The 63,905-nt window shown below is 33.6% G+C and overlaps 8 protein-coding genes and 1 non-coding gene across 9 annotated transcripts; 5 read left to right on the top strand and 4 right to left on the bottom strand.

The window, feature by feature from the left end:
* On the top strand, positions 12,354-14,156 carry LOC110012175. Its single transcript, XM_020694979.1, has 2 exons — positions 12,354-12,753; positions 14,023-14,156. The coding sequence occupies exons 1-2, from the start codon at positions 12,582-12,584 to the stop codon at positions 14,154-14,156; spliced, it is 306 nt and encodes a 101-aa protein (XP_020550638.1). The 5' UTR covers positions 12,354-12,581.
* Positions 14,216-17,086, top strand: LOC105164220 (BTB/POZ domain-containing protein POB1-like). The gene is made up of 3 exons (XM_020694853.1): positions 14,216-14,287; positions 14,385-14,664; positions 15,930-17,086. The coding sequence occupies exons 1-3, from the start codon at positions 14,239-14,241 to the stop codon at positions 16,810-16,812; spliced, it is 1,212 nt and encodes a 403-aa protein (XP_020550512.1). The 5' UTR covers positions 14,216-14,238; the 3' UTR covers positions 16,813-17,086.
* Positions 18,127-20,612, top strand: LOC105164030. Its single transcript, XM_020694852.1, has 2 exons — positions 18,127-18,518; positions 18,606-20,612. The coding sequence occupies exons 1-2, from the start codon at positions 18,484-18,486 to the stop codon at positions 19,429-19,431; spliced, it is 861 nt and encodes a 286-aa protein (XP_020550511.1). The 5' UTR covers positions 18,127-18,483; the 3' UTR covers positions 19,432-20,612.
* On the bottom strand, positions 20,835-22,578 carry LOC105164029 (6-phosphogluconate dehydrogenase, decarboxylating 2, chloroplastic-like). The gene has a single exon (XM_011082578.2). It carries the CDS (start codon positions 22,473-22,475, stop codon positions 21,009-21,011), a length of 1,467 nt encoding a protein of 488 aa, XP_011080880.1. The 5' UTR covers positions 22,476-22,578; the 3' UTR covers positions 20,835-21,008.
* Positions 23,218-28,226, bottom strand: LOC105164028 (protein S-acyltransferase 11). The gene is made up of 5 exons (XM_011082576.2): positions 27,989-28,226; positions 27,013-27,238; positions 25,857-26,155; positions 24,686-25,179; positions 23,218-23,834 (listed from the first exon to the last, which is right to left on the bottom strand). The coding sequence occupies exons 1-4, from the start codon at positions 28,043-28,045 to the stop codon at positions 24,694-24,696; spliced, it is 1,068 nt and encodes a 355-aa protein (XP_011080878.1). The 5' UTR covers positions 28,046-28,226; the 3' UTR covers positions 23,218-23,834; positions 24,686-24,693.
* LOC105164027 (cation/H(+) antiporter 18) lies at positions 29,254-34,858 on the bottom strand. Its single transcript, XM_011082575.2, has 4 exons — positions 34,573-34,858; positions 32,685-32,937; positions 30,631-31,632; positions 29,254-30,545 (listed from the first exon to the last, which is right to left on the bottom strand). Exons 2-4 carry the CDS (start codon positions 32,877-32,879, stop codon positions 29,340-29,342), a joined length of 2,403 nt encoding a protein of 800 aa, XP_011080877.1. The 5' UTR covers positions 32,880-32,937; positions 34,573-34,858; the 3' UTR covers positions 29,254-29,339.
* On the top strand, positions 39,927-42,263 carry LOC105164026 (putative glucose-6-phosphate 1-epimerase). The gene is made up of 8 exons (XM_011082573.2): positions 39,927-40,097; positions 40,189-40,263; positions 40,501-40,557; positions 40,663-40,826; positions 40,997-41,131; positions 41,415-41,517; positions 41,737-41,836; positions 41,910-42,263. The coding sequence occupies exons 1-8, from the start codon at positions 39,957-39,959 to the stop codon at positions 42,080-42,082; spliced, it is 948 nt and encodes a 315-aa protein (XP_011080875.1). The 5' UTR covers positions 39,927-39,956; the 3' UTR covers positions 42,083-42,263.
* TRNAM-CAU lies at positions 42,423-42,494 on the bottom strand. Its single transcript has one exon. It is a non-coding gene; the product is annotated as a tRNA-Met (tRNA).
* LOC105164025 (probable inactive receptor kinase At4g23740) lies at positions 45,219-48,802 on the top strand. Its single transcript, XM_011082572.2, has 2 exons — positions 45,219-46,955; positions 47,923-48,802. Exons 1-2 carry the CDS (start codon positions 45,701-45,703, stop codon positions 48,561-48,563), a joined length of 1,896 nt encoding a protein of 631 aa, XP_011080874.1. The 5' UTR covers positions 45,219-45,700; the 3' UTR covers positions 48,564-48,802.

Raw genomic sequence — 63,905 nt, 5'->3', positions numbered from 1 at the left:
AATTTTTAAAACCACAAGGAATTATTTATTTTTTTTTATGCAAAAGATTTTTTAGCTAAAATTTTAAAACACGGGGGTTTATGCAATTTATCCTTTAAATAACAAAAAAATATTGCTTTGACACACTAATGGCTCTCATACGTTAAAAATCACTAAAACAAAATTTATTATTTGAAAGGCCATGTATTAAAGTCCTAATAAATTAAATAAAATTAATGTAAAAGTTTAGATTATTCATCATGACACATTAATGTTTCAGCAGCACCCATAAAAATAACGCCAACACACGTTGCATGATCAGAATTAATAATTATTTATTTTTAATTATAAGAATGAATTATAATTAAATATTATATTTTTTTGGTGAGACACCAAGTTGTTTCTAGCTGGGTTCTCACTTTTAAAAATTACTGAGATATATAATTTATTTAAATGCTCATTATTAATAATTAGTGGTGTAGATACAGTCGCAGACAAAACAAGTTATCCCGTAATGTGATCTGTGACAAATTTGTAATTAAATATATCCTACTAAATAATTTAAACTTATGTAACACATTAAAATTCTCAATACTTAACATTAGTAATTCTTTACAATTTTCATACTTTAACATATTATTATTCTTATTTTATGTCGCGCAAAGTGTAATGAGAAATCAATGAGATCTCAACCTAAAGGTTGATCAAAAAATCCCATAACATACTATGAGTTCATGCGTTTGAGTCCCATTAAATGATGTAATTACGATTTTTTAAAAAACATTAACCAAGAACAAGCATTATTGAAGGTCAAACTTAAATTTCAACTTTACTAGAAAAGCCACCTCATAATTAGATAAATTCAGCAGATGTATATAATGACATTATCCTAAAAAAAGTTGTGATTATTAATTATCTAATTTGATTACCCCTCTAATCTTCTCCTAATCAGTCGGAACATCTGGACCCATAGAATAAAGCAAAATCTACGATTAACCTCACTGTCCCCCACAAATCAATAGTCAAATCAAACCCAAAAAATAATATATCCAAAACACAGATGACCTAAATAAAAGAAATAAAAAAAATTCACAAGCAATCAAAATTTCCCCAAAAAAAAAAAAGAAAAAAGAAAATCTCCAATGGTGCGTGCACGGAGAAAATTAAGTATACATAGAGTTGGTTTGTTTTAAGAGTGGCAGATGGTATCATGCATCTTGTGGCTAAATACAAGTTATTTTCATGACTAAGTACCTACTTTACTCTATATCTTTCATTAATCTAATTCTCTTATGCTGATTATATATATGATTTACGGTTTATTAAAAAATTGAAGATATTATAGAAACAATATTTTCATTCAATTGTTTTAGATAAAAGATTATAATCCCTCACAAATCTACTTGTACTTTTCTTTTTTCACTTGAAGAAACACTAGCAATATTGTAGTAATTTTTTTCTTTGGAAGTGAAAATGACATATATGAACTGTTATTTATTAAATCAATCAATTATAATAATTAATGTAACAATAATCAATAAATATAAAATACATATACTAATCATCAATATCAGATAAATATGATCTAATTATCCGTTTTTATTAAAATAGGATAATATTCCACAAATTATGAGTTCAAACCTCGTTATTTTAAAATGATAGAGGCTCAATTTTGCTAATTGAATTAGGCATGGTTGACAGGTAGTTGTAGTTATATGCATATGTTTTTCCATGGAAAGATTCTGTTTAGAGAAAGGAGAAAACCAGAGGAGCACAAGCAACCTTTTCTGCTTCATCGCAATGCCAGGAAAAAGCCCACCTCATCATCCATCTTTCTTTTTAATTATTGTGTTTTTTTTTTGTGTTCTTCCTTTTTCCTCACTTTCTCTATTTTTAGGGTTTCTTTCAAAGATTCTCATAATCCCAGATGTTCGTATATCGTCATTTCAAATCTCGCACAATATAATTAATTTAGCATACGACAGTTTATTCGAACGATAAGATTGTTGCCTCGTAATATCAGAACTTGTAGGTTTGGATCCGATAATTAGAAATAAATACATATTTATTTTTATAATAATTTCTTGTTTATGTTATTCTTGTATCAAATTATCACGATATATTTGATCAAATTTTAATAATCAATCATAGTATAAATAATAAGTAAATAAATTAAATGTGGCAATTAATGATGGGAATGAATTGAGTTTGTGTCGTCTCTAACAGATCTTTTGTAGTTCCATGAATGATCCAGCAGGCAAATTAAGTAAACATTTGAATCCAAATCTAATAATTAAAATTGGAAGTAGGATTTATGGACAGAAAAACAAAAAAAAGAATACAGGAAATAAAAAAATAATTGAAGACTTCAAGATGAAGGCTGCAGGCGGGCGCTGGGTAGCAGTTGGATACAGAGATCAAGGGGATGAGGACATTTTGGTAATTGTGATGATGTCCAAAGACATGCCTGGGAACTTGTTGCTAGCTAGCAGTGAGCAACCCCCAAGAAGCCACTGTCGTGTCGATGATGAGAATATCTCCTTGACAAAACCCTAAATCTCTTCATTGCAACTCTGCACATTCCTCAACATCCATCAATTTTCTGCAAGCAAATTTACTACAAGTATAATTTGTCTAACATAGAAGCTTTTAACCAGAACAAAGGAGTAACAACGTTAATCCATGATGTCAACATCAGTTTAGGTAATAATTATTAATTAATCATCGTATTAGCCAGCTGCAAAATCATAACCCTAAACCCTAGCTGATGCAGCTTTCAAAGAAAATAAGTCAGGTGATGTAGTTTAACATCAAGAACCATTTTTCAGGCACAAGAAATGGACAAAAGAGACAAGCCCTCAAGTTAAAAATGAAATCTTGATGGATATAAATGAATAACCGCATCGATCGATCAAAGTTAGAACGGAAAACCTAAATCTTGAAACGTAGTCAGTAATTAATGAGCTAAGGGTGGATGAAAAATCCAATAAAAAGGGAGCTCCCTTCAGTCCAAGTACAGCAAGTTTAAGGTTCAACCTAGCTCCCGCATCATTCACTCGGCTACTGAGCGGAATCGAACGTTCCTCCGCTCAGTATTTGGATGAATGAGTCGGCAGCAAATTGAACCCTATTGCCCCTATATTTGGACCGAAGAAAGCTCTCTATGAATTATCAACCCATTCTTGAACACCTTTCAAGTATTAATTTCACATGAATCAAATATTAAAATACATAGAAAATTTGCCTCAAGAAGCATGGAAACCACTCTTCTTTTCACTACAACACTCTTTTTCTTTGAGAGTTGAACATCCACATAGAAATGTATGTGGTGGATGGTAGGGAATTGGTGGAGAGGAAGAGGGAGGAATTTTGTGTATTTTTAGTGCCTCTCAAGGAAGAAGCTCTCCGTATATTTTAGGTGGAACCTTTGGCATTATATAGCCAAGGAAAGATGGGCTTTGGACAATTAATTCATATATTATATAGTCAAATTAAATAGGACTAAATTATATTGGCATCAAACCCTTCATGCTAAGTTTAATTATACAAATATTTTATGTTTTTTTATAAAATTACAAACACACTTCTTGCTAGTTGTAATTACAAGTATACACCATTTATTCTGTATCAAAATTTTACACAAACACTCCTAAAATACACTACATTAATATCCTCTCAGGGGAAGCATACTTATAATTTTATAGATAATTGGGGAGTATTGTTGTAATTAGACAAATTTTGGGGGGTCCTTGTGTAATTTTCCACCCAATTAAATAATATGTATCAATTTACAAGAAATGCTGGGAGACAACAAGCCCATATGTGTCCTATTCCCAAAGAAGAATTAATTAAGAGATTCTAATTAATTAAATTCAAGAAAAGACTGATTATAATTAAGATTAATGCATCCCTTTCCTTCAGCACATCCCTTACACCACTCCACACTTTACATATATTCCTTTAACACACATCACAGGATTTGTGCATTAGTCCCATGATGTTAAAGATGCTCCTTTCCAGGAACTAATAATTAAGTTAATAAATTCGATTAATGCAAAAAGTGCTACAGAAATCCTTCATAATTTTCTGGATCGAACTCTTATCTTTTATAAGGTTCCCACTTGTTCGACTAAGAGACATCCTTTTTAGTTCAAACCCTAATTTGAGGATTCCATATTTATAGGCTGTCTATTAAGTAATATTATTGTACATGAGTTCTTGCCCAGCTAGCTAGGTTAATTTTTACACAGTTGGTAAGAGAACATGCCACCCTGTACGTACGTGTATATATATATAATTAAACTCTATGTACTAATCACAGCACGTGTGTCAGATAACAAAGGTTGTAAGTCATATTATATGCAATAAGCACCAGTTAAGTACACAGTTCAGCATTAATTGTATTAATCCAAGAACTAAGGTACATGGTATCCATGTTCTTAAATTAGCTCAAAACAAAGGTTTATGTGCTGTATACATTGTACAGTTTCCATAATTGGAAAAACACCTTTTAGACATATGGGCATCATATTTTGAGTGTTGTCTATTTTCCAATAAAATTGCCAGGAGCTTTGGGAACAGCCCAAAATTAAAAATCTAATTAAATTTGATTTGATTATTTATTTAAATTTTTAATTTAGGAATATAATAAATGTATTCTTTTGGGTGCAGGTGAATTATTTAATAAGTCGAAAGCAAATAATGTTCGCGTGCAATTAGGGCAAATCTTATAAGTCACGACAAAATATAAAAAAAATACACTTTTCAAACTATATTACAGAAAATTTAATAATAGAAAATGGATCAAAGGAGATTCTGTTCTCCGCAGAGTTGAATTAAAATTAAATTGAGAATGAAGAACCTCTAAACAGAGCTCGTCATATTGAAAATACACAGAGAAACAACATCAAGATATATATAATTATTATAAATTCCACATTAAATGAATTTGAAGGAGATGTATCAAAATTCAAGTACAACGAGTCTGAAAAATATAAATTAATTAATTGACTTGATCACAAATATATATATATATATATGCCACCTTAATATTCAAATACAATAATTGAAACGAGATTGAGAATTAGATGATTTGTAAATAAAGAAAAAAAAAAAAAAAGAGATGATGTGATCAAAGGCATATATACAAGAAAAAAGGGAGAAATAGAGGGAATGGGGCTAATAATGGGAATGAGAAAATAATAGAGGGGGGAGTTTAGGGTATTGTGGGGGGAGATCACATCAGATTCTCTCTTGTCATTACAAAATTACATTGAATGTCTTGTCAAACCAAAAAGGCTGCCCACCTCATCACTACTTCTTCCCATTTTCATTACAATTTCATTTCTATCACATCTCCCATCCCATCCCATCTCTCCACCAATTCCACAATTTCCATTATTACATGTTCATTTCTTTAAAGTTAATTAATTACATCATATATACGCAGTCCCCAATTATTATATTATATTTCAGGAATAATCTTACACTACAATTTGGAGTTATTTTTGGACAACCCGGATATATGCAATAAGCCTAACAAAAACAAAAATGAAATAAGAAAGAAATACTATATATATACGACCCCTTTGGTTTGAAAGAGGAGCAATCATACCTCCAATGTGAGAGGTAAATATCTATATAATTATTAAAAAAAAATATATCTAAATTTACTTTTTATTTTATTATTTTTTAAAAAAATATATAATCAAATAGTAATTTTAATATTTTCTAATAACCTTACAACTATATTTTTTTCTGTTAACTACTCACTATTTCACATCTATCTCACATATTTATTATAATTTTTTTTTATAATTTCATATCAAAATTCTTTCTATATACTCGCATAAATCGCTAGTCACGATAATTTGCGATTAACATTTTGAAAAGTCACTCATGGATTTGAGAGCAATGTTGCTTATTACTTTGTGTAAACATGTGTTGTCCGAAAGCTTTATGTAATTTTTTTTTTCTTTATTTCCTTTACACAATGTCTTTCTGTGTCTTCTGCTTTATAAATATAATAAAATACGAAACATTTTGGTACCCCCATTTGACGATGTTGCTTGGGGACAATTAATTCATAATTTTTGTTGGTTATTACACCGTATCCTTTTTGAATTATTCGTTGATAACTTTTACCCTACTGCATGCCATCGCCATCTGCAATTGATGTCCGTTTGTTTTGAAAATTAATTAATCACTAATAATTATATACATGTATGCATACTTTTATTTAAATTATTTAAAATTAAATAGAATATGTTTGATATTTTTTGTATTATTAATAATATAAATAAAATAATAAGTTAATGTACACATTAGATTTATAAAAAATTATGACTAAAAAAATTAATGATATAATGCTAAAAGAATACTAAAAATCTCGTTACACAATCATAATTAGTTAATATTTGGTACAAATTTTTATTTTTAATTATAATAATGAATCATAATAAAAGACCATATTCTTGTAGTGCTTGCACATTATATACTTTATTAAAAGATAATAAAAATCTTTAATCTGGTCATTTTTCATAAAGAAAAACGTTCCTCAAGTGGTGTGGACAATGTCCACGATTTGATATTTCTGTGTTGTATATACTATTTTAATTATATTTTTATTTTTTTGGTAATAATAAAAAAATAAACCAGAAGAATTATGACCCCCCTTTGTAGACGGGCGGAAAATGAAATTAACGTCTGCAGCACCACCGAAGCAATACAGACACAGACACAGACAGAGACACAATACAATGTATGACTCAGTGGAGAAATGGGGGTGGGTTGGTTGTCCCATGAATGAAATGACCCTCCACCTCCCCTCTTTCTTTCTCCTTTCTCTCCCTTCCTTCCCCACTATTGCTTTGAATAATTGCCCCTCATGTATTTTAAAATTTTAACTGAAAAATTCTGTATTAAAAAAAATAGGTAATTTTTTTTTTAAAAAAATAATATGCACTATCTCCTTTCATTAGTTTTTCTTAATAGTGTTAATTTTTTTACTGAGTCCTCCATTATTAATAATAATCATTAATCTTTAATAGTTAAAAAATAAAATAGTTCTAATTTCAATTTGTAGATAATTAATAATCGTCATAATTTTTAATTGCAACTAATATTTTGACATTATTTATAGAAATAGTAATTAATTGTTAATGATTGCCGATCTATAGCTAATTAATAATCATTATGATTTTTTACTGTTAATTATGGTAATTATTCAGATAAAGGAATTTTGTCCCCAAACCCAAATTCTAACATAAAACCATTTATAAAGAAGTGTTATATGTAAACCATTAGGCTGTATGGGGAGTATTTGTTTTGGAGGGATGTGTGAGTTTTATTTCAATCCAATTTTACAGCACAAGGAAAAGTAAATGGAAACTCTTAAGCTTTGTCTGTTCAACCCCCCTTTTACAGGACAGGCCGCGCAGCATATAATGCTCCCACACTGTCACTCACTACTCAATACATCCCTTCAAACCGATTTCATTTTAGTGTAAATTTCAGCTACTTTTTTTTTTTTTTTTTAAGTTTATCATAATTATGAATGCTCCATATTGTTTGAAATATTATAAATATTTCTATCAAATAAAAAATAATTACATAGCTCTTAGTCAGTGAAGTTAAAAATTTTACCCTTACTGATTTTTTTTAAAAAATATTTGATAAATGTAAATGTGGATAAATAAATATTTGATAGGGAATATTAGTTCATAATTTTTTTTTTTGAAAAATATATAAAATTTTCAATTTATACTGTAAAAGGGCATTTTGGTAAAATCAACACAAAATTGGATGAAAATCTAACAGAATGGGCTCGATGTTAGATGGACGCTAAAATCAAAGTGGTATTTGTAATTTTTCAAATTATGAGAAGATATTTATAATTATGTCAAAATCGCATAAGATGTGAATGTAATTTATCTTTATTTTTAATTTATTAAATTTATATAAAAAAAAAAGGTGGACAACATTGCATTAATTATTATATTGATGGATGGGATTGGAGAAATTATTCTCTTGGAGCTCACAAGTCTGTAGAATATAATTCTGCTGAGAAATAATTGGAATTTTGGTGCATGATGATGGGGTAGGGTAGGGTTGGGCTACTACCAATACCATCCCATGCATGCATGCCCCATTTCTTGAATATTTTGCACCTATTTCTTTTGTCTCTTATCAACCATCTTATCACATCTAACTATGGATATGCCAGAATTATTTTTTCCAGATTCAATTTTTATTGCAAGTTTTGTTACTCCTTATATAATTATATTTAATATCTATACGGCCGGCGCCTACAAAAATTATATGATTTATTTTTAAAATAAGGATAAATTACACTCACCTCTTCTTAATCTTGGCATAATTATAAATACTTTCTCATTGTTTGAAAATTATAAATACTTTTGTAATATTAATGTCCGTATAACAACGAGTCCATTCCGTTAGGTTTTGATCCAATTTTTGTATTGATCTCATCAAAATGCCCTTTTGCAGTATAAATTAAAATTTTCTATATTTTAAAAAAAATTAAAATATTTTTATGAACTAATATTCCCTATGAAATATTATTTTACCCACCCAAAATTTCTTTTACATTTTTTCAAATATTTTTTTTATTTCTTAAAAAGTTTTAGTAAGGGTAAAATAGTAATGTTCACTTCACCGTCTAGGAGCAACATAATTATTTTTCATTTGAAGGGATACTTGTAATTTTTCAAATAATAAGAGGGTATTCGTAATTATACTAAACTTTAGGATAAGTGGCTGTAATTTACTCTTAAAATAAAATTGTAAATATTATAGGTATATATTACACAATATTTTCCTCCAATTTATATTCTTCGATTTTGGTTCCAATTAGATTTTGCATGCCCCTGGCCTATTAAAGAAAATCGAATTAGAAGAGCCAAGAAGTCTCTAATATATATAATACTTCAAAATTTAAGTCAGTCAATGAAGAATAAAATTAATTAAGCCAATATAATACTTCAAATTTTAATCGAGTAAATATTAAACTTGTATGAAAAAAAAATATTCTTGGGGTGTTTATAAGGGGACAAAAAAACGGACATATATAATAATAAAAACAAAAATGACAATATTTTATTTATTTATATCTCTTACTTTTTCCATTTGGACTAAAGAAAAGAAGAAGAAAAAAGACTCAAGAAAATGCATAGATTCTGGAAATGCTTTTCAGAGAAATAGATTTTATAAGGATGTAATAAAAAAGGGTACGTAGTGCTCATTTTAGTATAGATAATAAAGTACAACCAAGAGATGTACCTCATGAAACCTTATTCTAAAGTTGTAGCTACCGTACTATATTTTATCTCATCATTAAATTCCTCATGTCGGAGATTAGTAATAAAAATTGGGAATAATTACGCTCTCTTTCTATGAGATTTGATATAATTACACTTAAATTTCTTATAATTTGAAAAATTACATCTAATACCCATGGAGTTTGTTTTTCACATAATAAATAAGTTACTCTGTTAGTTAAAATTCACCAAATTTACTGATATTAACAATAAAAATTGGAGAAAAATCTATTTTTATCCCCAATTGACTTGTCACTGGCTTATAGCAGGTCATATAAATCCTTTTGTGATCAAATTAGCCTCATACTTCTTCACGCGTTAATGCATGTGAGGATATATATTTTCACCATTATAAGGGTAGTTTAGTTCAAAAACAATTATTTGACCTGCAATAAGTCAGTTTTAAGTTAATTAAGGGTAAATATCAATTTTCATTCAATTTCTTTTGTTAATATCAATAAATTCAGTGAATTTGGACTAATAAGGGACTTATTTATTAGATAAAAGTAAATTTCATAGATATTAAATATAATTTCTTAAATTACACAAGATCTATATATAAATAAAACTAAATTTTAAGGAAGGAGGGTATAATTATCCTAAAAATTGGAAAAATACACCCAGAATGCTACATTTATTATTTCATTCCAAAGCACATATGCATGATGAGGGGACATGCCAGCACTTGACTTTTTGGCTGTTTCAAGAATCAATTAAGAATATTTTAATTACAACTAATAATACATATATGATAAACTATTTAAATGACCCATAAATAAAAGGTAGGGTAGTCAAGGAAAAAGGTCCCATTTAATTATCCTAATTTAGCAATATTTAAGGATGTTGATAAGAATCAAACTTGTGGTTATCAACTTTAGACGTAGCTAGCTAGATCTAGAGAGAAATTCAAACTCTCGTCGAGTTCCAATAAATTAAAATTAATTAAATAATCAATATATTATATTTATTATGTGATTAGTATATAATTTAAAAAAATACATAATAATCAATCACTTGGTGCAATATAATTGGTTCGACATGGTACTTAAATAAGATCAGGACACATGAATATATGTTGGTCTTTGTGAATTTGACACTATTCCCTTATTCTTGAGATGTTAAATTGGGATCAAGATGGAGATGTAGTTCAATAATGGGTTCATCATACGGATTATTGGAAGAGAAATGCACTTTAAGTGATGTGATTTGAAATGAAATTTTAAAGAAAATTATTGCTTATTCCACAAGTAGACCCTAATTTTGTTGTTGTATGGTGCATCTTTCATGAATTGGGACATGCTTGTCCATCCAAACTAGGATGCCATGCACACACTATTGTAATTTCCTTTTTTCATCAAGTTATAGGGGCCATATGAATTTGGGGGGGTGGATGGGTGCCAAGATTGCTACAAATGTACATATGAATTTGAAACAATTATATATGTTGGTCTTCTTTTTCCTGTCTTCTTTAACATCGAAAAAGAAAAAAAGGAAAAAAGAAAAAAGCACAAGGTGCATCCTTGAAATGGTTAGTTACAATTACATCTTCTTTATTTACACCTGACCCGCTTTTGTTAGAATTTGGATGAAAAATATTGATATAAACAAAAAAATTACATAATTTTTTAAGTTTTGCCTTTCATTTTATATTTCATGTATATTTTTATATTTATAAGAGATAAATGTAATTTTATATTTTCAAATGAAGTCTAAATATAATTAATCTTTTTCAAAATAGAAACTAGTCCATGGCCTTCGTGTACAAGTTGTAGCTAGGGGTTTTATAAAATAATTTTTAAATTGCCACTTTTAAAATCAAAATTAAAGGTGCGATTTGACGGTTTTAATGCTTATAACAAAAATCAAGAAATACAATAAGTGTTTGTATGTAGCAAGTAAGAAAAACCAATATTATGGATCATAGACTTCCAACACTCTCCACAATTTTAAGCAGATCAAAATATAAAATCATATATATTAATCAAATAAAGGCCAATAGTTGATTTTAAAGAGAATAGAGATAAAAGGTAGAAAGACAGAACAAAGAAAGTGGTAAGAGAGAAAAGAGAGAAGAGGAAAAGAGGGGAGAGGGGGGGAATAGGGGATAAAAAATAAATGAAAAATTAAGACAATCATCAAATGAGCATAAAAGTTGAATGATCTTTGATAGCGTGGACTTTGTAATATGGATCTTTAATAGCGTATGCATATTGAAATTATATAATTTGACTATTAAATTCTTCTAAAAGATTATTTATTCTATTGGATTATTATATATAATTTAAAAAATTAATTATATTATTTAGCCGTGGGTTCGATTTTGATATTTTTTTTATTTTAAATTAAAATCAAACTAATAGTACGATGCCCCTAAATTTAGAACTACAATTTGGAAGATAAATCATTTAAAACGATTCAATTTGATTTGCTTCGAGCGGTTCGAATTTTTTTTTTTTAAATCACCCCTGGTTGTAGCTGTTAGCAATAATTCTTCTTGTGGGCTGCAGCCCAATAACAAACGACAACTGTTGGAAGTATCTGTGGGCTAACGCCCCTCACAATGAAAACACCTTGATCACAATTAATAAGCTAAGCATATGTTCAAAAGATGAGATGGAAATTATTTTACGAAGCAAACAAGCATATTTCTGTTGGCTTTTCCTATTTTTTTGTTTTTGAAATAATAGCAATGAAGTATTATTAATTTAAATAAATTAATTACCATCATTCCTGTCGAATATCAATTGTTACAACAATCATATTCTGACCATTAATATCAAATAAATGAATAGACACAACATCTCATGTATAAGGTGGACTTTTTGTATTATTATCAAGTATTAGAGTCTTATATTCCCTTCCATAGAAAAAAAAATGTTATAATTATTATTTGTTATTTGAGTTTTCTTTGGGCTTATGGATATATATATTAAGAATAATTTCATTCCACGAAGATTGCAAGAACATTAAAAAATAATTGATTAATTCTTCCCCTGAAGCGCTGGAGAAGCAGAAAACGGGTGTTGATATGGCGGGTATTATTCAACAAATTAAGTAATTTCAAACCCAACGATAAACCTTGATAAAACCCCAAGCGAGGAAACCCAACCAAGAATCAATTTTCAGTTTTCTTCATTAACTTTCCGTTCCGTTCCTCCCGAATACCGCGTCACTGGGTTTCATGCAGAGACAGTGATCATTACAATAGGAAGATTTTAGGCGCCGGAATTCGACAAGTTTATAATTTTGTTTGATCAGAGAACGATGGTGATGGAGTCGGGCAGCTCGCCTGGCGTCGGTTCACCGCAATGCCCTTTAGACTTTTCATTTGCATTCAACAACGTCGGTTTCTCTGATAGGATTCTCAAGATTGAGATCACGGACGACCCTCCCGAGTCCTGCCCCGACCGCGACGCCCTGCTCACCCATGCTAATGGTACTGGCTCCTACAAGAACATTGGGTGCATTTGCATTTAATATGATGCATGTGATTTTTATACGTTGTGATGACTTTTATAGTTGAGGAATATAAAATGGTGTTTAATACTTGATTCTATGAATTTGGGTGGCTTTGGAGGCAAAGAAACTTCTTCTTGGGGTGGGTTTGCTTACAATGGATTTTCTTGAAGTTTTCTTTTTCTTCTTTTTCTGTAAAGAAAATCACTCATTGCATTTGAAGGTAGCACTTGACGATTGGAAATGCGTGTAACCTTATTTCTTGACGTGGATGTTATGCTGAGATTAGGTATTGGGTTGGATTAAAAATATGGTCTAAAGGATCTTCCGTGAAGGTTGTGAAATTCTAAGTGATTGCTGGGCAATATTTGGATATACCTTTTCTTTTTTCCCATCAAGAATTATTGATTTGAATGGATCTTAGGATCGAGAAAGTTAGTTATACAGAGATGTCATATTTGGTTTTGGTTTTCCAGCTTATTATCAGAAAGAGTTCACTACGGAAGTAGTGTATTTGAATGGATGTATGAGCCGTCCTCATTGGAAGTAGACATACATATTGTGTCAGATCAGAGTGGAATGTGGACATATGGAATCCGTTAGACAATGCATTTGTCATCCGGGTGATAATTTGAGTGTGCTCATTCTTGTGACTAAACCGTGATGACCCTTTCTACTTTGTGTCAAATGATAATTGTCCTCATAGAAATCCGATAAGTGATGAATTGGAATGAAAGAAATTCATCGCTTTGTTTAAGCCTTAAAATAGGCATAAGATGCTTCTGAATATTATCGACATATAGACTTCCTTTTAGCGGTTTCCTGAATTACATCTTTTTCGTTATTCCCCTGTTACACTGAAGTTTGCCAATTTTTTTCCACCTCATCATGAACTAAGGTTTTAATAATATATTAAATCAGCAGGTTTGCTTAACGTTTCATTCTGATCTATCATTTCCAATTTTGATTCACTATTGTCCTCTGTACCACTTATGGGGAATCGCAACAGCAACAAAAGAAACCTGTTAGGTTATTATATCCTTGCCCGTAGTTTATTGTTTCAATCCTAATGCACTTTTGCCCCTTATGAATCCACTGCAGAACAATTCCACTTTTTCATTCAATTCAAAAACCTTTCATCGAGATTCTCTTCAGCACCTGAAGGAACTGCACATCCTCATATTTGAGAATTTGAATTTCTTAGCTCTTGTCCTTAAAACTAGACAAGGCTAATAGGATAACTCTGTAGGCCGTGAAGCTGCTCAGGGCAATGAAACATCCCCCAGCATGGATCATTCTGTAGTGCGAGAGAGGATTATATACTTCAGCTCTCTAATTTTAGCAGCACATAGTCCATTCTTCTACAAAGTAAGTTGTGTTTAACTTGATTTCGTCTTTTCTTTCTTCTACTTCGACTCCTCTTTGTTCCCACTGTTCATCTGTTTTCTAGTTGTTCTCGAATGGCATGAGAGAGTCAAAGCAGCAACAAGTAACTCTAAGGATTCAAGCCTCAGGTATGCACTGCAGCATATCGTTGGTGCTTAAGTTTTTACTTGAAAGTTCAATTTACTCAACGTTGATATCCTTGAGTTACTTCAACATGATGTGCAGATGAAGCTTCCCTCATGGATTTGTTGAACTTTATGTATAGCAATACTCTAACAAGAACTACTCCCTGTGCTTTGCTGGATGTGTTGGTGATTGCTGACAAATTTCAGGTTGCTGCATGCTTGAGGTACTGCAGCCAATTATTGCTGAAATTGCCGATGGACTATGAATCAGCCTTGCTTTATTTGAATCTTCCTCCAACTGTTTTAATGTCTGATTCAGTTCAGCCACTTAAAGAAGCTGCCAGCAAGTTCCTTGCTGCACAGTTCAGGGACATAGGCGGGTAAGTACCCATCTTTTCTTGTGAAGAAATACCTGTTATTCCTTTCTTTTATTATAGGTTTCGGTATAAGGAATGGTGCACTAACAATGAAGGGATAATTACACCATCCTTCCCCGTAACTTTGGCTAATTATACACCCACTTAGTTTTGAAATCACAGTGACCTTCCTTGTTCTTTGTCTCTGACTAATTATTAGTCCTTTTCGGTAGTCAAACTGATGATGTGTGATAACTTTGTCATCATAACTGTTATAAACATCCCAAAATGCTCTCATGTATTTTTATATGCCACGTAGTTTTGCAATGTTATCCAGAAATGCCCTTCTGAAGGATACTGAACCAAAATTTGTCATTGTTATAGAGATTTTTTCATAACTTTACAAACCCCAAGCTTACAAAATTTAACCATCAAAACCAAAATCTATTTAGTTCCAACCATTTCATTAGTTTACTAATAAAGTACTTCTTGTTGACAAAGAAACTAAACCAACCAAAGAATAGACACAACAATTTAAGTCATGACAATTAGTTATGTAAGTAATATTTTTTGGAATCAATAACCATGGACTATGTGATCCTCGTGATCCAACATTAGAAGCTCCATTTGACTTAGCTCTATATGGGGACTGAAGTCGCTGTATAGCTCAATGTTTTTTTTTTCCTCTTGTGCTCAAAGTCTTTCGTTGAGATAATCCATACTATTTGATCGGTATATAATTTAAAGTGATAAATGCTTTTTCTTTCTTATATCTTCTCATAACCGTGGTTATTAACTTATCTTAGGCTTGCAGGAATGTGCCTCTCAAATTTTCTACTAATTGCATAACTAAGTAATTCATATGTGACTTCTTGGATTTCTGTGCAAAGGATAAAAAGAAAAAACATATTGAAAATATATAATATACACCTTCTTTTATGTTACCCCCTCTAGCTATTAAATCTTAGCAATGTAAACTTGTCCTTTGACAATTCCATCTGGTCTTGACCAAATTCCGAGAGTCAAACGGTGGTATTTGTAATTTTGATATAACAGGGGGCAGAGTAAACACCACTAACAATGAATAATCATCTATTTCCTTTCATAGATATTACGCTCCATGTTATTCTGAATTAGCTAATTGACCTTTGATTTGTTTGTGTGTACTTGAATTCTGGCTTGAAGAAATGTTTTTGCTGTTAACTTCTAGCTATAGATGAGTCAATCTTTGTTGCTGATTCTTAGTTTTAGGTTTGCTGCTTCATAACTCTCTTTCATTGATTAATCAGGTTTCAGGAAGAGGTACTTGACCTGCCTTTAGTTGGTATTGAAGCAGTTCTCTCCAGTGATGACTTGCAGGTAGCAACAGAGTACGATGTATACGATATTGTGCTGAAGTGGGCTCGTAAACATTACCCAAAGTTGGAGGAAAGAAGAGAGATATTGAAAACGCATCTGCTTCGCCTCATTCGTTTTCCACTAATGATTACCGGAAATCTGAAAGAAGTCCTTACTTGCAATGACATTGATCCTGAACTAGCTTCAAGAATTGTTCTCGAGGCTCTATTTTTCAAGGCCAAGACTTCTCATCGACAGCGCTATCTTGCAGCAGAGTGGGTCAACTTTACAACACGCCATTACTTGGTCCAACGCGCATACAAATTTTGGCCAATTCAGGTAGTTGAATTTGAACTGCCTCGTCCACATAGCATCGTTTATTTTGATCTTAGAAAGGAAGAATGTCTACGTCTCTTCCCAACTGGTCAAGTCCACTCGCAGCTTTTTCACTTGGGCAGGCAACAAATTTACTTGACTGGCCAATGCAGCATCCCGGGCCATCATAACTTTGTTCATTCTTTCGGACTGTTTTTCTTTGTCGACGGGCCAAGATCAGCTGCCTGTACTGTTGTCTATGAGCTTGCATCAAGAACAAAGCCCTCTGAGGAGTTTGTGACCTGGTGGAGAGGAGCATACATATTCGACGGAGGAAAGAAGACCATTGGACACCACAACATGTTTGGTGTCCCGTGGACGGCATTTGTAGCTGATGGAAGCCCTTTCTTCATCAATGGCATTCTCCATCTGAGGGCTGAGCTCACAATCGAGAAGGAAAGCAACGAAGACGACCTGTATGGAGGGCTGCTCGGCATATTAGAGGAATTGGATGGATGAGGAATGATGAAGTCCAATGGCTGATCTTTCGTATTACTCGGCTGAATCTTTTTGCTACGGTTAATGGAACTGCTGTAGGAAACATCATGCACATATTAAGGATCTTGGTTTCTTGTTGCTTTACTGATCAAACATAAACTACTGTGGGATGGTAAGCCTTTGTATAAATAGGACCTGAGAATGACTGTGAGATGAATACAGCCGGTTGTTTCTTGAAAATTGATTTTCTGAAAAAGTATACAAAGTTAATGAAGAGAAGGTGGCAATTATTCTACATACGTATTTGATGAGTCGCTTTTAACGTTTTCTTTTTCTAAAAGACAATTGGATTTTGGGTTGGAGGAAAAGAAATAATATTTTAAAATTATGAATGAGAAAAGCTTTGGACAACCCAGTTCTGCCCAAAACTTTATAGAAAAGGAAAAAGAAATACCAAAAAATTAAATAAAGGCGAGTATCAATTAGGGATAATTGTATTTATACCCCTACCTTATAATTTATTTACAAATACCACTCTTGAAGATTGGATAATTGCATAAACCACCCCTTACAATTAAAAAAGTTTGGATAATTACACTCTCCTCCCCTGAGGTTTAGTGTAATTACATATAAACTCCTTATAGTTTAAAAAATTACATCTAGTATTTTTGAGATTTGTTTTTGTCTAACAAATAAGTTCATTAATCAAAAGTCACTAAATTTGTTGATATTAATTTATTACAGGTCAAATAAATCTTTTTATGATCAAATTACCCTCATATGTCTTCGCGCATTGATGCATGTGAAGAGATATCTTCCCCATTATGAGGGTAGTTTAGTTTAAAAAATTATTTGTCTTGAAATAAGTTAGTAATCAGTTACTCCCAATTCTCATTTAATTTTTTTTGTTAATATCAGCAAATTCGGTGAATTTTGGCTAACGAAGGGACTTATTTGTTAGATTGAAGCAAACTTCAAGGTGTTAAATGTAAATACCCAAGCCACAGGAGTCTATGTATAATTACATCAAATCTCATGGGAGAGGAGTGTATCCCTAAAAAATACGATAGTTTGTGTAATAATCTTGATGGTTTTGATGGTATAGGTATATTTTTTAAAAAAACAAAAATAATTTATATAAATGATTTTGATATTTGTAATAGGTTTACGCGTAATTATATGAATAATTTGTGAAAAAAGACATGGTACGTTGTCCCTTGTAATTAGGAGTCTTGGTCCACCTCCATGATTCAGCCCTAAACTGGCTCCCACACCAAGAAGAGCAAAAGCAACTACAAGCGTGCGCTTTAACCCGAATTTCATGGAACATTGTCTCCTCTCAGCCTTTTTGGTACACCACAATGCTTCATCATTGCATTTGCACTGCTCCATCCACCATTTTCATTCATTGGGCCTGGTCCCAAGTTATATTCTTGACGTTTGCATGAATCAAATTTTAGCTAAGAAAAGTTTGGGAGTCATAGCAGTTGAAGTCACCCAAAGGATTGAGGCATAAATTTAGGTGGGATAGTAGCCAGAAAGAGAACATGATTGAAGCAGAAAAAGGCCATGGAGAACTCTGAAATGAGTGCAACACTTTTGAGAAGACTAGAAGATTCAGTGAAGTTGAAATCATTGCCTTCAACATTTACCGTTGCAAGGCCCCAGTGAAGTTGAAATCACCATAGAAATATGAGCCTTATCATCAACACCAGAGGTTCAAACATGTACTGTATGGGAAACAACAGGAGTTATTTTACCTTTATCTCTTTGTTTCTGTTCTTACATTTCTCTTCTTGGATTCACTGCTTCAGAAGCAACTTTGATGAATCTTTGGACGCCATTCTTCATGAGCATGCTTTCAGAGTTATGATTCACCGCCGGCCGCACACCGGTGCGCTCTATAACGCCACTCTCCCTGCAAATCTTGCAGGGATGAAGGTTTCGGTTGTGGGGCTCAGAAGCACAACTCTGTGGAGAAAAGGTGCCAATTTCAGTGACTTCATGATCCCACCAAGAACACTACCTGTGCCTTATGTGAAAAGGCTGCTCATAGTTTACCATAACTTGGGAAACTGGTCTTCTTCATACTATTCCTTGTCAGGGTACACAATGGTGACTCCTGTTGTTGGTTTGCTGGTATATGATGCATCACATTTGAGCAGCAAGAACTTGTCGAAGCTCGAGCTCAACACGATGGGGAAGCCCATATCGATTGAGTTCCAGGATTCGATGCTGGTTGTACAGAGAGATCGAAGGATAAAGTGTGCTTTCTTTGGTGGTTCTGGTGAAGTTTTTCTGAGTGAAATGAGCTTGCCAAATGTGTGTTACAGCACGAATCAAGGCCATTTCTCGATAGTCGTTCCGCTCGAGAAGAAGCAGGAGATTTGGCCCTTGTGGGTTGTGGGTTTTCTGGCTGGATTTGTGGGGTTGATTTTAGTGGGATTGGCAGGGATAGTGGCCGTTAGATCATTCGTCGGGAAGAGAACTCAAGAAATGGAGAAGGAAGCAGATGATGGGGAGTGTCTGCAAACATATTGGATTTCTAGCAGCAAAATGCCACTAGCCGAAGTGACGAGAACTCGGCCTGTGCTTGAGACTACAGCTGTCCCAAATCTGAAGCTTTCTTGGTATGCTTAATAATGTGCCCACTTTTCCTTGTTTTCTTTTATTTAACACCGTTGAGATATCAGGGTCTGTTTTCGGATTGTAATCTGTGAATGTTCCAACATATGTTAACTGGTTTGATCTGTTGTAAATTAAAAAGACTGAACAATACATGATTCAGATGCACATAAAGTGAGTCTTTTACAGCCATATTGACTGTCTGAAGGATGAGTGCTGTATCTGGCAAATCAGTGATTAGGGTTGGGTTCGGAAAGGGTCAAGTCCAAAATGGTCCTAAGTACCACGGGTTCAGAATGGGTCGAGTGAAACCCGAAGAAGTGACCATAAGAACCAGAGCAAGATGTTGTCACATGGCCATAGTCCTGGAACCCCTGATTATAGAACAGTGTATTCACTATACTCCACAATTGAAAAACTGCAGTTATGCGCTGGAGACTATTATGACATATCATTATATGATTCAAAGTCACAAAAAAGTTGTAATTAAAAGACATCACAACATCATTAAAGGCAAACCATCAAAACCACAAAATTTAAAACTTCCAATTAACAGCATAAAACCGTCAAATAATCAAGTCCTTGAAACCAGGTCAATTTGTCCACAGTGGGACTACAATCGGGGGCAGAATGCTAAAAAATTTCCACTTTTTTATGTTTGTAAATGATTGGAGCTTATTGTGTTCCTATTAAGATGTGTTCAAGGGGATTTCCATTAGGTCAGAATAGAACTTCTCCAATAAGCATCCATTCATCATGATGCACAAGCATCCATTCATCATGTTGTGCATCGATTTATCGTACAAGAACAAAGCATATGGAAAAGCAGTAGCTCTACACAAATTACAACTTCTAGAGATTTAAGAAATGAATATAGTCAGGAGCATATCTCAGCCAAATTGTAAGTGCGATTCAGACGAACAAGCTGATGACAAGAAAGAACATCCCCAAAAAAATCAGTGACAGCTATTCGTTCAAATCAACAGTAATGGATCAACTACCAGAACAAGGAAAAAACTAATGTGCATGCACACCCCAATAGAGTAAGAGGAACACACCACAACCTCAAGAATATATATGTTAATTAGACTCCACCCATATTTCAAGAAGTAATTAACTTCCCTCCTAAATTCACTAAATGACCGTCCATACTGAATTACTCATTGACCTAAAGTTGCACATGATCTACATAGCAGTCAATGAAATACCCAAAGATGCACCATTACAACAGTATGAGTTGTGCGCTATCAATTGTTGATATCAGCTGCAGCAGCAGTGTCCTAATGGTTTGTGATGTAATGGACTATGTCAAAGTTCTTGCTCGTAATACTCTGAGAAATCTAATTAAGCATAAAAGGATCAAACGGATCATGCAATTGCAATAAAGACAATCATTTGCAATATCAACACCGCCTGAGTTGAAAAAGGAATGCTCCTCTTATTAACTGCATTCACAACAACGCAGAGGCTACAAAATATGTTTGTTATGAGTGAGCAGGAAATCCTCATCAGGGGATACAACTATGAATGCCTCAAGATCACCAAAGCTAGAACAATTTTTCAGTAACCAAACCTCAATCTAGCAATCTGCACTACACTCTGGCCTTCCGAGCAAGCTTGGACCACTCGGTGTGGTAAGATCCTGGGCGATCAATCCTCTCATAGGTATGCGCACCAAAGTAGTCCCTCTGAGCCTGCACAAGGTTGGCAGGAAGTCTCCCACGCCTATAGGTGTCAAAATACTGCAAACTTGCAGACATTCCTGGAACGCTAATCCCCTTCTGAATTGCCAAGCCCACAACTCTCCTCCACGCCGCCTGTCTCTGCACCATCTCCCTTGCAAATTCTGGGTCCACCAACAAGTTTGCCAACCCAGGATTCCTCTGGTATGCCTGCTTGATTCTATCCAAGAAGACAGCCCTAATAATGCACCCACCTTTCCAAATCCTCGCCAACTCCCCCAAATTCAAGCCCCATCCCTTCTCCATGCTCTTTGCCCTCAACAAATTCATCCCTTGTGCATAACTACAAATCTTGGACGCATAAAGCGCCTGCCTAACATCATCAATCAACCTCTTCTTATCCACGGCACTCACATTATTGATCTCCTCCTTCAACCCTTCCTTCTTGAAAATCTCCGCTGCCTCCTCTCTCTCTTCCTTCAACCCACTCATATACCTACTATCCAACGAAGCTGCAATGGTAGGAGCTGCTATGGACAGCTCAGCCGCTTGCTGAACAGTCCATTTACCCGTGCCCTTCATACCGGTCTTATCCAAAATCTTATCCACCAAATGTCCATTCCCCGTCTCCTCATCCTCCACCCTAAAAATATCTGATGTGATCTCAATCAAGAAACTCTCCAACTCCCCACGATTCCACTCCCCAAAAATTTCCGCCAGCTCCTCATTCCCCAACCCCCCAGCATTCTTCAAAACATCGTATGCCTCCGAAATGAGCTGCATATCGCCATATTCGATCCCATTATGCACCATCTTCACAAAATTCCCGGACCCACCCTCGCCAATATAAGTAACGCATGGCCCATCATCCACCTGAGCCGCAACCTTCTCAAGTATATGATGAATGTTCAAGTAAGCCCTGTGGGCCCCACCAGGCATCAACGAGGGCCCGTGACGCGCCCCATCTTCGCCGCCAGAAACCCCCATTCCCAAGTAGAGCAAGCCACTAGCGGAGGCGTCGACCATGCGGCGCTCGGTGTTCTCGTACCACTCGTTGCCACCGTCGATGATGGTGTCGCCGGGCTCCATGTAAGCGGAGAGGGCGGCAATGGTTTGGTCAACGGGGGCGCCGGCTTTAACTAAGATGATGATGGAGCGGGGTTTCTTGATAGAAAGGACGAAATCTTTGGGAGTGTACTGGCCGAAGAGGGGGAGTTGGCCTTCGCGGTGGGCTCGATCTAAAGTTTCGTCCACTTTGGAGGTTGTCCGGTTGTAGACGGAGATTGGGAAGCCTTTCTCGGCGATGTTAAGGGCTAAGTTCTGGCCCATTACTGCCAGCCCTGCTAGCCCGATTTGGGACATGGCAGCTGATTCCATTTCGGCCGCGGCTACCGAGGAATTTTGGAGGGGGAGATGCAGAGAGTGGAGCTCTAGAGAGAGAGAGAGAAAGAGAGAGAGTGTGTGTTCGTTAATATCACAGTAATGGAGTTGGATAAATACTAAGAACAGTCAGATGGTAGTTGGCGCATGAAATGACGCAACTGTCCTCCGTGTTTTTCCAAACTATTACAATAAAATTTCAGCAATCAGGGTGAACTTTATTGCAATTTTTTTATATTGATTAATAATTATCATTAGGTTGAGGACTTTAATTTCGTCAATTAAATAAAATTTTATTGGCAATATTAAATTGATTAAAAATAAGTAAAGTTGAATTTGAATTAGAATTTGTGAACATTGAATAGATATATTTGTGGTAAGAAGAAAAGACCACTTTGCTTAACTATGAAAAGAATAATTAGTGGAGTGGTAGTTGGAGAGAGTGAAAGGGTATTTGGCCTCACCTGCTAACCAGGGGTTGTCCTGTCCAACTCTACTCCTATTCCATTTGAGTCGAGTACGATGATTCCTAGGGTGCCATTTCAGGGTGTGGTAGGTGAAGGAAAATATCTCTTGGTAGGGATTAAGGGATATTTATATTTATCTCCATTACAAAACCACCCCTAAGGCTCTTGTGACAAATTGTAAAGTCTTAAACCTGGTTATATAGTATAAGCTTCATCCATCATAGTTGACCCCGGCCCCATAGGTGAAAAATATTAAGAAAGGACAAGCTACAAGAATAGCAACCAAGTATATGCTCGGATACAGTAAAAAAGCTCCACCCATGAGTTTAAATACAAGAAGTGGGCGTTCTGTCATCTCTGTAAGAAAACGAAAATCAAAACCCCTTTATCTTTCTTTCTTCTATATATGCTCTCTCCCACTCAGTTGCAATACTTGTAATGGGGGACTAAACCTTTACAAGATTTAAACAAAATCCTTTGTTTTGGCTGGCACTGTGGCGCTATGCATCTCCAAAGAAAAACACAAATCAGCTAACATGAACATCTTCCTATGCCTATTGAATAGTCAGCACTCAGGATTGTTTTTCCCAGCAGCTTGTTCAACACACACAACACTTGCTTTGGAGCTTCAGTCAGAGCTCTAACCATTTGAGGTCCACAAGCAGGTTCTTTTCAGCAACAAAAAACAGAATAATATGGTAGAGCCATGATAATTAATCATTTGTACCACCTTCTGAGGCACTTACCCTGCGTGCCTGCCTGCCTAAACTCTCTCATAGCTGTTGAGCTGTGCGAGTAGGGAATACTTACTGATCTAGCCAACGCTGGGTGGGTGGACTGCAAAAACTACGAATCAAGCTACCAGAAAGCAAATTCATATTTCTCCAACCTATGAGAATACATCACAAAACAAGTTAAGACTTGAAAGAGCATGTATCCTGATACCAAGTATAAATTCAGCCAAAAGAATTCTACAATATTTTGTGCATTCCTAATTTGACAGAGGCATTTTATCACTGCATCCAGACTAATAGACAGCTATATCAGTAGATGAGTTTTTAATTTTTAAGGACCAAAAGACTAGCCAAATATCATACTCTCCAATCATTTGTTGTTAATGTGCATGAAATAAGACATGGATTATTTATGGAACAGTAAATAAGTCATGATTTACATGCCAATATATATATAATAGCACTAAAATGATCCAACTTTACCTGTCTTTGCTCATATATGCTTTCCTGCTTTTTTTATTTACTCTTTTAATTTACCTCGGGGTATATATCTTCTCCAAATTGATAGTGAAGGCCCTATATGGTTCCAGGGAAAAGATAGCTAGAAGTAATAGAATTTCTCTTCATTATTTAGGATGCAACTTTAACCAACTGTAATTCTCAATGCAAAAATAACATTATTTGGCACAGTGTATGTGATCCTTTATTAAATTTTGCAGTGATATTGTATTCAACTTTCATGCATAATCATGTAGTTGGGTCCTGGGTGTTGCTTAGGTGTTTGAATATTAGTCAATTAGCATCCTAAATGAGGTTGTCATTGGTCCATACTTCCAGCCAATGACATGTGGATTGCCGAGCAGTTCCGGAAGGAAGACATGGCAACCTACTTCCTCAATTGCCATTCACCTCAGAACCACAAATGTACTATAAGACCAAATTAAAAGTCAAAGACAACTGCAGTTTGGCAACATAATGAAAATTGATATAAATGAAATTAGCTTACCTCTGAATTTACTTCTTATGACTTTTTCTTGATTTCCAATAACTAGGCAAATACACTGCTGCATTATGTGGACAACCGAAAAATCTCAAAAGATTTTGGCAATCCCTTTCCACCATCTCTTCACCGTCCACCGCACTTAGATGACCCAGGTAAGTCTTTCCAACATATATGTACCCAAGCTGCTGCCACAAGAGGACAATCAAACCAGTGCCCACTGAAACACTTGCGATAAATAGATAAACCAGAACAAGTCCTCTCGCGGGTAGGAACAGTGCTGATCTCAAGAAAACAAGAATGTTCTCTTTTAAGACACTGAAAATCAATTCAACGCCAATAAATCCGTCCAATGGGTTGACGTGCCTATGGGCTAGAGGTGGCCACATATAGTGTACGGAATAGGAAGTCATAATAGCAACATATAATGTACTGATGACTGTTGATATCAGAAAGAGAATAAAACAACGATGATTTGCGGCACCTACACAGTTCCCAATCTGCAAACAATGAAGGAATCTGATGATTGTATATGAAATTGCAACAAAATATATCCTGATCATAATTTTCATGAAAAAAGTCTTCAACTTCAAACACTTCTATTTATGTCACAACAGGTTAAACAAATAATATGGTATGCTCATGTTAACCAACTACATGCTAAAATGCTAGATCCAAGCTGCCAACTACTCCATTGACTACTTAGGCCTCAGAAGTCGCATCTTAATAACTTTTTCCCACCATAAAATTAAATGTTCTATAAACCTGTCCTGCTAAACCACAAAATGAAACCAAGGTAGCCCCAAACAAAGCACCACCAGGTTGTCAGACACTTCTCTCCAATATGACATAATTTCATTTAAGAGAAAATGGTTCATCACTTCAAAATTGCTCTCACAGACCTCCCCAACAACATTCCACAAGTGGTCGCCCTTTACTTGGTTTGAGAACTATATCTACACTTTAATGCGAAATTGTGCTTTTAAGAATAGAACCAATAGCGTTTAATGTACCTGAAGTTTGAACTCTGTTGCAGTTTGAAACATGATTGTTTTCTTCTTATTAATGAAAACACTATGTTGCAATCAGATGTAACACAAATTGTACCATTCAGGTGAAAAACAGCATTAAGGCATAAACATTTTCCTCTGAGTGATGAGAAGTGTCCAAAACTTACAAAAGGGCAGTGATGATCCATGTCTAATATGCACATCCCGCAAGAACGACAGTGGTGTGTCCTAGGAGATTTTGGCTTTGAACAATAGTGACAGAAGGTATGGTTCTCCAGTCCACCTTTCCCCACCGTTGGATAGCTACCCCAAAGTACCATGGGTGGAGCACCAGCAGGTCTAAATGCCGCAAGGAAAAATGAAGATAAAGTTGAGACAGACAATATCCCAGCAACCGTGATGTGGAAAACACCACAGAAGTGACTAATTGAGAAAACTACAGGATAAATAGCCCAAATGCCACCACCTGTATAACCAATACCAATTGAACACAAATTATACAAAATCCCACAGATGAAGGAAACATATAGTCAGCTTAGATTAGATGATATAGCTAGCATTAGGGAATTGTGGAAAACTCAATCAAACTAAAGGACATAGCACCTGTTAAGCATGATTCTCAAGACCTCACTACTATTTTTTATTAACACATATTTCTCTTAGCTACTCCACGTCCCAAAATATTTGGTCTAGTTTGCGGAATGGTGTTCCAAAATGGAAGTAGAAGTGCAAGTAATTTACATTTTTTATACTATAATACTTGAAAATAGTGGTTGACCATTGGGGTCTCACATCATTGTTATAATGGAAAGGGTACTCTTTGGGGAAAAAGTATCTATTGTCGGAAATGGATTCTTATTCTAGAGCATCCTAAAAAGAAAACAGGAGTAATGAATTTGGGCCAAAGGGAGTGTGTCACTAAAACCAAGATCACATGCAATGAATAACCAAATACCTAGTTAAAATGCACATGACCAATCTAGCCTTTATGTAGAGAAGTTGAGTGCCACACTCTCCAAGTTTTTCATGCCAGCCTAAATAGAAAGGTCCATGGAGCATGGGCTTAATCAATGATCCAAAATACTAACTGCAGACAAGTATTGTCATTTTTCTTATATTATCTAAAACAGAATTAGGACAATACAACATTGAGTTAACAAAACACTCAACTTTTATACCTGCAACGATTATATTTAAATCGTAACATGCCAAAAATCCATGTTGATTAAAACTTATTCTGCATGTCTAATTTAGAGATGTCAATAGGGCAACAGGCATGAGGGCCAAAGTCATTAAGCAAGAAATTTCTGTGATTGTTCTTACATATGAAGAATAGCATAAATAAAACAACGATCATAACAAAACACCGGTCACGCAAGCGTCTCCATTGGAAGTACTTGTTGTCGCTTTTCACCACATTTTGCTTTGTTATAGCTCCACACCAGCCACATTTAAAGACGGATGCATAAGGAGAAACAAGAACACGAAGTCCACAACCCCAACAAGTTGTCTCAACATCAACGTCAATAGATGCTGAGTGATCATCCTCCTGCATTTTAGTAAGAGTAAGCAACCAAGCATTTATGGGCTTGAGTCTGAGCATTCTAGTGTGTTGAATATGTATTTTGCAGGAGGAATCAGAAAGATCATGATAACGTTTCAGAATATGAAGCTAAAAGACAGTAAAAACATAACCCACATACTTAATGATCCCGCCCAAAAGTTAAAATACCTTTCATCCATATAATTGAAAATGTTCTTATAGATGACCTCAGGCATAATTGAGATGAGATCAACACACAAAGAGACTGAAAGTATTTTTTTGTCTCTCATTCTTGGTCGATAAACACTACACAAAGAGGCTTGGAACATCTAAACAAGCATAAAAACAATAACTCCACTCAACAAACTTCTCAAACAATTCAAAATCCTAGCTAGATTGATTAACAGCTTGCAGCTGGCCAGCATATAATTCATCTACATCTAATCAAGGAATGCATCATCATGAATAAAATTGCACGTCAAATCAATGTTAGTCAACGCTTCTATCACTCAGCAGATCCTTGACCAATGATCCAGGCAAAATACACCCAATTTCTTCAAATCAAATCCAAGACACTCAAAAAAAAAAAGAAAAGAGAAACGGATTTCACCTTGGGTCATAATCTTTTGAATTAAACATATAAATATCTTAAAACGATCACATAAATTACCATGCAGAAGAATCGCTATATATACATCTAGATATATATATATATATAATCCATAACGTAGGTTTGCAGAAGGCGGCGAGCATTACCCCCTGAACGGAGACGTAGTTAGAGGAGCTGGGGGCAGCGGAGTTCGCGGGAGACATGCTTCCTTCCAAAGGGACCCAAACAAGCCGGTCTCTTGAAAAAGAAAACTCAAGAAAATGAGGACTGAATTCACCCAAAGAATAGGCCTCAATTTGTCCTCCACGCTTTAGGGCACAGCGTGGAGTGAATTGATAGGAAAGGAACCTCAAGGAACAGTAAATCAAGAAACGAAGAAAGGATTAGGGGCCTCATCTCTTCTTATATACACTCCCTTTCTTCTCAAATCATCACTTTATTTTAACTGCTTTTTAAATAATTCAGTTAACTTATTTTAGAAAATAAATTTAACTTTCCTTTTCAATAAAATATAAATAATGAAAAATCAGAATGCACTAACACACATCAATATTTTGAATAATTTCAATTTTTCAACCTAATAGAATATTTTATACTTTTTAGCACAACTAGTAATTTACGCACATGCGATGCGTGAATAAATAAAAACAATTACGATAAAAATATTAATATGTATTAATCAATATGTTTAAATTAATATATAAATTCATACGCATTGCTCGCGAGCATAATATTTTTTATTCTATTCGATGTTATTAAAAAAAAAATTTATTCTTACATTAAAAATTTTGGGCTACTCCGATTTTGCTTGGCATCACACCTAGAATATATCTCCAAAATTATAGGTCGCTTGCAACCACACTTATGAATTACATAATCACAATTCTAATCTTGATAAGTAAAATCAAATTTAAAATTATCTAATTTGAAGTTGTTTGTTCTTACCAATTGAACCATACACGAAATGTACCAACACGAGAAACAATCTTTTATGGAAACTGCACATTTTCCTCTTGAACTTATGATCCAAGATTCTGTCTCTCTCTTTCAATAATTCATGAAAGATTATTTTATATCCGAAGAATAATATTTTTGTCTCTAAAGTCTAGACGACCCTTATAGAAGCAGCATTTCCGAGATGAAAAAGAAGCAATTTTCAAGTACATTATTTCACATATCCAACAGAACATTTTGGCAGTGGATAATGAGTTATTATGAAAAAGATGGCACTATAATTCTCAATTTGGAATGGAACACGAGGGAATGATACAAACTGGTTCAAACCTATATCTCCAGTTGTCCAATCACCAATTCAAGATTTGGAGTATACACTACAAACAAAATGCTAAATGCTTTGCATGTATTATGAGATAATGTCATAAGAAAGTTGACCCAGATGCAGCCTTAAATATGCAGCAAAAGAATTCCTTATGTCACCCAAATGATCCATTCTTCTCCAAATGATTAGACTAATTATTTGAGAATTTACATGCCAAATCATTGTGAATCTGACTCTGCCTCAGCAGTATCTTCTGCCTTTAGTGAGTTTAGTGAATCTCCAGTTAGCTGGCTACGGTACTGCTGCACCACCAAAACTGATGTCGAGAATTCAGGGGATATCAACAGGTTGCCGACTGGCCCCAGTTCGGGGCACTCCTTTGTTGTGTTAAGAGCTCCAACTAGTTGTCCCTCTGGCGTTCTTCCTACCAGAAATAGATTACTACGGTTATATGTGTGAATCACATCAACTGCTTCTGCAGCATTGCTGACCACGGTCTCTTTGAATCTGATGGAACCATCCTTGGATACTTTTTGTTTGAATTCTGCAAGAAATACTTCATCATTTGATCTAGCATCAGGGATATGCAGATCGTCCATATCTAGCTGGACAGTGTCCCCAACTATCTTTGGGTCCACAGTGAAATGAACAACGTTCAAACTTATGCCAGGGTGCTCAGCCATGAGTGCTCCATAGGAAAGAGCTTCATGATCATCAGGGCCACCAAAGAAGAAGGTCGTGATGGTGTAGTCAACATTGCTTGCAGCTACATGACACGTTCCACCAAGACCCCGATCAACTAAGATGGCGACTGAACACGGGGCGTGCTCAAGAACCCTCCTGTTAACATGCCTCAACTCAGCTCGTGTGGTCTCCAAGCGTCCATCAACTCTCTGATGCTTATGGAAAGGGAGGACAATCATTGCCACTTTCTTCCTTGCAGCACTATTGCAAATGTCCTCGTGCATGCTAGACATCGATGAGATTGCGGTTGTTGGTTGGACTGACACTTGGCTGAGATGCTGGAAAGCCTCAAATGCAACAACGATCTGATTCGGATCAGAATCATGGCCCCTGTTCCAAAACGGCATCCCGTTCTTTCTAGCCTTGTGAACCATCAGAATTGCAGATGATCGTTCAGAAAGCTCCATCAGGTGCATCGCATAGACACGAAGTCCCTCCCTAATTCCAGTACCACGTGAAGCCTCCATGAGATTAATCAAAGTGGGAATGTTTCTTGTACTGTGGAAACAGGTCAACAGTCTGAGTTGAGTATATGACTTCTTTCTTTGAATAGTTCTGTGCTTGTATTCCGATCTAGCCACTCGAGCTGGCTTGTATATGGTTAAAACAATAGGAGTAGTTATAAATGTTGTGAATAAAGCCATCAAAACCATAATGGCGAAAGTTTGATCATTCAGGACCTGCACATTCACCGGGAAAAAAGTCAGATGAAGAATGAAACAACAGCAAAGTCTAGTATTTTTAGATTGTTGCATAGTAATTTACCCCACGGTCTTTCCCAATGTTCAGGACAATGAGCTCGACTAAACCTTTAGTGTTCATAAGGAAACCAAGAGTTAGTGCCTCTTTGAAAGGGATCTTGCAGAAGCGAGAAACCACAACAGTGCCAACAATCTTTCCAAAACATGCTGTAAATATAACCAATACAAGAAGACCCCACGATTGAACCCCTTGAATGGTGGCTACATTTGTTTTGAGTCCACTTGACACAAAGTACAGAGGAAGAAACAGGCCAGATACAAGATCCTCGACCTTTTCCACAAGGGCGCCAGCAAATGGTCCCTCTTTTGGGACGAGAACTCCAAGCACAAAAGCCCCAAAAAGTGCATGAATTCCAATTATATCAGTGACCAATCCAGCAGCCAAAACAGCAGCCAATGTAGCACATATGTATATCTCATCTACTGGCTCACCTTGAGAACATCGCTGTGCCATCCATTTGAAAATAGGAGGAGCCAAGAATATGCATAACACTACAAAACCTGACCCACAGAAGAAGACCCATAGTGAAACAAGGGGAGATTGGTCAGTGCCTGATAGGGCAATTGCCAGGGCAAGTAGAACCCAAGCTGCTACATCATTGACTGCAGCAGCAGACATGGCCATTCGACCAACGTCAGTGGTTAAAAGCTTAAGCTCAGCCAGAATACGAGCCAAGACAGGAAATGCAGTGATAGAGAGGGCAACTCCCATGAATACCAGAAATGGGCCATGACTTACGCCTTTGGAAATAGTTTCTCTGAGCACAAATGATGTCCCAATTCCTAAAGCAAATGGGAGAGTGATTCCTGCAAGTGCAATACTTAGTGCTTTTCTCCCAGTCCGACGGAGAGCCCTTGGATCCAGCTCAAGACCAACCAAAAATAGAAAGAATAGGAGACCAAGATTGGCAATGGTATCCAAAACTGTGAGGCTCTGGGGTGGAAAAATAGCATGAAGATACTTTGGGTTACGGCCTAAAGCTGATGGACCTAGTAGAATTCCTCCCTGTAAGTATAATTTCATAAAACCAAATTCTCTCAGAATTCTGAAGTAACCATTCATGCTTCATATAATAAGGTGCTTTGATCAATACCACGGGTGCATCAATACAAAGAAACAACATACCACATTTCTACTAGTGTTTGCTCAATTCTATATCATAAATAACTCAATAGTGCAGATGGAAAAGAAAGAATAAGCTAATAACTCCTGTTTATCCATTAGTAGACCGTGATCACAGACAACAGTTCCAACTGAAATGTCATGAAACCTTGCATGGCAGATTGGAACGGCAAGGGCAAGTGTGTAATGTAATATGTTTACTCACATAGTGAAAAGAAAGAAATTGAAGGGATATACCTCCATGATAGATGGATAATAAGTACCATGTCTAATTTTGCAAGAATCCATTTTCCTCGTAAATGAGAATAATTTATTCCATAACTTAAATTAATAATCAGTCAAATGGTAAACAACTATGAGTGATTCCGTGGAGCATCTTCAAGTCCTAATTTTCATCATCAGAGATTGAAAAATAATCCAAGTCTTATACTGAATAATGTTACAAGCCCCACTTAGTTCCTTCCCATATTATTTTTCCATTTGCGTCTCATCCAGAATGAGCATTTCGTGAAAGATAGATACGTTGATCAGCGCCTATATCCTGTTAAGAGCATCAACGTGGCATTTCTAGTAGAATAGTACCAATGACAAGGCTGATGGAAGTCTATTCTTTTGCCGAAGAAAAGAATACTTTGAGCCATCATTCTGAATTAAACGCCAGGTGGCATATATTTAGTCAGAGTAGTGCTCATTGTATTTGTTCATATGATATGAACTTCAAATACCAACAACTAAGTAGGTTAATACAGAAGGACGAACACAAGAAAAAAAACTGTAAGGAGCACCTCAGTGTGAAGTCATTTGGGTATTTTATAGTGATTGTAAACTCAAATACAAAAATGGGGTTGTAAAGTGCACTTCGGGAAGAGTTATGACTAACTTAATCATGTGGTAGTTCTGCTATAACAAAGTAGGCAAAGGAAAGAGAAGCTCACAATAATCTCAGCAATAACACGCGGCTGCCTTAATGGCCTGAGAAGATATGCAAGTACTCGTGTAAGCACAACGACCAGGCATATCTGTAGTATCAAAAGAGGAAGTGCAAAGTGGAGAGGATCATCTCCTTGGAAGACCCCATTTGAGGTAGCCTTCATGGGCGGTGGACATTTGACAGTTGCATTAGAAGCCATTTTGTAGCAAAATAATACCAGATCAACTATAAACAGCTGATAATTCTCTGTTTACTACCTGCATAATCAGATAGACATAACATAAGAAGAGAGCAGATGGTTCAAAAGACTATGCATCATTTGATGCAGCACTGAAAACTAAAAAAGTACAGTTATAGAAGAATGTTTCATATCATTTAAATGCAACTTGTGGAAGTTCACTTGTAACTCATTTTTTTGTCAAAAAACAGCTGAAATTCACACAGCTTATTCAAAGCTTATAGAAATTCAATTGTTAACTCCAGTTAAATAAGAGCAAGAAGGACAACCCGAGGAGTGCTTTTCTTCCCAATAGCAGTAGTGTGGTCCAAACCCTTACCTAAGGTGTTAAGATCAGCAAATACGCTGTCGTCTAACGTAATTTCCTCTAACGAGAGGTTGTAATAATGACGATTCATTAAACAAGTTAAAAGGTCCTTGATTCCAGGTCATCCAGCATTATGAGTTGAGTTGGATGTAAATAAAGAAATCAGGACATTCAAAGAGTGGCACATACATGAAGAGTGTCATAAATAGGGGCTTACATAAACCAACTCTGCCCGACCACCCGCTCGAAAAGCATCACATCGCCCCTAATCCATCAGTTTTAATTTTTAATAAAAAAATTTAAAACATAAGATCCTTTATTTTTGGGTCCGGTGTTTTTAATCATTACAGTTCACTAAACATAATATATTTTAATTTTATTAATATTACACTTAGGTCACATAAATAACTAACTTTGGAATTCAATAAACTGCACTTCAAGTTTCATGATTTGCCAATCCGACCACTAAATAAGTCATATCCTACTATTTGGTTTGAAAAGACAATCAGGTACTTTTGGTGTAGCAGTCTGACGACCCACATTCATTGGGTGTGCATAAAGATTCCTTCTAAAACCGACCGACCCAACCAGTACACCCCTATTAGTGAAAACTCAAGACTGCCTAATACCTCCTTCCCAAGAAAAAATAAAAAAAATGAACTACCTCTGAGGGTAGCAAGATTACTTGAAAAACTTGTTCAGGCGAAAACCAAAACAAAAGGAAAGAAGGAAGAGTTAAAAGTTAAAAAATAATAATAATAATTGGAAAACTGAGTAAATATGCATAAGAAGTTATAAACAGATATTTGTATTAAAAGAATAATGGTCCATAGATTCCACACACACCCCAAAAAGGCAAAATACAGAAAGATCTCGGTGAATAGTGCCTACTACGTGGGGTATTCCACAGTAAACCATGCGAGAGGTGGGTGTTTTCTACAGAATAATTTCCGTTAGCAAATCCAACTACCATCAATGACAAAATTGTCTTTTCACACTAAATCCAGATTCATAGACCTACATAATTTGCAAACTGGGGACTCTACCACGTCCCTCCAACTCTCTACGCTTCCACGAAGGACGCAACAAAAGATTGTCAATCCACGACTCAAAAACTGACCGTAATGCCCTCGACTCCTCATTAAAATTAGAAAATCCAAATGTTCACGAATTCCCCATTCCAATTCCTAATCTTTGTCCTCCCGTTTACGCTAAGGAACCGCACCAACAATTGACTGGATAGAGAGTTTCCATGTGACCACGACTACTTCAAGATGACTTCGTATCCATACGTATATGTATATGCATACATGTATGTACAGAGTAAAGAATAGAGGAAAGAAAAACCTGTGTATACTACTCTAGGATCGCCGGAGAATTTCTTCTCAAGGGGATTGCCCAATTTCACCACCGCACAATGCGTCCCCTGAAGCTCATACTGAACTGTTGATTCGACGGTAGAGAGAGAGACTGTAAGGTAGAGTTAGTAGTGGATCACGAAAACGGTGGAAGAGTGGAACTCAGAGAGAGAAGTTGACAGGCGTTCGCGCTTCGCAGGGTGAATCTCTGTAGGGAACTTGCTTGTCGTCTACTGTGAATATAAGAGTCGTATTATAAGAATTACTTACTGGGTTTTAGAGGGGCGTTTCCGTCATTTCAAAAAATGTATTTTTAATATTTTTCATCTTAATTTATATTAATTTATATCAAATACATGTTTGCTCTTAAAAGAATACAAGTGACAAACTTTTGGACGAGTGATTTAGCATTAGGCTGCATTTGAGTTGATTGATCTGTATTCACTTACAATTTAGAATATTAAACTTCATTTATTTTAAATCACATGTTCAATTTTTTCTATTTGAATTTACAAGTCATTTGTGCACAAATTTTAAATTCATTTGATTAATGAATGATTTTAATTAATTAGGCTGTTTGTCATAGATATGCTTAAAATTTAATGGATTCAATCACCGACTTAAAATCCTTTTATTTAATGTTTGAGCCAAACAAATTAAATAAAAGGTATCGTTATATTTTAATAGTAGCCAAACATCTAAAAATTGGGGAGCAACATGTTATGCCACCCAAATTGGCCACTATTAGGTGTAGTTCAATTAGCAAAGTTAAGGTTCATGTATGAAATATCATTTTACTTTAGTAGTAGGTGTCGTTCTATTATAATAGTAGACAAACATTCAAGAATTCAGAAGCATGTGATGCCCCCCAAATTGGCTACTAAAATATCAATGAGATCTAATTCAATTGACGAAGTTGAGGCCCCATGACTTTAAAGTCATGGATTCAAATCTCAGCAACATATAAAATGTTATTAAGCTTTCAAAGTAAGTATCGTACTTTAATAATAGTTGTTGATTGAATTTAATTATTTAATATTATTAATTAATATATAATTATTAGAATTATTGATTATTATTATATATAAATATTTAATATTAATAATTATACTGAATTTATATAAAAAATAATCAATTTAATTATAAAATTTTAAATTCAACAAGTAAGTATATTTAACTAATTGTAGAAGGTGGGGTTGGAGGCTGGGACTGGGAGTGGGCCACCAAAGACTATTGGAAAGTCAGCGGCGCCATCCTAGTCTTGGATGACACTTACAGTCAGCCGTGTGCACCGCCTTTTTAGAGTAGTGCGGAAGTGTGAGCGTCAGAAAGGAAATTCTTGCTCTAATTTGATTTCATCAAATTTGAATGAATAAAATTACTTTAATTTATTATAATTTTAAAAAAAAATAGTATTTGTAGATAATTAATTTAATTTATTATTATTTTTTATCTTTTTATTTAAAATTAGTTTCTTTGTATTTTTATAAATAACTTAATTTCAGATAATCTTTTTTGATATTGAATATCTTAAAGATGTATTAAAGAATGTGACGAATGCTTAATATTTCAAATTTAATCTTAAAAAAATATTTTAATCAATTACTTAAAAGATAAATAATTATTTTTCAACATATTTTTAATAATTAAAAGATATAGATATATATTTAATTAATTATATGATTATCAAAAGTACAAATAAGAGTTAATATGTGATATTTGAAAAAATATGTGATAATACATCATTATTGTAGTACGAGATTGCAAAAGTCAAACCCTCTCAACTTGGCACATGGCAGCATTCTCAAATTAATATTATTTAAATTCATTTTTACTTTTAAATCTTAATTGGGTCAAATACGCTTTGCACCCCTAAATTATATATAAAGTGCATTTACATCCTTAAATTATAAAACGTAACAAAAAGACCCCTTATGATATACAATAATTTTTTTATAACAAAAATGTCCTTACTTATTTACACCCTTAAAATATCTCTGTTGGAATCATTCCTCAAAATATAATATGATTATTATATTTTTTTTATTTAAAATAAACAGTACTCAAAATTTATAATTTTGATACTGAGTATAGAATCTGTATAAACTCTATAAATTTATAATTCTTATATTTTTTACACAATTGGTAACAAATTTACATAATTTTTATCTGCGTTATTATATATATTGAACCTTTTTTTAAAAAAAAATAAATTATCAATACAAATTTAAAATATTACATCGAACATATATATACTGTAAAATATGAAAATCTATAATATAATTAATAAATAATATTCTATATTTTTTTAAGTAATGATATGATATATTTTTATTATGTGAACATGTAATTGAATAAAAAATTATAAATTATATAACTTACTTTTTCTTTAATATTATATGCATTATGTATTGACATATATTTACATGTACTTTTTAACATAATTTATCTACGTTGTAAAATATATTTGCATATATTGAGCTTATAAATACTTTTTTTGTTTCATAATATATAAAAAATTATAAATTATAAATATTATTTTTAAAATAAAATGTGAGTAAAATTTTAGATCACTGAAAATAGTTTGGGGGAAAACATACTTTAGGAAGTAGAATAAAAAAGTATAAGGGTAAGTGAGAAGGGAATTTTTTGTAAAATTAATTCAAATTATTTTGTCAGTTATAGTTTTGTTACATTTCATAATTTAGGGGTGTAAATGAGACATAATGCATAGTTCACTGGTGCAAAGTATATTTAACCTATCTATAATAGTAAATTGGCCATTGGGCTTCATTCGCTCAGACCTACGGACATTAGACTTTATGTGCCTAAGGTCCAAATTAGGTGAAGTTTATTTGACCGGTTAGAGCATTTCTGGGGAAGTTATTATTTTCTCATTGTTTTTATATTCATGAGTTTTATACTTATTTCAAAATTATGTTACATCTATAATTACATAATTTAATTTTTAATTACGATCACAACTTAGGGAGAACTATCTAATAATAATAATAATTTATATATAGAAATTATCACAACTTAGGGAGTAATTTAATTTATTGAGGACAAAGTCCAAAATTTCCCACTACACAATATTGGCAAAAATCCTAGGACTTGTGTGCCATTTTCAGTACGTGCAATGGCAACTCTCCACAATCCCCTTTTTTCTAATAATTAATCCATCATAATATACGAAAACATTAAGCAACCCACTATTATATAAGTAGATTGATACTCACACAGTGTGAGACTCGAATTGAAAATATTTGTTTAATGAATATTACTGTTTGGGATTAGGAAAAATGTCTCGTTGACTTGTTTTAATAATAGTCATTGCTATCTAATATTTATTTAATTTTTTTTATTCTTATTATAAAATGATATTTCATCTCAACATTAGATTTTATATACAAATTTTCAACAATCGAAATCTCATACACACAAATTTTCAGTCTCGACGGTAATTCAAATGACTTTAAATATTAATGTTTTTTGTTTGCATTAGTGGCACAGGGTGCCAGAATGGACCTAGTTTTTGCAACTTGACATGCCCAAGATGATGGGCCTATTTGAGACTTATGAGATTGAAGCATTGAATTTTTGTAGGGTGAAAAATCAAAGTAGTACGACTGCTTTTATTATCCACAAGGAAAGTGGGAAATGGGAAATGGGAAAGAAATAGAAACCAACAAAAATGGATGAGCATTTCAATTTGTCACTATTTTTATCTACTTTCTGCATCTCTACATTTGTTGTGTCTGGGAATGATCTCCCCCTCTCCAATACAATTTTCAAGTGACAAATTCGAGCTCAACTTATATCATGACTTGTGTTTATTTTTAAAATGATTAGAGTTATAGTTTTTGAATGAAAAAGTATAGCATAATCTTTGTGTAAGTCTATTAAAAAGATCAAAGTTCGTAATACAAAAAAAACACACAATTCTCGACTTCTCCTAAAGTTTTGGTGAAATATCATATGGTAATTCAGCTGTCTGATGCACCCTAGATCAACAGCCTATAATTTTCACATCATCTTAATGTGATTGATTTAAGTGGACCATACCTATAAATACACCACCAAATGCATATAAATTATGATGCTATTGTATTTAATGCACTAAAAAAAATACCAATTGTCATCTCTACCATTCTATTTTCTGCACCCAAAACCAACAATAAAAAAAATAAAAAAGAAAGAAAGAAAGAAAGAAAAGAGAAAAAGTAAGATCACTTTTTGACTTGAGATATTGCAAATAGTATAAACTTGTCACCACTATCACTACGAACATAGAAGATAACATGCCTATGGACAGTGGAAAGTTACAACCTGCGGCTGCAAAGATTCAGCTGTACGCACCCCTCCCCTACCCCCTAGTTTTTAATACAGTTAATTCAGGTAGCTTGAGAATTGAAGCTGAAGATTTTGCAAACTCATGTGTACAATTAAGTCAAAACCAAACTGAAAGATCCACGGGTGAAAATGGTCCCTTGGAGATGCACTCAAGATCTGACCTTTCCATCATTTTATATTCAAGAAAGAAAGGTGACAAGGTCAATATCAAAACATGGACTAAACTCTCTTTAAAGGGTTTCTTTTGGTCTGGTTCAAACCAACGCCTGTTCCCCATTCATATTTCTTCGCCTGATGAGGACAAATGCTCAGTTGTCGTTTCTTGAGATTCTAATCAGCTATTTGGTAATCTCCCCTGTTCGTTTTCTGTTCAAGAAACTGACTCTTGGTTACCCATTTTCATCATAGTTTGTGATTTGGGGTACCAATTTCATCATTGTCTTGATTGCAGTTGAACAGTGGCGGTTAGTAAAGAGTGAGGGAGTTGTGGGTAGGTAGAATCCCGTTAGCATTCACAGGGAATTTGTTTTTTTGTCACGGGAAAGGTTTCAAGGGTCTCAACTGCTTCTGTTATTGATGTAACTGTATTGCTTCTTTAACCGTTTTGGGAACAGCAAGTATAAAATACTTTCATAACGTTTGGTTTTGTTTTTAACTTGTTTTGGGGTATTTTTTGTGGAGATAGAAAAAAAAAATAAAGATAAATAAAAATAAGTTAGAGATAGTGTGTATGTTTGGATTTGTTTTTAGAGATAATATAAAATAAGTATGATATATTTGATGTTGGGTAGTGGGGAGACGAAAGATACTGTTCATTGTCAAATCACGTCTCTTTTATATATATTTATATATATATATGTATAAAAATATATATAATTTATTTAGTTGTGAGTAATTTAAAATAAATATTATTTTTTAATTAATTATATTTTTTGAAAAAAGTAATTAAAACTATTATATAAGCCCATCTAATCAAAACCAAACATAGTGTATCAGTTTCAAGAGTTTGATGTACTTGAAATGGCTAGTTCTTCAGGAGATAGGAGTCAGAGAGCTAGTTCAGCAGCAGATGACGATCTGAAACCATTTATTGAAATCGGTAAGGATGATAGAGGGATTCCTGAGGTTCTGCTCGTGAGTCCACGCGGTGCTCAAGTCCGGGTCAGTTCTTGTTCACGTTATTTTCTTTTTGATTGTTTCATTTGGGGATGAAATCTGAGTTTGGATCGTGATGATTTTTGTTTCGTTTCAGGTTAGTCTTCATGGAGGACAGGTTCGTTCTTGGAGGAACGAAAAGGGCGAAGAACTTTTGTTTACTAGTAGTAAGGTGTGCTGTTGATTTTGCATCTACTTAATAGTTTTTTCTGCTATCAAGATTGCCTGAAAGAATTTTGTGGATCAATGTTTAAGAGCATGTTTTATCTGGTAGATTTGTACAGTAATTGAATGAATCGAGGAAAGTGATAGAACAGAAGGAAACCTGCATAATCAATTGGTATAATTTCTGCGTAATAAAGAAAAAAATTCACAATGCTTTCGCCTTACATGTTCTATTCACCGACAGGCAATTTTCAAGCCACCAGCAGCAGTGAGGGGAGGAATTCCGATTTGTTTTCCACAGGTATTGTAATTGATCTGCAGTCTCATGTTTCGTCCATTGCGATTCTTGACCAAATTTTAGCATTAGACTGATGATTTATAAATGCGTTCTGGTTTCTTGATTAAGTTTGGAAACCGTGGTTCTCTGGAGCAACACGGTTTTGCCAGGAACAGGATGTGGGTTGTTGATGAGAATCCTCCACCTATACAGTCCTTTGATTCCAGTTGCAGGACATTCATTGACTTGCTTCTTAAATCATCTGATGATGATCTCAAGCATTGGCCTCATAGGTATCTATAAGCTCCAAATTCAGTATCTATTGACCATTGTTCTTGCAAGAGGAAATAACTTGGATTGTTTGAGCTACCAGGTGTTCCGTAATATTTTGATTTCTGGAAATAAAATCAAGCAGCATCATGTGTTTATCCATTCAGCTGATTATAGATTTTTTTCGTTCCAGTTTCGAACTCCGTCTTAGGGTGCTTCTGACTTTTGAAGGACATCTCATTTTGATATCACGCGTCCGGAACGTTAACTGCAAGCCCTTTAGTTTCTCATTTTCCTTCCACACGTATTTCTCTGTCTCGGATATCAGGTGAGCTTCTAAATAAAAAGTTATGCCTTCTATTGTAAGATTCGCCATTCGAAGTTCTACAGCGTGAGAATCCCTCAAACCAGGATAATAAATATTTCGAGTTACGGGAAAGGTCCATCAAACCAAAATATCTAGTGCGGCAAAAATTAGATAAGCAACAGATTTCAAGATTCATTGAGAACAGATGTCCTTGGCCATCTTTTATGATATGAATGTTAACTGCATGCTGCTACTTCAGGATTACAATCATAAAAATACAGCTGATACTCAATTTAATTAACAGTGAGGTAAGAGTAGAGGGATTGGAGACTCTCGACTATCTTGACAACCTGCGCAACAGACAACGTTTCACGGAGCAAGGAGATGCTTTGACATTTGAATCTGAGGTAACATATTCTTTCTTTTCCATTTTTCTGAGTATTACCAAAATTTGCAATGACTAATCTGCAAAACACTGTCTACACTAGTTTATAGCAAAAGGAATTCAAATGGAATGTTGATTAAAGATTTATTTATCTGTTTGGAACAACAGAACTCGAGTTGATAAAGAGAATTCTGTTCCACCAATCTGAGTGGTTGTTTATGAAGGGTTTTTCTGTACATAGGTGGATCGCGCTTATCTTTGTTCTTCAGATGCAGTTGCAGTGTTCGATCACGAGAAGAAGAGGACTTACGTGATAAAAAAGGAAGGACTTCCAGATGTTGGTAGGTACCAATAAACTGATCCATAACAATATGCATCTATATATGTAGATAACACTAACTATTGTGGTGACAGTGGTTTGGAATCCATGGGATAGAAGAGCTAAAGCCATACCTGATTTTGGGGACGGCGAGTACAGGCGTATGCTTTGTGTTGATGCAGCTTGTATCGAGAAACAAATTCCTCTGAAGCCAGGCGAGGAATGGACTGGGCGAGTCGAGCTATCTGCCATCCCCTCGATAAAATGATGATATACGATAAGGCTAAAGGTTTACAAGTAAAGAAGCTGAAACTAATATGACTAACTTCACTCTGTTACATCCAGAGGTGGCCTTATTTCTGTGTCACCTCAACAATAATACTCAGTGGATCATAAAAAGCCATTTTGCTGTATTTTGTGAAAATGGCTGTTACATTTTGCTTCCATGATTTTGGTGTTTGTACTCTACGATTCTTGGAATTGGTCTATGATTCTAAATTGAGAATCTGAACTGCGAAGTTGATGATATATAGTAGAAATTTTTCATAGCAAACGAAAATAAGGGAAAAAGAAAAAGGGTTTTTTGATCAGGTTGGAAGCCACTCCATTATCAGAGCCAGGTTTCGATCCTGGGACCTGTGGGTTATGGGCCCACCACGCTTCCGCTGCGCCACTCTGATCTTGTTGATATTTCATTGCAATTGTTAATTTTGATTAAAAATAAGTGTGTGACGTACTCATCCATCCGACATCCGTTACATATGAGGAAATTGAATGGTTTATAAATATCTTCCTTTTTTTAGTATGCTTCATTATTTGACATCATTTATGAGAATAATGCCATTTCTCTATCCCAAACCTCCTGTACGGAGAATAGGTGATGTTGAATTTGTGCTCTTAGTATTAGGAACGCAAATTACACAACGTATATGCACCAGAATAGCCAAATAAAATTAAGGAAAGGTCACTTGGCTATAATACTCCTTCATCAATTGTCAATTGTCAATAGTTTAATAATTAGATAAATCCTAATGACAATTTCTGAAATTAATATTTAAGTACACAAATATTCTATACTTTTTGTAAAATTATAAGTACACCAATTGAGGTTATAATTGTAATTATAAGTTCAATGACGAAATTTTACACACACTCCTAAGGTACTGATACGCTACACTGATGAAATTTTACACACATTCCCAAGGTACTGCTACGTTACACTAACAAAATTTTACATACACCTCTGAACTACTGCTGCATTATATTGACACCTCCTAAAAAATATACATATAATTTTACAAAAAATAAATGTATTTGTGTAATTAAATTTAACAACAACGGTCTCGACATAATTTATGCTTAAAGAATTTGAATTGTACACCAAAAATGATATGTTGAAAGCTCCTAACTATAGGTCTTAGTTGTGTATAGTAGGGCATGGCATCACAACCATCCAAAAGTGGAATAATCATAGCAAAATTGTATGGTACTGAAAATCCACATAAATAGGGTGCACATGATACGGGAGTCCCCACCGGGTATTTTTGTACCCTACCCTACCAAATTATACGGAACAAAAGAACCCAATTTCCCTCTCTCCTTTTCCCCATCACTCACTATCTCAAACCCTATCCATCATATGCTAATGTTTTTGCCATCACTTGCCTCTCTCTCATCACTAAAATTTCTTCCCTTAAATCTTGAATTATTACATAATTCACATTAGTATATATGTAACTCAGACAATTTTTTACTTTAATTATGCATATGCACTAAGAGAACAAAAGATTATCTCCATTTTTAATTATATTTAAGACTTAATTTTTTATCATCGAAATGGATTCACTCTTTGTTCTTCATTATCCAACGGGAGGGTCGTTCTTCCAAACAAATTCATGCATACCTTGTTCAAGATCGTTAGAAGATTTGGACTAGGGTCCAGTTAGTTGTTTTGCAATTTTGCTTACAAAAAATTTAATAAAATAACTGACCTTTTACTTAATTTTAGTTTAAAATGTGAATAGTATATGTTCACGTTTGGCTTATATACAAAACACTCTTTTTAAGGTCGTGCTCCACATCAAATGATGACGGCTGATTTGAGTAACCTAAATTTTCCACTGTTTTTAGCAACACATCTTTTCTATGATAAACTTATAAGATTTCGATTGAATTGGATAGAAATATGATTCAATAATATGCGAGTAAGATGAAAAAGTGCACACTGTATTATCCCATGATGTCTTTCAAATCCTTAGCTTGAATACGAAAATGTAAGTCTCTCGTCACTGAAAATTCTCAACTTGACACCGAAAATATAAGCCAAATCATTTTACATCCTCAATTGTGGAACGAAATATGAAATAAAAAGGTTTAATCAAGATGAAAAAATACACATTCTATTATTGTTATTATTATTATATTTTAGTTCTTCAGTGTAATCAAACTCAAGTAAAAACTATAGTACTAATTATATTTACTACACTAATAAATGGGAATCTTATTGCTCCGTTTTACAATATTGATTTGCCCACTAGCCTACTCTTCGTGCCAAAATATATGCCCATAATTGCAATCTGAGGTTTAGGTCAAAGAACCTAATTATGAGCCATATATGTTATAGTCCACCATCATTTTTGGAGTAGGGACAAGAAGACTTTGGTTAAACAAATATTACTTTCTAATCGCCATTATATTTACATTTCTTTTTGGTAAGCAATTACACTTCCTTAGTAATTTACGTGGTCGTCAGAGTTATTAATGTCTTATTACTTGAGTTATTGGACATTCTAATTTTATATAAATTTTAATTATTTTATTTTAAAAATATGACTCATTAAGGAGATGGGCCTAGAAACTTATAAGCTGCTCAATTTACTCATTAGAATATCAAGATATTCATTTGATATCTTACCTTTGCTCATAGCACGTGGATTGAGTTTTTTCATGAAAATTCTGTATTACATCTTATACACATTTGATATGCAGATTGTTAAATGTATTATGAAACATATAATAAACTCTATATGTAAAAATTAAAATATGTGACGCGGACTTATTAATACAATTCATCATAATTTATTATTTTTATTTAAAAATAATAATTATATAATTATAGTAATATTTTAATAAACTCAGTATTAAATAAAATAATGAATTCATATAAAGTACTCGTGTAAAACTCGAGTCAATAATTTCAAACTTATTTAATTAATACCATTATATATATATAAGAGTTTGAATTGTTGCTTTAAAAGGAATACCTTCAAATTTTGATTTTCAAAAATTGAATAAAGAAATTAATGAAAAGATAGAAAAACAAAAAGAGGAAAAAAGAAAAAAGGAAGTGTAGAAATAAAGAATTACCAGGGGATGAAACCTTTTTAATCTTGGATCTTCCTTTATTTTGTTTCCCCAAGCAAAGTGCTCAGTCCTCAAGAGAAAGCTTGTACAGTAGCTGTAGCCTCTTGAGTTCTTGTTTCCCGTGAGAAGGAATTCCTACTTCCATGGTTACTGCTGCTGCTGCTCAGCCCAAAATCCAAAGGGTAGAGAACAAAAAGAAAAACCTTCTGCTTCTCCTTCTGACCTCACCTTAAAAATAACACCTTTTTGACCCGAATCCCCCCATTTCAAACCCTGCTACCTCCATTTTTAAAGCCCATTTCCAGACTCTCACTCCACTTTTTCCAGACACCAGTCTTGGAGTTTGCTGCTTTTTCCTCAATTCTTTCTTCTTTTTCACCTTCACACATGTATATATTCCTCGCCCAGCTTTTGTTCCAGCCCCTTATATCAACTCAAGGCCAAAATATGTGTTCTTTATTTTGAAACACTAGTTGAAAATTTTGGAGCCAAGTGAGGAAAAAAAAGATCATTCATTCTTGAAATGGAGAAGCTCCAAGTTTTTGCTTTGTGTTTCTTGGTGGGAAGTTTGTATTTGTTGTCAGTAGTCCAGGGGAGTGTTGCTGCAACTCTTCTTGAAAGTGACAAGCAAGCATTGCTAGATTTTGCTAGCAAGTTTGCTCATTTGCGCCCTTTGAATTGGAATGAGCAGTATCCAGTGTGCAAGAATTGGACTGGAGTGACGTGTAGTGAAGATGGCAACAGAGTAATTTCAGTGAGGCTACCGGGGATTGGGTTTCATGGGCCAATCCCAGAGAATACATTGAGCCGCTTATCAGCGTTGCAGATCTTGAGCCTCAGATCCAATGGGATTACTGGGACTTTCCCTCTTGATTTTGGTAACCTAAAAAATTTAACCTTTCTTTATCTTCAGCACAACAATTTCTCAGGTCCCTTGCCTGCGAACTTCTCTGTTTGGAGGAACCTGACTATTGTTAACTTGTCCAATAATGGGTTTAATGGCAGCATTCCTCGTTCGTTGTCGAGTTTAAATCAGCTTATTGCTTTGAATCTTGCTAACAACTCTTTTTCTGGTGAGCTACCTGATTTGAATTTGCCTAATTTACAGTTGCTCAACTTATCACACAACAATCTTGTTGGCAGTGTGCCTAAATCACTGCAGAGGTTCCCAAAGTCTGTGTTCTTGGGCAATAGTGAATCTTTGTTGGATTATACAGTTACTAGTTCTCCTATTGTTTTGGCTCCTCATGAGCACAATCCAAGAGCTAAAACTGTTGGAAAACTAAGTGAAAGGGCTTTGCTTGGAATTGTAATAGCTGGTTCTGTTATTGTGCTTCTTGGTTTTGGTTTTCTGTTGCTTGTTTGCATACTTAGAAGAAAGACGGTGGATGGCTTTGCTGGGAAATTGGAAAAAGGGGACATGTCCCCGGAGAAAGCTATTTCCCGTAGCCAAGATGCGAGTAATAAGTTGGTTTTCTTTGAGGGGTGTAACTATGCATTTGATTTGGAGGATTTGTTGAGGGCTTCTGCTGAAGTATTGGGGAAGGGCACGTTTGGGACGGCGTATAAGGCAATACTAGAGGATGCTACAATGGTGGTGGTGAAAAGGTTGAAGGACGTGAACGTTGGAAAGAGGGAGTTTGAGCAACAAATGGATGTAATTGGAAGCATCAAACATGAAAATGTGATTGAGCTAAGGGCTTACTATTACTCCAAGGATGAGAAGCTTATGGTTTACGATTATTACAGCCAAGGGAGTGTAGCTTCAATGTTACACGGTAAGATCTCTTGCACTCATCGTCTCAGTTTCAAATTACAAATATTCGGTCTCGTTTATGAACTTTTTAGTTAAGCTTGTTTCCACTATGGTTCATATCTCTGAGTTGTGAAGTCGCTTCATGAAAATTTGGAACCACTCTTGCCTTGTGGAGATAATTTCTTCTTGAAAGTAGAATCTTTCTTTGCCTGTAAATGTCAAAGATTGAAAATGAACAGTTGAAATGTGGTGAACTAGTCTTCTAAATAAATAATTCAGTTGAATCAACAAGTCCAAGGTGGTAACAGCCAGATGCTTCAAACCTTAATACTTCTAAAGCATGAAAGGGGTTGTTTGTATATTGGTCGGGATGGGCCCTGGACAGTCGCAATCACTGGGAACCCACTTAGGTAATAGGCCCTTTTAGATTTTCTTTCCAGCTTGGCTATATCAACCAGAGCAAAAGGGGAAAGTATATAAAAATTATGGGTTGTGGATGATTGAACCATGTTCCAACATCCTAGTGGGGTAGAGGAATCTCTTTGACCTTGTCATTGCTTAAAATTAGGCTAAAAGTCACTGTTATTTCTTTCTATGGCATTATGTGTTGTGTGCTTATAATAAGAAAATATTCCATACTACAATGTGCTTTTCTTGCCTGTCGGCCGACTTATTTTATTCGAATGTGCCTTGTGACATATTAGAATGATGGTAATTATCTTTGAATTCTCCTTTATTATCGTTCCTTTTTACCTTTTCTCATTGTTCATTCTTGATCATAAATGAATCTTTAGATAATGATGTTGCACTCTCTATAAGTTCTTAAAAAATATAGTTTTTGTATTGCATAGCTGTTGAGAATATGATGATGTCATAATGTAAGATGCTGATGCTGTCATGTATGATCTAACATTTTGCAACCGAGTTGGGCTTGGGCTACTGTCCATGAACCAAAGCTTCATCCTTGTGCTTTGTGTCCAAACATGCAGGAAAACGAGGAGACAGTAGAACTCCTCTAGATTGGGAAACGCGAGTTAATATAGCAATCGGTGCAGCAAGGGGCATAGCTCGTATCCACATGGAAAATGGTGGGAAGTTAGTTCATGGAAACGTCAAATCATCCAACATATTCCTAAACTCTCGACAATTTGGATGTGTATCTGATCTTGGCCTGTCGACAATTATGAGCTCATTGGCTCCGCCAATAGCTCGTGCTGCTGGCTATCGTGCACCAGAGGTGACTGATACACGCAAAGCAACGCAGCCTTCTGACGTGTACAGCTTTGGTGTGATATTACTCGAGCTGCTCACCGGTAAATCCCCTGTCCACACCACGAACGGCGACGAGATCGTCCATCTGGTCCGATGGGTCCATTCAGTCGTTAGAGAAGAGTGGACTGCAGAAGTTTTTGATGTCGAGCTACTGAGGTACCCCGACATAGAGGAAGAATTGGTTGAGATGTTACAGATAGCAATGGCGTGTGTGGTAAGAATGTCGGACCAGAGACCTAAAATGTCGGAAGTAGTAAAAATGATCGAGAATGTCCGATTGGCAGAGACAAATCGCACGTCCTCCGAAGTCAAGTCTGAGAACTCGACACCAATGCCTCTGTCGTCGCCCGGTCATTGAGAAGTTTCCAGTTCTCAGTACTAGAGTACTGAATCACTCACTTGTTGCTAGCCTATGTTTCATGTCTGATTTGAGGACTTTCTAGTTCACTACCTTGGTGGACAAAAGGTACTAACAAAGTATTTCAACCTGATCCCAGGTTGATATGTCCCTGCAGACATTTTTGTGATGTTACATGCATTTAATCTGTATGTATGTGGAGCAAACAGATTGTTGTAATATTGTTGATCTTGTTATTATTATTATTTTTTCCCCAATATCCTCAGTTTGTGATCTTGCATTTTCTTTGAATCCAATTTGAGTTTTCACCAGGATTTTTTTTTTAATTTTTTTGTGGATACTATTTATTACATTCAAATTTCAAAATTTAATCATTAGATAAATTATGTAGAATTTTTATAAAATTTGATATAATTACAAATATTACATTGATGTTTGAGAAATTACCTCAAAGAAAGTTGAGAGTCAATGCACAAACTTTTCTTGGCACCTGAACTTATATCATAAAGTTATACGGTTTCAACTTCGACATTACCACTTGAGTAAGACTTTATTATCATTATAACCATGAATAGAAACTTTTTAATCGAACAAAATTTTTGAATTTCTTTGCAATTTTCTACAACTCTTATATCAATAAACGAAGATTTATGAATCAATAACTACTAATAAAGTAAACACGTAACTATTCCCAACATGTTGGAGTAATTTGTACCCATAACGTTACAATTGTGGTGGGCCTCACCAATCACCATCAAGATGTATTCAAATGGGCAGTTCCAAATCTAGAAAAGTATGAAAACATGGAATCAATTGGGGCTTCAGAGGCCTTTAAGCTGGTTTTACCTTTGGGCTGATGGGCCAGAATTAGTTATTAGAGTTGGGCTTGGATTGTTAAAAGGCCTCAACCATATCTTTATGGGCCGAGCCCCACGTTCATAAACGGCAATCTTAATCTTGGGCCTCGATTAATTAAAATTAAAGTTTAATAAAATGCGATTTAATTTGCTTCCGCATCTTTCTTGCACTCAATAATCTCCCAAATGATTTGCTAAATTTGAAGTATTTAATAGAAATTTGAAACATAAATAGAAAAACTTATATGATGATATACTTGTTATGTTATTTACAACATATATATTAGTAGGATCAGGCCCTCTCACATTTGGGTCGTTTAGATTTCATTTAACTAATTTATTTTTTGGGAGATGCCCATCGGATTTTTGGGGAATTGGGCTTCATGGGAGGTCTGGGGTCCTCTTCCGAATTGAGCTTTCTGGGGGCTCCATGGGCCTTTCATTCCTTATTCTTTTTTGACCGTGTGAATTTTTTTGAACCAATTTAGATTTTTTTGGACCAACTTATATTTATGGGTATCAAATAGAAAATTTTGTGTGATATATTTATTTATTACATACATATTAGTAGGATTAAAATTCATTGAAAATTAAAGTAGGACTTGGCCCCAAAATTTGATTTTAATTGGTTTGAAACTCATAAATTATTATTATCAACAAAATCCAAACATGCAAATTGCGGCTAACTTATTGAATCATATCCAAAGCAAAATCCATTATATGTGTTGTCGTTGTGTTCAATGTATCTATCCCACTCCCAAACAATACCAAATTTATTGCTGTCCTTTTCATATCACACAAAATCCAACTCCCACATTTATTATCTCATGCAACATTGCACTATGTTATTACTGCACCAATTACCACACACGTCCCAAATATTTCACAATTAATCAACCCACCCCCCCCCCCCCCACCCCCCCACCCACCCACTTTCGCTTATAAGAAATTTAAGTGGTTTATAAGTCCGATGTTTTTACAGAGTAAAATAGTGACCTCATTGAAATTAGAGAAAATAATATTTTGTAAATGAGGCGTCGATTGAGTAGCAAGTCGCATCAATGTGTGTGTACAATTTATTTTTGTTCATATGTGTTCACGGAATGAAAAAATGAATGAAGATAGAATGAATAATTGGTTGAAACTAAAAACATGAATTAATTTTAAATGTGGATAAATGAGAAACTATTCATAAAAATAAGTAATAATCAAAATATGGTTATTTATCAAGAAATAAGTACATGGGTTAAGGGCATTTCAGACCATTTATATTTTTGTCAATCATATCAGTTACTTTATGGCTCTTCCCCTTAATGAATAGTGTAGATTATAGTAACACGAGTACAATAATTACTTATAGCCCATGAGGTATAAATTCAATTATTGAAACAATAAAGATGATTTTTATAATTTAAGTGAATTTATGGGGTGCAAATATAATTATTCATATTTGTTACCATACATATTACTTCTGTACTGATCAAGTTGGCAGCACCAAGGAAAACAAGAGTACCAGCTAGAGCTACAAACCCTAATTTATGTACATACATTATTTTTATTTTTTAAGAAATTACACATACATTCATAAAGAATGTCAATATTATTTACACAAATCACCCTTAGCTTTTGAAAAATTACATATATATTTCTTAAAACATCTCCAATTTTTTCACTCTTAAGGATGGTTTCTATAATTCCGCAAAAGACAGAAATAATTTATGTAAATAGATCATAATTCAGGATATATTCCAGCAGTAATGATCCAGCATTTCTGACCAAACCTTCAGCTGCTATGTATACTAATCAAAAGCTACAACTTACGACTAGTTCTAAGTTCCAACCTTAGTTTTTGAAACCCTCTCCAGCTCAATGGTCCTTTTTTCTAATTTTTGATTCTTTTAAGAATATAATATAATGTTCACTCTCTAGGTAGACAGTTGTGGGTAGCTAATGGCAATGCAAATCCATGTAAATTAATGAATTAGCACATTTTTTTTTCCCTATCATAAGTGTCCTTATCCCAAATTAAAATTAAAAATGAAACTGATTTTGTTCGAAAGGGGCGAGTTAAACCCATTTCTATATGTATGACTTTAAGAATTCAAACTCTAGTCGTATGTGAAAATCCGTCTTAGAATCCAGCTCGTTTGTTAATGGACCAATTGGTTTTTATATTTACAAGTACTATTGGAGGGATATATGTATACAACTAATCGTATATATATGTGTATTTACATAATATGATTTAATATCTAGTACTTATATTGTTCCAATTATCGAAATACTTTTAAATGATGGAAAAATAATTAAATAGTAATAATAATTATTTGTTGTCACTATATTTGTCTTGTTATTGTAAATGTATATCTCATTTTTCATATATAGTGACAATTTTAGCTAGATATGTTCGTTAAAATTGAAATTAGTGTCCCATAATATATATATATATATATATACAACTCTAAAATCTGTCATTAATACTATTCTTGGTTGTACTGCGGGCGACCCCTAAATATACTTTCAAATGTAGATTATTACACCACAGTCCAACTCAATACGATTGTGAAGAGGCCATAAATAAAAGAATAATTTAATAAAAAATTCTCGTATTACTTTCAAGACGGAAAATGTAGGTGCATAGTTTTGCTAATTTTCAAAATCATTTTACACAAATTTTGATCACACACACATATATATAAGTAATGATGTAGGAAGACATTTCATATTAATTACAAATGAGGAACTTGAGCGACTTATAAGTTTTAAGGCCTCATCTCACTAGTGAGGCATATTTCAAAACAAAATCATAAGATTGATACAAAACCAAAACGGACAATATCTCGGTCACAAGTAGGACACTGATCTTGTCACAAATCATATCATTTGACACAATCTATGAGAATAAGGCCATATGTCAGTTCCAAGCCCCTAGGGTGGGGTGCTAATGATATACACAGATGTCTCACATTGGTTGCAAACAAAAGCTTGAGTGACTTATAAGTTTCAAAATTTCCTCTACCTAGCCAGACGTTTTTCCAAAATAAAACATTGATGCTCATACGAAACTAATGTAAATAATACCTCATGCGACCGATCAAATTATAAGTCAGACTGAATAATTTTGACGAGTAGAATAAGGAAAAAAACAATTTTGAGTGCATAATTTGTATAAAAGAATCAACACGAGAACGTGTAGACATGAGAATGAGAATACAGCCGCAAAATACGGAGTTAATTAAGAATTTGGCAAACCCCCCCCCCCCCCCCCCCCCCAATGTGTCCTACTTTTATGTGTTTTTTGTTTCCCCATAAAAAGAAAAAGGGGTTCGGATTTGGAGCAAATGAAGCCTTAGCTGTTGTTGTTTGTTACCCTCTTTTATTATTACAGCCCCTTTTTATGGGACAATGTGACCCATGTCGTTTGATGTCTACCACTTTTCTCTTTCGAATACTTCTTAATTAACATCATTAATAACGTATACAAAATTAATAATGTTTCTAATTATCGTATATGTGTACGTATACGGTCTGTATACATGTATACTGATTAATTCTAGTATCTTTGAACTGACTTCTTGGTTTGAATATTACTCGCACGTGTAGATAGATAGAAGTCGTGCATATGGATGATAGAGCTCGAATCTAATTACCTACAATGATATATATATTTTAAGTTCCTAATAATTTATTAATTAATTTAATTATCTACAATTTCATATATAGCTTGTGTCTGTGGAGTACAAGTTGGAATGTCCCACTTTGATATAAAATAATTTCAAAAGTGTTTGAGAGGTTATAAGCTTTATAAAACTGTCTGTTTTACGAATTTTTCTTCTAACACGCTTAATTATAAAATTTTAAAATAAAATATTTAGAATCTTATAAGTTTTTAAAAAAAAACAAGCTTAATTAATTCATTTTTTTAAATTCTTTAATCTTAATATCCGATAGAAAAAACTCTTATAATTTTATTAGTGTTTCACTTTTACCCTTTATATAATCGATGTGTTTCTTTCACCAGTCCCAAATATCTATTTACATGATTTTAAATTTTGATAGTTTAATGATCCTTTTGTCACTATTACAATACGACGAATTTATTACATCAAATACTTTAATATTTTATAAATTCTGGTATCTTATTTACCAAAAAAAAATTAATAATTTATTTTCAAGATAAAATTTAATATCTTTAAACTGTCAAAATATAAACTTAAAAAAGAAACATGCTTAGTTAGTATCTAAGCAACAAGAATATGTGTTGCAATATTCTGGAGAGGGAATAATAATTTTTATTTCTATGCGAAAATTTATAATCATGAACTCTCTAGTACGTAAAATTCTTTAATATAAATAGACAACAAAGCAATTTGAATTTTAAATGTGTACCATGCTTGGTCTGATTTCAGTTAATACTGTACTAAATAACCATTTCATTTAAAAAATTAAAATTATTGAGATGAAGATTTATTTAATATTTAATAATTCTAACAATAATTGGAGTTGAGCATGTAATGATATTTCATATGTAATGATTGGGTAATCAAATGTACAATTTGCACCAATCATCACTTGCCTTTTTGGAGGTTACTTCAATACATATATACTTTAAAAAATCTGATTAATTTAGTCACTAATCATTAAAGTTTTAGTCAAGTAAATAAGTTTGAGGTCAAAAATATGAGTCTTATTAAATTTGTGGATATTTATTCATCTTATATTATTATGTTCAATTATATTAATATATTAATTAAATTCATATATTACTCAATTTAAAAAGCGGTGTAAATTTTAATGATATCTTAATTTAACAATTAACAAATTTGAGGTCATATATGTGTTTGAATTCGACTGGACGTAAAGATATTTTTCCACATTTTATGAGTCTTTTTGTAATTTATTTTTTATTACTATTTGTTATGTTAATATAGTGATTGATGTTTAATATTATTTTGATGTATTGCTCAATATATTAAAATTTTAATATATGATGTGATGATGTGATATCCATTTTTTGGTTAATGAATAAATAAGTAATGATAGTTGCTTAGTTTTAAGATATTTTGTCCATTAAACATGGAATTAACAATCAATGATGGCCTCATAATTTTGATTTATAGAATTAATTGAAACAAAGATGATATTATTTAATGAATTATGTTGATAATTCGCTCTCCTCGAGGCTACCATTATCAAAAAGAAAAAGAAAGACAATATTAGTAATAAAATTCAAATAAAAATACTGACACAAAAAAAAAAATTGCTTGTTTGATAGACTTTGGATTTGAGCTCTCTGGGTCGAATTTTCTACCAGCCTTAAAAGGGGATCTATAAAAAATACATTAGTATTTTAACGCTCAAATCAGTAACTAGTTATAGAAAGATAAAATTAAGCAAGACAAAATAATAATGCAGGTTTAAGATGGTAAGAGATGCTTTCAATAGAGTGCATTTCATGCCAATGCCAGTAAAAATTTGCATTACCCTGATCTGGGGAGAGCAAGGGGGGGGGGGGGGGGGCCCCGCTTGGGGGGGAGGGGAGGGCGGGGGGGGGGGGGGGGGGGAGCCTCATCAAATCCAGAGGTGATAAGGAGATCTTCAAGGAGTCATGTTGGCCGAGGAGACTTTCGTCGGATGGGTCTCTTAAGGGATAGGTTTTGAATTCCTAGGAAGTTGTTAAGTTGAATTGGGAAATCCATTCAAGTGTTCAAGCCTTGTCACAGCCTAAGTGGCGATTTCCTCTGTTGGGTAGGCGAATGGCTTTCTACCACCTGTACAGGTGATCACATTGCTTGTACAAGGGGCCAGGAGGCTGTCTCTCCTCACAGGCCAGGAGACTTTGACTGCAACTCACATCTCCTTAAAGACATAAGCGAGTACCTGGACTGAGGGTCTTGCCTCTTAGACCTAGTGCACTTGAGAGCTTCTTATTGGCCTTCATGCGAGTCGGGTTCATTCTTAAACTGAGTGTATTTTTTGAGGTATTAAATAAATAAAAAATTATTTGATATTAAGTAATAATATTTTATTTTATCATGTCACAAATATTATTTCGAGTGATAAGAATTCTGCATAAGTTAGTAGTGACAAAAAAGTTGTGCATTAAGCTATTAGTATAGATGATAAATGACACATATATAAAGACAACACGAAAACAAATTATTATTGCCTACACTTTTAATAATTATGGACTAAAAGTTATGATAAATAATTATTATTAACCATGATTAAATAAATTAATGTTTATCCACCATGACAAATATTTGGGCTATGGTTTTTAGCCATGATAAATATTTTAACTACACTCGCAAAATCCACGACAACAACATTGTGTAGTTGTGGTAAGATGACTATTTATTAATGTTATTTATTTTTAACCATGACAAATAATGCTAAATTTCTTCTAGTGCAACTTACCCATAATAAATAGGGTAAATTATATATTTTCATCCGAACTATACCCGTTTTTACACTTTGTCATCTAAACTTTTTTTATGTCAAGTTTCTATATCAACTTTACAAAATTTTTATTTTGCCATATATGACTATTTTTTGGTTGATTTTTCTGTTGGAACAATATCACATACAATACATATGTGATGTTTAAGAGCAATGTGATGTGATATTTTTCACATATGCACTGCATGTGATTTTTTTTGGTAAAAATCGATAAAAAACGATCATATATGATAAAGTATAAATTTTTTAAAGTTGAGATGATAAATTAAAAAAAAAAGATGACAAAACATAAAGGGGGCATAATTCGAATAGTAAAATATAATTTAGGGATAATTACATTCCCCTTCTTGAAATTTATTGTAATTACATCTAGATCCCCTGTAGTTTGGGAAATTAACCACTGCTGAGGTTTGCTTTCGTCTAACAAATAAGTCCTTCCATTAGTTAAAATTCACTAAATTTGCTAATATTAACAAAAAATAAAAAATATTATTTGCTAAATGGAAGCAAACTTCAGGGGTATTAGATGTAATTTCTCAAACTTTAGGGGCTTTACATATTACACCAAACCTTAGGGGAAGGGAGTATAATTTATTCCTATAATATATCCTAATAAATATAGTTATCACGCACAAAATTGTAATGCACTAATAAAATTTTATGAATCATAATGTGACAAAACATAATTAATTAATTATCTTCATGAGTAAATACCTATTATTAATAATGATAATTCTGATATCATATATCATAAAACTAATGTATTTTCTCTTCATAAATGAGGAGCCAAGACATGTCTCATTTTCTTGGAACAACATTTCCAACAGAGTATCTATCACTTATATTCCCTGAATTCTAATATATATACCCAATTACCTCCATGCAAATTGCTATTGATATATATATATATGTGTGTTATCTCTTTGTATATAGCGATTTTGACTATGCTGACAATAATTTTATTGCATGGGAACATAATGAACAATATCTTCATATAAAATGCAACCAATCTCATATATATATATGTATATATACTGTCAACATAATTAATTAAGCTGATAAATCATAAAAAAGAAATAAATAAATAAATAATAGAGCAGTGATGGGCAAGATGTTGCCTGCACGTACAAAAAGCTACACAATAAATTATTAATTAATTGTGGATATATATATATATATACTAAAAAAGATAGATACAAGAAATTATTATAAATTAATTGAGAAAAGAATTGCATTCTTCAAGACGGAGAAGGAGAGGATGCATGTGATTGTTCACCATGCCTGCCTGCACCCCACACTTCCCCAGTTAATTACTTTCACGGGATGCACAAAATTCACAATTATTAAATTAAATTAATATTATTGGAGTATTAACTCACGAGTATAATTAACATTTATTCATAATATTTTGAAATCAATTTTGATAAATAATTACACAGAATGCAAGAAACATTAATTAATTCTTGCAAATACAAGATTCTATGTGGAGAATAATTCCATGCAGTTCACAAGTATATATTACTTGTGCCAGTTGATTACTACAAATTAATGGATTGTATAATCTTTTTCTACCTTTGCACTTTGCTACCAAATAAATAAATAAATATATTTTTAACAAAATATTAAGTCGCAGTTCTAAAATTATCACTGAAAATATATATCAGTTAAATGACAACAATCTTGCATTTTTCATAACTATTTTTCGCAAATTTATTAGGGGACGAGGATTTTATGCTAAGTATTACCACTACTCATATTATCTAATTAAATATTTATGTATATATAGCGATAACATAAATATATAATATTACTAACTAATTATTTTTTATAGTAACAATTTTATGTATTTTTCATATATATATATATGTGAATGAAATATAAAATACAATATTAATACATAAATAGATTATTCCATTCGCAGAATATTATCGAATCTATCTCTGTAAACAAATATACGCACATCTTTTCCAAAAATAATGCATGTATCTGTTCAAAATCGAGTAATAATTAGTACAACATGTACGTACTATATGTTGTAAATAAATCTCCATGCAGAAAAAAAAAAAAAAGAAGAAGAATCATCTTCGGCCCTCATATGATGGGATCACGATTCTGCAAACCAAATCTTAACCCTAGTTGAGTTTTTGAACTTGATGCATATTTTTGAATTATACTATTACATCAATATTATAAATTTATATCAATAAATTACTTTAATTAATGACACTTCAATATACGATCAACACATCAATATAATTAAAAATAATAAAATTACAATAAATTCACATAAAATAAGATAAATGCTAGTTCGCATATTGTACAGTTCAAATGCATAACCTGGCACTGGAAGAAATTTAACATTTAATCATGGCTAATTAATTACCATGATTAAAACTAAATAACAGTGTTAAATAGTTACTAACGGCAACCACGCAATGGTTATTAACCGTGATTTCTGCGAGTGTAGTTAAAACATTGTCATGACTATAAGCCATAGCAAAAACATTTGTTATGACTGATAACCAAAACAAAAATAGCTTTCGTAATGGAAAATCTATTTTGCATCAAGTTTTGTTTAACTATAATTAATAATCATGATTTATCACGATTCTAATTTACAACAAATAAAAGTATAGCTAACAATAAATTTTCTTCTCATGATGAATTTGACGAATATATGTATATATATTTTAAAAGAGCATTTCAAATACCCAATTTGAAAAAATAAACTTTTTGTGGCTCAAAGTAGTCAGTCTTGGCATCTTGGGGTTGGCACTCATTGACTTGTGGTGGCATCACAGATTTTTAGGGTTTTCAAACTTCCCAAAAAAAAAAAAAAAAGACACACAGCAACTTGTGAAATAAACAATGAAATAGAAATTTGGGAAATGATGAATCCAAACAAAAGCTCAATGCATTTCGTTACGTAGTACAAACCAAAACCTCTGGAGCCTTTGTCGAATCTAATGTACTTTGGTTTCTTGTCCTTAAGTCCATGTTTTCTTGCAAGTTGGTGTTTGGCTGCAGAAACTCCGATGATCCACAGCTAGCTATTACCTCTTACTTTGTCTTTGCTAATCCCACACGTCTCTTAATTACTTACGATTTTAGTTCAAAACACGAGCACCAACATCAACTCCTACGTTCTTTATACATTTTCATCTCCCAACCCCAACACAGTCTTGGATTAAGTGTTTGGTAATACGTTGTTAATCTTTTGTTAATTACAGAGTTAATGTCTTGTCTTTAGCTAGTGAAGTGGGCTTAGTACATCCAGGCTAGCTATAGTGTTACTTGTGTGCTAGCTCATCAAGAGATTAATTAAACTAGGTGTTTGGGTATAATCTCAGCGTAAACGGTCCGATTTGCAGTAATATAATGAATAAATAAATCTAATTACATTCTAATTATTATTAATAATATATGATGAGAATTAGGAATGAGCTTTTAATTTCTTTGTGGTGGCAATTAATTATTCATCTCTGACTTGGTAGTTAGAGTTGTTTATACTCGACTTTATATCAACGTACCTATTAATAGTTGGATGTTTGTCTCAACTATGTTATATATAACTAATACTTACTTCCATCTCCAAATTATAACAAAGTCAAATTATTTAAATTTTTGCACCAACTTATATATGTTCATGAATTAGATTTTGATAATTTTATAATTATCACAGAAATCCCGTAGCTTGACATTTTTCATACTAGGCAAATAGTATTACTTAAATGGTTTTAAATGATTTATTAAATTATTCATTATTTTACTTTAATTTAAGATGGTGAAATATTATATACATTTAAGATGCTTTTTCTTTTTTTCATTTTGTTGTTCATAAGTGGATCGAATATGATCATGTCAAGATAATTATACTCTAATATTTAACACTATGTTGGGCAATATATATGTTGTGTAGAGCAAGATAATCCTGTAAGGGCCGTGTTACAACTTTATTTCCAACGCCTTTTCAACCTACATTCAGCGCTAAACTAACACCGTTCATTTAGGGTCTTACGATCTTACCCCGATATATCTAAATTCGATCATTTTTCGGTCTATGGTTCCTTAAATACTTTTATTCTTATGATCTATTTGACCTTTAAGCATTAGAGAGCTATAACTAGAACCTTTTCAGTATAGTTCTAACGTTATCTTGTCTTGTAGGTTCTGTTAAAAAAAATTTAAGACGTAAATTACTTAATGAAGGTCACCACCTCTAAAAATCGTAACAACAATAGGATCGTGTCTCATGATTTATCAGCACATTCCCAAGAATATGCTATAATTGTATATATGAATGATATCAGCAGTTGTAGGACTATAATCATCAGTTAAAATTTTATAATTTTTATTGTTATGTGGAAAAGGGACTGACCATTTTTAACCACTTTTGTGTTTGTGCATATTTAACAGTTTGTAATGAGACGAAGGAAAATACACAAACTTCACTGCAGTCTTTTCTTAGCTAAGTGCCATTGTGTTTCACTGTTGGAGGCGGCATAAATACTTGCTTAAATAACCAAATCTCACAATCTTAACCTCATAAGTTTACAACATCATGGTCAAAGACTTTATTACATATATATATATATATATATACACGTTGAAATATATATTGACTATTGTATCTCGAGTTTCTATTCGTCAGGGTGAGAGATCTTTGAATTTATAAGTCATTCAAACTCGTCGATTGCAATCGATATAAAATACATGTTGTCATCAATATGTATATATATCACATAATAAATAAAGTAGGCATCTTTGATTTAAGTAGATAACTTTGACATACCTGATATTAATTTATATTTATTATGTAATACGTGCTCATATTTTTGTAACATGGTATAAGTGAGAAGAAAGATATTTCTAATTTTATCTGAGTAATTATTAATTAAATTATTTAATTCGTGCCAAATTCTTTACCAAAATGATGAATACTTCTACTTATCCCGACAGATCGAAAAAATAAATAATCAAAAAGAATCTAAAAATTCCAATAGATGCCCAATGATTTAACAACTATGAACATGACAAAATTTAACTTTAGTCATATTATGGACAAAACAAAAAGGGATTATCTAAGCACAAAGTGATGAAGTATAGTCCAAACTTATGAAAGTACAAATCGGCAATATCATTCATACTTCTCCATGATATTTTCCCCTCACTTAGGACAAATTAAGCTTCTCTAATTATGGCCTCATGATGATAATTAAGATGGCGAGTGCTTAACAACTAATCATTCCTTGACACCTAATACGGTTTAATTAGTGCTTTAGCATAATTGAGCCACTGGCTATACCAAACAATACCTAACCAAACGTGATAACCTCTATTCCACATTTATAATCCAAGAATTTTAACTAAAAAGGTCCCTTAATTATGTTATTCTTGTGGTCTCATGTATACAAAACAAATTTTGTTAATTAATCAAGATATAATTCTCCTTAATTTGGACAATAGTTGTGTATGGTCATAATTAAATGAGCGAAAACGAAGTTCATCGACCATGTAATAAACTCTAGTATCGTATCATTTATGTTCTTCTGATAAAATTAGTACACATAAAGACAGTGCGGCATCTGCATCTCACCCTATTTCAACTATCTTGATTTGTATTCATTATGTTACTGGTTAACATTTAAAAGTTGAGGTTGTACGTTCAAACTCGTTTCTGTACTCATATTGTTCAAAAGACAATGTTTAAACGGTGCCGGATGTATCATACTAACAATTGAACCTACGTTACGTTGATGTGATATGAACTGTTTTGTTCGACAATATCACCATTTACTTTTTGTAGAAGCAATTACTGATTAAAAACACAAATCCGGATATATAAAGAGTTAACTAACAAATCGCAATAATCTTGAAAAAGACTGAAAGTAAATGAAACTTATGTTGATGGTGCAATTATTCCACATTAAATGAAGAAATTAATAAGGAGGCAAATAATGTTATGATGAGAATTTTAAAATAATAGAGGAAGTGGAGGGGAGTGGCTAATTTTAGTAAGCTACAAGTTGCCAAGCTTTTAATACAGTAGTTATATCTGCAGTGAACAAGTCATTATACTGTTGATTATTTAAATTCAATCAAATCGTAGACCTCTGCTACAGGTTACCGGTCAAGACGGCTTCCTTTGTTTGATACATTGGTAAGGAATGTTTGGACCTCTTGCAAAGTCAAACGACCCAATACCCTTGGGCCGGCCCACTCCCCATCTCCAAGTTACTGTTCTGCCCCTCGTACTCCATGTCCGAAATTTTTGTTTGCCGTGCTCCTTATCTTGAAACACGTTTTCTTTATTATTATTTTTGGAGTGGGTAAGTGAAGGTCAAGAAGATTTTATCTATCCACTAGAGGTAAATATGTCGTGTGTTGGAAAAGTTGGGAATATCGTACTCTCAATAAATGGTACGATGAGATATTTGAGTGTGATTTAATAAATGGATGAGATTAAAGAATTAAATTATCGAACAAAAAAGTGAAATTATTGTTCATTATTGGAGAACTACCAAATATAGCTGTAATGAATGAGATGTTGAACAAGGCGGTAAAACTCAAAAATTTATCATAACTACCGTTCTCGAAGCAGAATTTTTATTTGAAAGAAAGAGTTTAATTCGAAGTCAAAGTCAGTGTTGAAGTGAAGTTCAGTGATCCGAGGGAATGAAAGAAAGTTCTTTCTTTTTTTCTTGGTTCGACGATTCACTCTGACTGGAACAATCTATCTAGCCTCGTGCGAGCTAGACTGTGAATTTGTACTTTGGGACCAGACTGATAATTCCTCGGACACCACTTTTAGTAAACGCACAAACACTCATAAAATTTGAATTCGCAATCTCATAGTAATAAAACCTCAATTTCATCAATTAAATTAGATTGTATCGACTGTGCTGCACGACTCTAAATTGTGTGTGTTTCGGACAGTTGGTAGTGCTATTAACAACCATGAATTCCATTACTATGGAGAATAAAAAAGGATATATATGGTAGTTATGACAAGTGGTTTGTGTAAGAAGTTGCATCTTAGGTTATGGTAGGAATTAAAGACATTAATAGCGTTAGAGACATTGGGTAATAATGTTTTGACAGAAACCATGCAATGCGTCATTATTTATTACACACAATTGAAATAATCATTGATGGAAGACACCAAAATCTTGGTGCATACTTAATGACTATCACTGTGGGAATTGATTGAGAACGCCCGTACCATTAATTCATGTAATAATTCTGCCAACACCTAGAGATTCAAGTTTAAATTCATATGTGTTGGACCTTTCATGACTTTTTTTTTTTTTTTTTTTGAGATAATTACACTTTTCTCTCATAAAATTTGGTATAATTATATGTAAATTTTCTGTGGGTTGAGCAATTACATCTAACACCATGAAATTTGATTCCGTCTAACAAATAAGTTCATCCGTTAGTCAACATTCACCAGAATTAACAAAACAATTATAAACAAAAAAAAAACTATATTTGCCCTCGATTGACTTATTACTAACTTATTGCATATCAAATAAATCTTCTTATGATCGAATTATCATCATACGTCTTCAAGCGTTAATGCATGTGATGAGGTATATTTTCACCGTTATAAAGGTAGTTTAGTCCGAAAAATATTATTTGATTTGTAATAATTCAGTAATAAATCAATCGAGTGTAAATATCAAATTTTTGTTCAGATTTTTTATTTTGATAATGTCAACAAATTCAATGAATTTTAACCAATTGAGAATTTATTTGTTACACGAAAACAAATTTCAAAGATGTTAGATGTAATTTCTCAATCCATAAGGGGTCCGCGTGTAATTACATCAAATTTCATGGAGGAGAGTGTAATTATTCTTTTTCTTTTTAGGTTTCTTAAATGTGAAAAAAATTAAACAAATGCTAAAGGAACTGGCATGTGTAAGGTCACAATTATTAGTTGAGTTACAACGCGTGAGATTTAATGAAATTTCAGGTCAAGGAAAAAGAAGAGTGTGTGTTTTTGCCTGTTATGTAGTATTTA

The sequence above is a fragment of the Sesamum indicum genome, linkage group LG6 (genome assembly GCF_000512975.1).
Source record: "Sesamum indicum cultivar Zhongzhi No. 13 linkage group LG6, S_indicum_v1.0, whole genome shotgun sequence".
Classification (NCBI taxonomy): Eukaryota; Viridiplantae; Streptophyta; class Magnoliopsida; order Lamiales; family Pedaliaceae; genus Sesamum; species Sesamum indicum.
This window is presented reverse-complemented; position numbering and strand designations above follow the sequence as displayed.

What these genes read in the sequence shown, in the direction of transcription:
- LOC105164025 (XM_011082572.2), top strand. Translation starts at nt 45,701, where the DNA reads ATGGAGAAGCTCCAAGTTTTTGCTTTGTGTTTCTTGGTGGGAAGTTTG. An exon ending in TGTAGCTTCAATGTTACACG is followed by an intron (nt 46,956 to 47,922) that starts GTAAGATCTCTT and finishes CCAAACATGCAG; the next exon opens with GAAAACGAGGAGACAGTAGA.
- LOC105164026 (XM_011082573.2), top strand. Translation starts at nt 39,957, where the DNA reads ATGGCTAGTTCTTCAGGAGATAGGAGTCAGAGAGCTAGTTCAGCAGCA. An exon ending in CACGCGGTGCTCAAGTCCGG is followed by an intron (nt 40,098 to 40,188) that starts GTCAGTTCTTGT and finishes GTTTCGTTTCAG; the next exon opens with GTTAGTCTTCATGGAGGACA. An exon ending in TTCCGATTTGTTTTCCACAG is followed by an intron (nt 40,558 to 40,662) that starts GTATTGTAATTG and finishes TTCTTGATTAAG; the next exon opens with TTTGGAAACCGTGGTTCTCT.
- LOC105164028 (XM_011082576.2), bottom strand. Translation starts at nt 28,045, where the DNA reads ATGTCTCCCGCGAACTCCGCTGCCCCCAGCTCCTCTAACTACGTCTCC. An exon ending in ACTACGTCTCCGTTCAGGGG is followed by an intron (nt 27,239 to 27,988) that starts GTAATGCTCGCC and finishes ACTAAAATGCAG; the next exon opens with GAGGATGATCACTCAGCATC. An exon ending in TGGATCATCACTGCCCTTTT is followed by an intron (nt 25,180 to 25,856) that starts GTAAGTTTTGGA and finishes CATTGTTTGCAG; the next exon opens with ATTGGGAACTGTGTAGGTGC.
- LOC105164027 (XM_011082575.2), bottom strand. Translation starts at nt 32,879, where the DNA reads ATGGCTTCTAATGCAACTGTCAAATGTCCACCGCCCATGAAGGCTACC. An exon ending in GTGTTATTGCTGAGATTATT is followed by an intron (nt 31,633 to 32,684) that starts GTGAGCTTCTCT and finishes TTATACTTACAG; the next exon opens with GGAGGAATTCTACTAGGTCC. An exon ending in ACATTGGGAAAGACCGTGGG is followed by an intron (nt 30,546 to 30,630) that starts GTAAATTACTAT and finishes GTGAATGTGCAG; the next exon opens with GTCCTGAATGATCAAACTTT.
- LOC105164030 (XM_020694852.1), top strand. Translation starts at nt 18,484, where the DNA reads ATGAGCCTTATCATCAACACCAGAGGTTCAAACAT. An exon ending in AACACCAGAGGTTCAAACAT is followed by an intron (nt 18,519 to 18,605) that starts GTACTGTATGGG and finishes TCACTGCTTCAG; the next exon opens with AAGCAACTTTGATGAATCTT.
- LOC105164220 (XM_020694853.1), top strand. Translation starts at nt 14,239, where the DNA reads ATGAGAGAGTCAAAGCAGCAACAAGTAACTCTAAGGATTCAAGCCTCA. An exon ending in TCTAAGGATTCAAGCCTCAG is followed by an intron (nt 14,288 to 14,384) that starts GTATGCACTGCA and finishes CATGATGTGCAG; the next exon opens with ATGAAGCTTCCCTCATGGAT. An exon ending in CAGTTCAGGGACATAGGCGG is followed by an intron (nt 14,665 to 15,929) that starts GTAAGTACCCAT and finishes TTGATTAATCAG; the next exon opens with GTTTCAGGAAGAGGTACTTG.
- LOC105164029 (XM_011082578.2), bottom strand. Translation starts at nt 22,475, where the DNA reads ATGGAATCAGCTGCCATGTCCCAAATCGGGCTAGCAGGGCTGGCAGTA.
- LOC110012175 (XM_020694979.1), top strand. Translation starts at nt 12,582, where the DNA reads ATGGTGATGGAGTCGGGCAGCTCGCCTGGCGTCGGTTCACCGCAATGC. An exon ending in CCTGCTCACCCATGCTAATG is followed by an intron (nt 12,754 to 14,022) that starts GTACTGGCTCCT and finishes ATAACTCTGTAG; the next exon opens with GCCGTGAAGCTGCTCAGGGC.